The 63,937-nt window shown below is 40.2% G+C and overlaps 1 protein-coding gene across 4 annotated transcripts; it reads left to right on the forward strand.

Moving 5' to 3' along the window:
• The first annotated feature begins 13,657 nt into the window (after positions 1–13,657).
• On the forward strand, positions 13,658–58,360 carry Ero1b (endoplasmic reticulum oxidoreductase 1 beta). Of its 4 annotated transcripts, XM_027409439.2 has the most exons (16): positions 13,659–13,927; positions 22,917–23,036; positions 27,259–27,342; positions 29,763–29,804; positions 31,133–31,215; positions 31,776–31,849; positions 40,576–40,696; positions 40,799–40,845; positions 43,407–43,418; positions 45,498–45,524; positions 49,759–49,851; positions 50,178–50,424; positions 51,117–51,186; positions 51,956–52,042; positions 53,486–53,619; positions 55,582–58,360. In XM_027409439.2, the coding sequence occupies exons 1-16, from the start codon at positions 13,826–13,828 to the stop codon at positions 55,640–55,642; spliced, it is 1,404 nt and encodes a 467-aa protein (XP_027265240.1). In that variant the 5' UTR covers positions 13,659–13,825; the 3' UTR covers positions 55,643–58,360. The 4 variants fall into 4 exon arrangements, with proteins under 4 accessions (XP_027265241.1, XP_035298744.1, XP_027265240.1 ...); XM_027409440.2 differs by lacking the exon at positions 45,498–45,524 and having other exon boundaries at positions 13,658–13,927; XM_027409441.2 differs by lacking the exon at positions 13,659–13,927 and having other exon boundaries at positions 22,915–23,036; positions 27,259–27,347.
• The last annotated feature ends 5,577 nt before the right edge of the window (positions 58,361–63,937 follow it).

The raw sequence follows: 63,937 nt of genomic DNA on the forward strand, positions 1-63,937 counted from the left end.
GACTAATGGAGTGGACAGCCATCACCCAGAAATCTGACAGGCATTTAAGGGAAAGAGCCAATGTCAGCAGAAGGACCTGGGAGCCTGCAATAAGGGCAGCTGCTTCAACTTCTATTAGGAGCTGGGAAGTAAGGCTATTGGCTGCATGGGTTGCTGGGGTCAGAGGTGGGTATGGGGAAGTGGAGTGTATCCCCATGCTAATGGCACAGTGACTGTGGCTTGGCAGCTTGGATATTAATGTAAATTGCCCTGACTGCTGAATGGTGGTAACTAATTCAATGCTTTTTAACAATCTGGGGGCCCTACTTTGTAAGCTAAACAGGATAGTTCCATGAGTCACATGAGGCCATGGGTCACCAGTCTGAGGCCCAGTGGTTAGAACATTTTGTAAGGTGAGGAATCTTGAAAACAGAGGTTGCTTTCTTCTCAGGTAAACCCATTGCTGGAGGTGCAGGAGTTCTCCCCTTTGTTTTCTGTGGATCATCTGGAGCTAAGGTTTATTTGAGACATGTTTCTCTGAGCTAGACCAACTCCCTCCTTGCAGATGGAGTTCAAAGCTAATTCAGCCCCTCAACACATTTGTGTGTATGTGAGTGTGTGTGTACGTGTGTGCTATTGAGTGTGCATATGTGTGCACCTGTGTGTGGAAGTCAGACTATAGCCACAGATGTCTTGCTCAATCCCTCTCTACCTTACTTTTGAGACAGGTCTCTCACAGAAGCTGAAGCTCACAGATTGGGCTAGACTGACTGGCAAGTGGACCCCAGGGATCTGCCTGTCTGCCTGCTTGGTGGCTGGGTTATAGGTGTGCGACACTAGCCCTACCTTTTTACAGGTGCTGAGGAGCAAACTAGGTAGTTATGCTTTTAAGGCAAGCACTTTACAAACCAAGCAATCTCCAAGCCCCTTTCTCTCTTTCTCAACATTTTTTTTTTTGCAAGCAGTCTTTCTCCAGCATTCACAAGCCAATCTTCTGAGTTGAATTTGATTACAGGGGATGTGGGTGCTATTTCTTCAATGGCCTCTAAGCCTGGAATGTTCTCAGTTTCCTTCTCATATACTGATTCAAATATGGCTTCTCAGTTGCAAAGGTTGGGAGTGTGGAATATGACAGCCAAGGCAGGGTGGGTGTCAGGAGCAAGTGTCAACTCTACTAAGATTCTACAGTGGTTCAGAGCAAGAGCTCTGGTGGAAATGCTTCTCTCAAATTCTGATTCCTCCATTTACTTTGAAGCTGCCTGAATTTAGACAAGTTGCACAAGCCATCTATGATGACAGCAAAATGCCTAGCAACTATTTTTGTGAGATTTAATAAGTTAATAATCATAACAAAAACCATATGTTAACTATTATGATAAAAATATTATTTTTAAGGGCTATAGAAGTCACTCAGTGGTTAAAGGCAGTGCTCTTCAATAGGATCTGGGTTCAATTCCCAGCACCCACATGGTGGCTCACAGCTGTCTGTCACTGCAGTTCAAGGGGATCTGGCACCCACTTCTGACCTCTACAGGCACCAAGCATGCATGTGGTTCATAGACAAGCATGCAGGCAAAACATAAGATTAAATTTTCAAGCTGGACTTATCTCTAAGAAAGACATGTTTCTGTTTAGCCAACAGAACAACATTCCTTCCAGGCCATTCACCTATTCTAACTTTATGTCTTAGTGGAAAGTAAATACAGAATTAGCTTACCCTGTTGAAGAAGAAAGGAGGAACATACTAAGAGATGCAGGGTAACTCCTAGTCCACAAGAGTAAGGAAGCAGTTGCAGTATGGGAATAAGTTTGTAGAAATATATTAGAATTGGAGACTAAGATCCTTGGGAATCAGTATGTCCATTTCTGCTCTCTCTAATGCCCAGGTAGATCAAGTAATAACCAGCATATTGATCCTTGAAACTGAAGATGGTTGTTAGCTGCCATGCAGGTGTGGAGCATTGAATTTCTGCTCTTTGGAAGAGCAGCCAGTATTCTCTCCAGCTGAGGCTGAATATAATTGAAAGAACATATGAGTATGTATAAAAATCATCATAAAGAAAATCCTTGCTCTGGGCAATCAATATATGATCACAAGAATTATAACAAACAGCAGGTTTGGTGGCGCACGCCTTTGATCCCAACACTCAGGAGGCAGAGGCAGGTTGATCTCTGCGACAGCCTCCAAAGCCACAGAGAAACCCTGTTTCAAAAAACAAAACAGCAAACAACAACAGCAAAAAAGAATAACAAACATGATTATAATAACTCCAAAATTTCTTTTTAAAGATGTATTTTATTTTTGATTATGCATGTGTGTGGTACACTACATGCTATGTTTACACAGTACCAGGAATTGAACCTAGGGTTTTATACATTCTAGGCAAGCTCTCTACCAACTGAACCACAACCTTAGTGCTCAGTTTTTGTTTCTGTTTTCAAATAACATATTTCTAATTGTGTGTGTGTGTGTGGTATGTGTGTGTAAGTGCAGGTGCCCACAGAGGCAGAAGGCAATTTCCAATACTCTGGAGCTGGGAACTGAACTTGGATCCTCTGCAAGAGCATCAAGCACTTCCAACTGCTGAGCCATCTTTTCAGCTCCTAACTTTGGGACATCTGGGGGTCGTTATCAAGTTTGGGGTATCAGCAAGAGGCAACTATGCTTTTCCCATTGCTAGGGTATTTATCAGGGTTTGTTTCTTCCTTGCTTCACTCTGTGTTGACTAGATCAGTCCCTGTTCTCAGAGAGCCTGGGGAACCGAGCACATGGAGTAGGGAGGATTAATCATGGACTGGATAACAAGATGCATGACTTTGAGTGAATTACGCTTCGGTTTTGTATCTCACTTTAATCTTTGAGTGCGGTTCAGCAGAGATACAGCTGTCACCAACTTCAGCACCCTTGCTGCCTGGGGCACTAGGAAACTCCTTCATGGTTGCTACACTCCTTGCCTTCTGTGTATTATTTCAGCTGTTTTAACTAGAAACCCTGTCCTCCGAAGCCAGACGGGTTCTGTTATCCTCATTGTACTCGAGGTTATTTTTGCAGCACTGGGCTGCAGGATGCTTATGAACCTTGGATTGGAAAGTCCTTGGCAAGATGTCTATGCTGTCACTCACTAGATCAACAAATAGTTACTGAGTTACTTTCTTTTGCCCAGTGCTCTGCTGTGTGCTGAGGAGACAGCAGAGGACAAATCAGGCAGGTCCCATGGAATTAAGTTCTAGTTGCAAAGAAGGCCATAAGTAACTCTAAAGTCAGAGGACTGGCAGGTTTGTTTCATAGACTGTTGTCTACTTGTTGTGTCCTTACATAAGAGAAAGAATGAAGATGCTTTCTGAAGTCCCCTTTTTGGGGAGGGGGAGAGAGGGAAGAAGGGAGAGAGGGAGGAAGGGAGAGAGAGGGAGGAAGGGAGAGAGATTTAATTGCTTTTATTTCATATGTATGGATACTTTGACTATATGTATATTTGTGCATCACATACATGTCTGGTGCCCACAGAGGCCAGAAGAGGGAATCAGATCCCCTGCAACTGGAGTTACGGATGGTTTCAAGCTACTATGTGGAGCTGAGATCTGAACCTGGGTCCTCCGGCAGAGCAGCCAGTGCTCTTAACCACTGAGCAATCTCGGCAGTCCTCTAGAGCCATTTTTTTTAAGATCACTAATCCCATTCACCAGGCTTCCTTCAAAGGCATGACATGCAAATCCCATTCTATCAGGGGACACACAGCATTAGATCTATAGTAGACACTCAGTAGGTGCTTGCCATGCAAGGATGACAACCTGAGTTCAGATCCCCAACACCCATGTAAGAGACAGGTGTAGTGCTGTCTCCTGAATCCCCAGTGTTGGAGAAGTGGACACAGGAGGATCTCTGGAGCTGACTGACAAGCGTGGGTAGGCAAACTGGTAAAGCAAGGGACCTTGTCTCAAAAAATAAGGAAAGTGATTGAGGAATGACACCCAAATGCTAATTGTGAACCTCTTGGTCTCCAGCTCTTTCCTGGCTAGTTCTGTTAAATTAACCTGCTTCTCTTTATCTACCTCGTTCCTCAGGGTTTATTTTACTTTCTTTCGTGGATCTTACTTCCACTGCTTCTTGTGTCTGCTAGCTGGTGGCGGCCTAGCTGGCGCTGGGTGACTCCCTCTTTCTGTCCTCTCTTCTCTCATTCTTCCTCTCATTCTTCTCTCCTATTTATTCTTTCTGCCTGGCAGCCCCACCTATCCCTCTCTTGCCTGCCTATTGGCCATTCAGTTTTTTATTAGACCAATCAGGTGCCTTAGGCAGGCAAGGTGAAACAGATGCAACACATCTTTACATAGTTAAGCACACATCCTTACGTTGTTAAACAGATGCAGCATAAACAAAAGTAACACACCTTCATACAGTTGAAGTAATATTCCACAGCATAAACAAAGGTAGCATATCTTTGCCTAGTTAAAATAATATTCTACAACATGGTGGGGAGCATGGTGGCATGCAAGAAGATATGGTGCTGGAGGGGTAACTGAGAGTTCTACATCCTGGTCTTCAAGCAGCAGGCAGAGAGAGACTGGGCGTGGCATGGACTTTTGAAACCTCAAAGCCCACCCCAGTGATATACATTCTCCATCAAGGCCACACCTACTCCAACAAGACCACACCTCCTAATCCTTCTAATCCCTTTAAACAGCTCCACTCCCTGGTGACTAAACATGCAAAATACATGAGCCTTTGGGGGCATTCTTATTCAAATCCCACAATGACCTTGTCCCCCTATTTCTATTTCCTCTGATGCTCATTTTTATGTGAAAGAAATATTTCCTGCCATTCACCTTCACAGAGATTAGCCCTGGCTGGTGTATAGCTCTATCCTTCCCTTTAAGTGTTGCTTGTGTATTGGGGTAGAAGGAAGTGGGTGGAGGTCAGGTAAGCCCAATGTCCAGGAGTCATGCAATTTTGTGACAGTGTAGGGGCTCTTGTCTTATAGGGATGAGGTGTATTTACTATTTTTCTTGTTGCTTTTGGCAAAATACCTGACAAAATCTACCTAAGGAAGGAAGGCAGGGTTTATTTTGGCTTGTGGTTTGTGAGCACATTTCATCATTGTAGGAAAAGTGTGGCAGGAGTGTAATGCAACTGGTCATATTGTAACTGCAAGCAGAAAACACAAAGCGATGATAGTATTCATCTTGCATTCTCCTTTTATTCAGTACAGGACCCCAGCACATGGACGAATGCTGTCCATACATGGCTTTCCTACCTCAGTTAACCCAATCCAGAACCTCCCTTATCCACAGAGACTTCTCTCCCAGGTGGTTCTAGAGCTGCCACTTGACGACATTAACTATCACAGGGGTGAAAGGTAGAAACTGGCATAAGAGGTTTTTCATTTATCAAATCATAGATTACTGGCAAGCCTGGTAGTGTAGGCCTGAAATTCTAGCTACTTGAAAGCCTGAGGCAGGAAGATCACAAGTTTAAGCCTAGCTTGGGCTATAGCGTGGGTTCAAGGCCAGCTTGAGCAACTCAATAAAACCATGTCAGATTACTTGCCTGCCATGGGTGAAATCCCAGCTTCAGCCCCCAGTATCACAAAGAAAATAAAAGACTATATATTCCCTTTTAGCATAGTAACATACTGAATCTGTTCTACAAAAGAAGGTTTCATCCAAATTGTATAAAACCTTTAAAAGCCGCTGGGAATAGCAATGCTTCTTCACAGATTCAAGTCTACCAGCTTTAATGCTACTTAGTAAACACTTGAACGTTGCAGCTGGGTAAATACTAAGAAGCCAAAGGAACACTTCAAAAGGAAGAATAGCTAATACAGAGCCATTCGCCAGCCAAGCTCTTTGGTTTTCATTACTTTTAATTCTAATTCATTGCAAAAGAAAAGGAGAAGAAATCCCCTCAGTTACAATTCAGAGATGTGATCACCAAGCAAAAAGTCCCTTGTAAGTCACAGATGGAGATCACATTAAAAAAGAAAAGAAAAAAAAATCTGTCCCCATGGTCATTTGTTGACACACCAGGACTATCAACACAGTTGTTTAAACATATCAGATTACCACCTTATAGGCTCATTAATCACAATTCAGCTTGCTATCGAGAAAAAAAAATGACTGGTGTTACTAAATTTCCACTCTATTGCCTTGGCTTTTATTTAGAGCCATTGGTCAGATTTTCCTCATTGGAAATCAGGAGTTATCAATGCCATCAAAGAAACACAATACCTTTAAAGACACCTTGGAAATGTACATACTTAGTGCCACTTTGTAAAACCCAAGTCTCTTTGGCATCATGGTCATCCACCCAAGGTAACATTGAAGGCTTTGCTTAAAAACAAACAAACAAACAAAACACCCAGTAGTAACAGACATTTTAAGTATTGCTTGAGGTTACAACAACAACAGTTAATTTTATAAAGGGCTTAGTTGCATAGGTGAACCTAAAACATTTTGATAAGACTCATCCTCCTTTATTGTCTCTTGTCCTCCATCACCCACTGGTCACTCTAGTCTCCTTAGGGAAATTGTTAAAACTTAGCTGTTGCAAGTAATGGCAGCTCTTCCAGAGGACCTGGGTCCAATTACTGGTACTCACATGGTAGCTCATGATTGTCTGTAATATGAGTTCCAGGGGATCTGATGCCCTCTCTCTTCTGGTTTCCTTGGGCACTGCACACCCATATGGTATACAGATATACATACATACAAAACACCCATACACATACCTTAAAAAGTTTCTTTAAAAAGTAATAGTTTCTGGTAATGAGATTCCAGCAGTATGGCAGTTTGTTAATCCCAGTCTTTTTTTTTTTGGGGGGGGGGTCTCCAAATATAGCTCTGCCCATGTCTTAATGGAAAAATGTCAATTTCATTTTACTCCATTTCTTTTCCAAAATACAGCCACTACCCAGCTTTCCACAGGAGTCCTAAATCCTGGTAAGTTCTAAAATAAAACAATGCAGTGAATAATACTAACTAATCAATAAATATATACATCAATTATTGTTCATAGGGATTGAGATAGAGATTCACAAAAGAATATAGTTCAAGATAGGTTTCCCTAAAATTTTATACTCTAGGTGGACATGCAGACGCAAGAAAAGTGAACTCCAACACAGACCAGAAGACTAGCAGATTTGGATGGAGATTGAAGGTAGGACCACCTAGCATTTGGGTAAGTATCGGAATGAGGTGGTCGGCTCTCAGAGAAGATGGGGATGTGGAATGGGAAAAAGACATCCATGAGAGGAATGGAGAGAACTATTCAGATCTGAAAGCAAAGCAGTGAACCTGGAGAAATGATCCTCTGTTGTGCATGCATTTGTGACTATAGTCTCATTGTAAATCGTGTGTGTGTGTGTTAACACGATTAACACAATTAATGTTAATGTGAGGTTAACAAAATTAACCTCAGAAATCTATGGGACCTTCTGTAGAAGTTCAGTACTTATCCCTAGCATAGGTATGGACTTTGGGAGCCCATTCCATATAGAGGAATACTCCCTGAGCTAAGACACCCAGGGGTGGGCCTAGGCCCTATCCCAAAGGATACAATAGACTCTGATGACACCCTAAGGAAGGCCTCACCATCCATGGGGAGCAGAAAGGATATGTGATAGATAGGGTTTTAGTTGGGGGGGGTGGTAGGGGAGGATGGGTGGGAGAAAGGAACTGGGATTGTCATGTAAAACATTCCTGTTTCTAATTCAAATTTAAAAAAAATCCTCATGCTTACTTTGAATCCTCATTACACTTTGCCTACTGAACCATCTCCCAGCACTCCTCCCCTCCAATCAAAGTGACTCTGAAAACCACTGTGGCAGAGGCCTGTGACCTCAGCTACTCAGAAGGCTGAGGAAGGAGGATCAAAATGGCAAATCAGCAAGATAAAACAAACAAACAAAGGGCTGGAAATGGCTCAGTGGTTAAGTGCCATTCACTCCATCCATTCTAAAAGGTGAAACATACTCAGGTCACTCCTGCTCAGGTAGGTTAGGCTCCTTTAAGAGTTACAGGAAACAAAATCATGGCTTATCATCTGTCATGATTTGGATATTAAATGTCCCCAGAGGCTTCTGTATTTGAATCCTTGGTCAGCTTGTAGCACTGTTTTGGGAGGTTGTGAGCTCTTTAGAATGGGGACCTTGCTTGAGGAAAGCAGTTTCTGGTGTGTGTGTGTGTGGTGTGTGTGTGTGTGTGGTGTGTGTGTGGTGTGTGTGTGTGTGTGTGTGTGTGTGTGTGTGTGTGTGTGTGTGTGTGTGTGTGGTATTGGGGGGCAGGTAAGCATGGGTAGGTACGAGGTTTATAGCCTGATTTGTTTCCTTTGTTTCCTAGTCCACTGAGATATGAGCAGGCAGGCTCATGCTCCCACTGCTACACATTAGTCTCTTCCCCTGGTTCTCTGGATCTTCCTATCCCCATGATCGACTCACCTGCTTCCCATTGTTGCTTCTTGTTGGGTATTTGGTCATAGCAATGAGAAAAGTAATACATTGCCTGCTCTAAGATTGATTATCCCACAGAGTTAACCATAATCTATCCCAACTACATCAATGAGAAATCATCACTGTTTGCCCCGAAGGAGTTATACTAATTGACAAAACTGGTCCTCATTTTTTCCCAGAATTGATCTGGGAGGCTCATATATTTTTCCCACTTAAAAGGATAATTTTCCTGTACCTTAGTTCCAGATAATTAGGCTTATCTAAGCCAGGTGGCTTGTAAATAATAAATTACATTATCTGTAAAAACATATTACTGTTGTTTGGCTAGCCAGTGGCCTGGTGTATACTTTTCATGTACCCACAGACCAGGACATCTGGAATAATTTAATGAATGCATGAATGCAAGCCAAGGTAAAGAAAAGTGAACTTGAAAGCCAGGCTTGGTACCATAGGCTGTGATTCTAGCTACTCAGGAGACTTGAGGCAGGAGAATAGAAACTCCATGGTCTCTCTAGACAACTTAGAAAGATTTAAAAAAAAAGTAATAAGGGAGTTGGAGAGATGGCTCCGTGGTTAAGAGTACTTGCTGCTCTTGCAGAAGACCACAGTTCTCTTCCAAGCATCCATATCAGGCAGTTCCCAACCTCCTGTGACTCCAGTTCTGATACCTTGTTCTGTCCTCTGCAGGCATTGCATGCACAATGAGCACAAAAGCAGACACATGCATGCACATTCAAATACAAATACATTTTTAAATTAAAATATAAAGAGGCCTGGGGTATGGCTCAGCAGCAGAGGACTTGACTAGCATGTGTGAGGCCCTAGGTTCAATCTCTACCACCACGGGGGAAAGACTAATTTGTATGCCACACAGTAATAGTACAGCTTTCTGAAGGAAGCCGCTACTGCTCCTGTGTGTCTAGTCTTTCCCTCTATTAATGATGGAAGGGAGTGTGTCTTGCCATGCACCTGTGTACCTAGCCTCTCCCCATTCTCTGTAGTCCTGTGAGGTTGTCAATAGTTTTTTGTTTGTTTGTTTTTCGAGACAGGGTTTCTCTGTGTAGCTTTGGAGCCTATCCTGACACTCGCTCTGGAGACCAGGCTGGCCTCGAACTTTTTTTTTGACAATAGTTTTGTGCTCTCTATTTCTCTCTCTTCTAATCTTCTTTCCCCCTACCCCTCTGTTAGGGTTTCTATTGTTGAAATGAACACCATGACCAAAGAGCAAGTTGGGGAGGAAAGGGCTTGTTTGACTTACACTTTCAGATTGGGGGAAGTCAGGACAGGAACTCAAAACAGGACAGGATCCTGGAGGCAGGAACTGATGCAGAGGTCATGGAGGAGAGCTGCCTCCTGGCTTGGTTCCCCTGGCTTGCTCAACCTCTTTCCTAAAGAAGAACCCAGGACCACAAGCACCACCTACAATGGGCTGGGTCTTCCCCCACTGATCACTAATTGAGAAAATGTCTTAGCTGGATTCATGGAGGCATTTCCTCAACTGAGGCTCCTTCCTATCTGATGACTCTAGCTTGTGTCAAGTTGACACAAAACCAACCAGTACACCCTTTCTCAGCTAAACTCAAGGGTTTTTGATGAGAGGATAAATGATGAAAAATAACTGGAAACAGTGAGTCAGTATGAAAGACCCCCGAAGAGGTACTTTCGTAGAAGGAGACCCGCACCCAGGAATCAGCGAGACCACAGACTTGGATGCAAAACCGCAAGAGGTTTTATTAGAGACGCGGGTACCCGGGGCGACTTAGCTTCTGTGTGGCTAAGCGCCCCGAGCCAAGGGAAAGGGGTCCTTATATAGGGAAAAAGGCGCAAGCTAGGTGCAGGGATTCTATTGGATAATTCTAATGAGACATTGTACAGAGCTATTCTCATTGGTCAATGTAAATGAGGCGCTATACAGGGTTATTCAAATGAGGCGCAGTACAGAGTTATTCAAATGAGGTGAAACACAGAGTCTTTCAAATGAGGCGAAATACAGAATCATTTCTATTGGATGGTTCAAATGAGACACAGAGCCATTCCAGATCAGCATATTCTCAAGGTCTGGTGTCTGGTACAACAGACTCAATTCCCCCCCCCCTCCGCGTCCAGATGGCTGACCTTGGGGGCGGAGACCTTGGGACGGAGTGTTTCTCATCGGGCGGGGCTCAGGGGCAGGGCTCCAGGCCGGCTCACTTGGTGTTCGTTCTCGTGCCGGCCCACCTGGTGCTTGCCCTCGTGCCGGTCCACCTGGTGCTCGTTCTCGGGCCGGGCGTGCGGCGGGTGGCAGGGGGAAGGCCGCCGGGGGTGGGGATCAGGGAAGCCGCCGACAGGAGGAAGAGGAGACAAACTTGAGAAAGAAAGGGCTAAGGGGCAGGGGTCTTTCAAGTACAATGGCAAAGTTGTGGAATAAGGTAACCAATAGTACTGCTCCCATTGGTCCCTGAATTACACCCTGATGGACTCAACTTTCCAGAGTTGTAAGTGCTGAAGCCTTGTTCAGTTCCACAAGTTGTCATTTTTCCTAATTACTATTATTTTGTTGTTGTGAAATTTAGATAGATCTAACTTTTTCCCTATAGTTTGCCATTAAAGTGATGTTTCAACTTCCAACTCCATCATTAGGATGGGAAGTTTGAAACTGAGGATCATAGGTAAGAAGCATGGTTGGCATCACAGAGGCAATGCACACCCTAATGCTAGTTTCGATGTAGTTGATTTTAAGGAAAGCTAAACTGTGGAAGGCAGTTTGTCCATCAATTCACAATCCCCTCACACTGCTCATTACAATAAACACTAAAACAGATCACAGCACAGGTCAGTGTGACCCTCCATACCCTTCTTTCTCATGAAAAACACCTATTTCAGATTTTACTCACCAAGAAGGGAAAATTGTTCCCAAACACTGTGAGTCAAGTTTCTAAGCTGAAAAACAAAAAAGTGTGCCATATGACTCCATTATTTTTTTTCCAAGACAGGGTTTCTTTGTGGCTTTGGAAGTTGTCCTGGAACTAGCTCTTGTAGACCAGGCTGGTCTCGAACTCACAGAGATCCGCCTGTCTCTGCCTTCTGAGTGCTGGGATTAAAGGTGTGCGCCATCACAACCCAGTGACTGCATTATAACTTTTTCAAACTTTTTCCCTTATATCAATTGATCAATCCAGTTTTCCTTCATTGACAGACCCTGAAGTGCTCTGAATGACAGGCATAGGTTCTGCCCTTGATATCAAATATTAAAAACTTGAAATTTTAAAACCGGACAGTTTATCCTGGGTGGTGGTGGCACACACCTTTAATCCCAGCACTTGGGAGGAAGAGGCAGGAGGATCTCTGAGTTTGAGGCCAACCTGATCTACAGAGTGAGTTTCAGGACAGTCGGGGCTACACAGAGAAACTATTTCTCAAAAAATAAAAAACCAACCCCAAAATAAATATAAAGAAATAAAATAGTATAGTTGATAACTAAAAAAAAAAAAAGCTTATGGCCATGTTCCATGGTGTATGTGTTATCAGGAACAAATGAAGCCAAAGGGACTCCAGGAAAGTCTCTGCATATCCAAAGCACAAAGAAATGAGAAGAGTGGAAAGGCAGCTTTGAGAAGCAAGTTGATTATGTAGGTAAAGAAGTCCTGGTCCAGAGGAAGCAAAAGAAGTGTGGGGAAAAGGGCCAAGGGAGCTGGCTTCAGGAGAACACAAGTGGAGTTCCAGGGCCTTGTACTTGGGTTTATTGCTATGCTGTCACTGTCTTGAAGTTCCTCGCATTTTTTTAAAAGAGGCCTTGAACTTTCATTTCCAGCTGACCCTACAGATTATGCAATAGGTCCGGAGGAATCATGTATGCGAATGTTCTCTGATATACAGCACTGCTGGGTTGATTAATGGGAGGCCTGGATGTCCCTGCCCTAATCTCTGGAGCCTGTAGATATGTGAAGGCAAAAGAGTCTTTGAAGATGGGATTAAGGATTTTGAGATAAAGGGATTGCCTGGATTATCTGGGTGAGCCCCATGCAGATGAACAAGAGAGATAGGGTCAGAAAGCACATGGCAACAAAAGCAGGTTATGCCACGGTGTCATGTGAGGTCCTGAGTCTAGGAATGCTAGTGGTTCCAGATCTGGAAAGAGCAAGGAAACCTTGTTGTCTAAAATACTCCAAATGGATGCAGTACTGTGGATTCATTTTGGGTTTCTGGCTTCCAAAATGTAAGATAATACATTGAATTTGTTTTCAACCACTAAATTTGTGGTCATTTGTTACACCAACAATGGCAAATATACACTACCTAACTTGTTCCTTATAACTCAGGGATATTGATAAAGATAGTGATTACCATTTATTGAACACTTCCTATTTGCTAGGCACTACAGGAAACCTATGTACATAATCTTACACAGTCCTAGTACAATATTTGAGGTGTAATTAAGACCACGAAACTGACTTTGTGGTATTCCTTGGCTCCCGACTGCCAGAACACCTTTCCATCTGAGCAGTAATGTTTATAAGTAAAATGTGTTAAATTTAGGATAGCCCATGTCACTTCACGTTTTTCTGTGCCTTCATTACGTTTCTTCTTTTTCCCTTTGTAGGTTTGGGATTATCTTCATGCTTTAAAGCGCATTATAGATTTTTGTGGTGTTGGTAGAGGAGTAGAGGAGACACCAAGCAATAGCATTCACTTCTGGGCCGTGTGACATGAAGGAGGTGCTGAAGACACCTGGATAAGATGCCAGGTGGAGGTACCTCTACAGAGGTGAGAAAAGAAGCAAGACACCTGGATAAGATGCCAGGTGGAGGTACCTCTACAGAGGTGAGAAAAGAAGCAAAGGAAACTCTTGGGACAGCAGGTTAAATATCTCGCCTGTTGAAGATGTCTCGGCTCCAAAGGACAAGCGGTGACAAGGAGCAACCGGCACAATGCCGGAAGCCCCGCGGGGGGGGGGGGGCAGCCTGGTTTCCCAGAGCGACGAAATAGAGGCTTCGCTGCCACCGCCAACCCCTAAAACAGTACCCGCTCTCCCGCCCGCTCTAGGGTGTTTTGGAGTCCTCGTGGTCCCGCCTCATTGGCCGCCGCGGAGCCCCGCCTCAGGGAGGCAGAGCGACCTCCGAGTCTGTAGTTCTCCATTTTCAAGGCCTTCCCGTTGTGGGGGGGCCTCAAGGGGATATCGGGACTACAACTCCCAGAAGGCATTGCACAGAGGGCGTGATCACAACTGAGGACGCCGGGGGCGGGGCCTCCTGGGATGAAGCGGGGGCGCGCAGCGCTGGTACATTAGTCGCTGCTGCTGGGAACCGTAGAGTGTTTCCATCCTGAGGCCGGCTCGCAGAGCTCGGGTCCTGGAGGCTCCCGGCTCCCGGCTCCGGGACACTGACTCCGGCCGTCGTCGTCGCGGGCTCCGAGCGGCTGAGGTCACCATGAGTCTGGGGTTCCGCCGGGCCGTCTCCGGGCAGGGGGCGGCGGTCGCCGTGCAATTGCTGGTCACCCTGAGCTTCCTCCCAAGTCTTGTCAAGACCCAGGTAAGCCCGAGAGGCGGGAGGCAGGGGACGGGCCGCACCGGCGTCGCCGAGAGGCCGAGGTGCAGGTGCGAGTGGCTGGCGAGGGACTGAGAGAACCGCACCGGCTAGTGCGGGAAACGTCTGCGAAGCACGGCTGGCGCGAGGACGCGACACGCGTGGCGGAGGCAGACGGAAGAGGAAGATGGTGAGGGCCAGTAAGCGCTAGCGGCTTTATCATTGTGATGGTGACAGGGAGAAAAACCTCAGTGTCGTGAGCCAGAGTGGGATCGAAACCTCTGACACCTTTCCCTCTGGAGATGACAGGGAGGCTCTCCTCCCTCTTCCTGAGAGGACTTGAAGGGACACAGGACTTCACTTCCTTAAACTTGTGTACTAGTAATTGACCGCTTTATTATTACCCACCTGTCCTACGTATGCAAAGTGGCATCGCTAGGTGAGCCCACTTACGGCCCTGGAAGGTCTGGGCCCTGACTGTGGGCCTCTAAGTCTATAATGAGGCTTGCTTGGAGTGCCCGTTGGACTTTGGGGGCTGCTTCCTTGAGCCGTTCTCTATATGCTAGAAAGCCAAGGGTTAGCTGATCACAGCCTTTTGCCTTGAAGAGAGGTAGGTTTGTTGGTTTTTTTGTTTAGTGAGTAAGATTTGAATAGGTTGCCAGATGCTGCTGCATCTTGTCTGCACCTGCTGCAAAGTGTTAGCTCAAAGAGCCAAAACTGAAGCAAAACAAAAGTGTCTCAGATGGCCTGATAATGAGGGGCATGCAGTTTGAAGCAATTAACGCTCATCGCTAAGAAAAAATTGATGGTAACTGAGGGTAACCGTGTAAACATGTTTTTCTGACTTTGTTGTTGGTGCTATAATGCCCAGCACTAATTCCTAAAATGCTTGGATATTCTGTTCGTGTCCACGAGAATGTTCTTTAAATGAATCATTTGATAAAAAATAAAAATAGCAGCTAGAAATAGTGGTATACACCTGTAGCCCCAGCACCCAGGAGGCAAAATGCTGGAGGATTGCCACAGGTTGAACACTAGCCTGGTTTACATTTCAAGTTACAAGCTAGCCAGGACTGCATAGAAAGACCCTCCCTCAAAAGAAAAAAAAAAAAAACCCACAAAAACAAAAAACTAAACAGTGAGCCAACCAGAGAAAGAGAAGGAAAAAAGGGAAAGGAAAAGAAACTCTTTGTTGAACTTGGAGATTCTCTGACCCCTTTCAATATATTCTGAGTCCATCTGGAACTGAACAAGGAATCAGCATTTTAAACAAGCCTTGCAAATATCTGTAATTCAGTTGTTTTTTTCCACTACATCTTAGCCTGGCTTGGAAAACACTATGATAGAATTCTGGATGTATTTACTACACTTAGCAAAAATAAACTTCCCAGGCTGTCAATAGCAAAATTATTTTCTAAGTACTAGTTTGTTTGGTCTGAGTGGAACTTTCATTTAGATGTTTTTATGAAGTCTAGTTTCTCATTTTCTTGTAAATTAATTGAATATTTTATTGCCAGTCTAGAAGCTTCACTTAAGGTTTCTCCAGCTACCAATAATCATACTTATTAGTGGTTTATAATGCACCTGTAATTCTATTTCCTTATATCCAAATGAATATATATAGTCAACAATTAAATATTTATGCATTTCAAAGTATCACTGTTCTAAACAGTCTACAAAAGTGTCTATTTTGTTTCCAGTGGTACTTTCTAATATAGTTTTTGATAACATTTTTAAATAGCACCTTAAACTATAAAATGCTTAATTATGTATTACATTTTATTTGGTATATATCTCACATATAAGGCTGTGGTGGTAAGTGAAGTTCAGAGAACTTAGTTGACTTGTTAAGTGACATAAACTGGGGCCCTGGTGTAAGCCCTTCTGCTCTACACAGTATTAACAAATTGGCATACTTGCTTCAGAGTATAGAGAAGCAAAGACCAGAAAATCAGAAAGTGAGACAAAAACAGTTTTTTTTCTTTTTCTCATGCATCTTAAACTTGGTAGCAAAAATATAGTAAAGCTAAATGAAGAAATTAGAATTTTTGAAAAACACTTCTTTTCATAAGAAATCACTCATTTAAGGAAATGGGTACTTTGCCTTCTATATTGAAAGCAGGAAAGTATTTTTGACCATGTGAAAGGATGTTCATTTGTATATCTCCTGCCCCATTTTCTTATAAATGAAATGCAAATATGGTTCATGGCATGTAACATACAATTTTCCTGTAAAAGGATGTCTCAGTCAGATATATTTGAAATCCTTTAAAGTGCCCACCTGCGGTAGCATGAAATCAAGAAACACATAGCTCCCCACCAAATGGAAGTCAGAAATGTGGGACTCAGTGTCTAACTATTCCTTTACCCTGAGGGCAAATGAATTTTAAGCACCAAAGATCAAGCTTCTAGCCTCACAGCTTCATGGGGGTGGAATTGGCAAGAAATAACACCAGTGCCTTCCCTAACCTGGAAGAATGATGAGACACTACCACAAAGGCTGGACCCCAAAGAGCTACATCCTTAGTATAAATGTGAATGAGAAATGAGTCCCATTTTGAGTAAGGGGAAAGTAAAAGAACTTGCTAGAAGAATGGGATGAAAACTCAGTTGAGAATCTGTGACTGTGAGCTGCCGTCACCTGCCTGTTCAGGCCACGTTTGTACCACTGGTGTTACACTTCACTTAGAAGTTGAATTCACAGCCAGCCCAGGTTCATGTCCCCCAGGTTACCAGAGAGATCAAGTATCTATTCCTCTGAGGGAAATGTATTTTCAACTCAAGGACTTAAGATTTTTTTTCTGAGGTAGTGTTCAGTGGAATAAACAGCTATCGGTGTGCCCCCCAAAAAGTTATCACAAAACTACAAGGTGAGAGGGCACCGTGTATCAGATACAGATAGCCCATGCTTCATGATTCTTGGCTTTACAGTATGTTTTTTTTAAACTTTACAGATGTTAGAAAGCTATATCTTCTTGGCAGAAACTACTTCATATTTTGATTTTTTTGCTGTCTCTGACTAGCTATGTACTTTCAATGTTAGGCAGGGACAGTAAGCCACAGTTCTCCATCAGCTAAGCCAACATAAGGGTAAATAACTTGTACTCCCCAAGTTGTGTACTGTGTTTCTGAGCTGTGATAATATGGTAAGTTGTGTGACTTGACTGAATTTCCATTTGAATTGTTTTATTGGGCTTATGGGGGGAGATTTCTCATAGGCAGTTGAGGAACATCTATAGTAGAAACACTAGAGACAGTAAATTACTTTAGGTTCTGAAATTTTTAGGCAAGTAATTTAATATCATTTTAATGTATTTAAATAAACACATAGAAGTATGAAAAAACAGGTCTAAAAGAATGACCGAAAGATTAAAAATAATGAAATTGAAGTTCAAGATTAGTCTTAGTTAAGTAGCTGGTTCCTTCTTAGCATGAGCTACTTGAGACTCTGTCTCAAAAGAAAAGAAGTAAAATTTGAAACTCAGAGGATGAATTAAATAGCTCATTACACCCAGCTGAAGAAATTTAAATTACAGATTTTTCAACTTAATCCTTCATCATCTGCTCTTCTGCCCTGTCAGCGCCATGCCTAACAAAAGAGAACTGCCACAAAGTAATCCACTTACTGGTCTCTGCCAGCTGTTGGGACTGTGTTGGTTACAACCACAGATGAGTCATTTGTACTCTTATAGTGTGTGTTAGGGGGCATTTCTTCTTTCCCAATCAAGGGTATGGTTCCCTTCATGTCTTCTTTTTCCCAGGGTCTTTAAATTTTTTCTTCCTCCGATGGGTTGTGAATGTCATTCTATGATCTTGGTTCCTGGAATTGAACTCTGGTCCTCATCAAGCACATTACTGATTGAGTTACCCCTTCCTCCTCTTTAAGTTCTATATCTAGAAAAATTCCTGGGTTTTTATTTCTCCTGTTCTGTGTCACCTATTTTATTCTACCTGTTCTATTTAGCCTATTCATTACAGTCAGACTACTACTACTACCACTACCCTGAAACTGCTCTCTTGTCAAGGTTACCAATGTCTTTGTTTCGAAGAATGTAGTAGTTCTTAAACCTCAGATTTTACCTGTCAGTAGAATTTTTCCCCAACTCCACCCTTTCTCTTTTAAGTACTTCTTTTGTTATCCAGGATGCTAACTTTCCAGGTTGACTTCCTCTGTAATGGGCCAGTTCATCTTAGAACACTTTGCTTGTTTCTCCTCTGCTTTTGATCACTAGGGTTTGAGAACCAGGGTTTATGTCTTATTCAACCTATCTGGATGCTTGCTTTTAAAAATCATCTATATACTGACTCTCAGGTTTATGTTTGAAGACAAGAAATCTCAGTTCCAGATCACCATATCTAATTTTTTATTTTCCAGCATTTACATTTGGATGACAAGCATCTCAAACTTCAGAATCAGGAAGAAATTAATGTAGTACTTCATTAGGACAAGAATCCACTACTCCCTCATACCTCTTTGTGCTTTTTTGGTTGGTAATAATTAAACCATAGATTAATATTAAATATTCAGGAGAGCGTGTCTCAACATTAACTCTCGTTGGTGGTGAGATACTGACTTGATAAAAAATTTTGCTGTTCACCTATAAAGCTGAATGTGTACTTAGAGCAATTTTACACCCAAAGTTTTGCACATGTATCCCAAGATATATGTACAAAGATGTTTGTGTACCTTTGTTCTTTAGCCAAATTCATAATCAACATGGAATACATTTGTTTTCTATTATAACAAATCTCCAGAATTTAGTTACCAAAAAACTATAATTTTATAATCTTATAATTTTGGAGGCCAAAAATCTGAAAATGAATTTTACAGTGATAAAATTATGACATCAGCAAGATGGGAGTTCTGGAGGGTGTAGGTCAGAACTGTTTGTGCTTCTGTCAAGCTTCTAAAGGCATCTTTTTTCTTTGGCTTGTGACTTCTTTATCTTCAATGTCAGTACTGTATCCTCTTCTAATTTCTCCTGCCTCCTCCTGATAAGGAATTCTTTCAACTCTATTGCTCTCTTGAGTAATCCAGTATAGTCTTCATGTCTTAAGATCCTTAATCACATCTTTACATTTTTCTTCTTTAAACTTTTAGTGTGTGTGTGTGTGTGTGTGTGTGTGTGTGTGTGTGTGTGTGTGTGTGTGTGTGTGTGTGAGAGAGAGAGAGAGAGAGAGAGAGAGAGAGAGAGAGAGAGAGAACACGCATGTGCACTTGCTTGCTTGCCACTGAATGCATGTAGAGATCAGAGAACAGAGTTGGTTCTTTGTTTCCAACTTTACATAGATTCCAGGGATCAAACTCAAGTTACCAGGCTTGCCCGGCAAGCCTCCTTAACCCAATGACCCATCTTACCTGTTCCTGGTCACATCTTTAAAGACTCTTGTTTTGTAAAATAGTATCCTCTTGAGTTTGTGAGCTGGGCAGTGGTGGCACATGCCTTTAATCCCAGCACTTGGAAGGCAGAGGCAGGTGAATTTCTAAGTTTGAGGCCAGCCTGGTCTACAGAGCAAGTTCCAAGACAGCAAGGGCTACACAAACCTTGTCTCAAGAAACAAAACAAAAAAAGAGAAACAAAATAAAATGAAACAATAAAAACAGCAAAAAGGTTAGATTTGTGAAGGTTAGCATCTTAGGAATCAGGACTTTGCACACTGTGGACTTTCTTCTTTCTTCATGGAGCAAAATAGAATGGATAAGCTGTGCTTTTTCTTATTATGCAGCATTTACAACAGGGAAAGTGAATGAGCTAGCTGCAGGCAAAACTCACCATCATAGATAATGCCAATGTAAAATGTTAGCAAAAGCATTGAAGAATTGAAAGGAAATTATACTGATACTATGAAAACGGGAATTGTATGTTGTTAGGGATGCATTACAAAGAAAATCGATCACAGCAGTAAGCTTTATTTTTTACCTCTGGGTAGATGAAATTGAGAAGAAACTTCAAAGATTCGGGCAATATTTACATGTACATTTCAAATTTTGGTGGCACACAGGTTTTATCTGAGTGGTCTTTAAAAGTTACAGATATTAGCAGCACTTATCTTTCTCACAATGAAAATGGCTTGTGGAGGCTAGAAGTTGACATCGGGTGCCATCAATCTCTCTGTACCTTGTTTTTTGAGGCAGAGTCTTAATGAAGTTGGAGCCCATCAATTTAATTAGACTGGCTGACCAGAAAGCCCCAGAGAGCCTCAGTCTCCACTTCCCTAGTGCTATTTCCCCAGCTTTTTATGTGAATGCTGAATCTGAATTTAGGCCTTTATAGTTGTATGGCAGGCATTTTGCTGACTGAGCCATCTTGACAGCCCCTTCAAATTATTTAAAGAAGAAACTATGATGGTTTACAAACCAAAAGTTTTTAGTTTAAAAAACATTACTAAGAAAGAACAATTACTAGATAGAGTTGTTTGTTGTTTTCTTTTGGTGGGGGCAGTGCTTCTTTGCATTACCCTGGTTGTCCTGGAACTATCTCTGTAGACCAGGCTGGCCTCAAACACAGAGATCTGCCTGCCTCTGCCTCCCAAGTGCTAGGGTTAGAGGCATGTGCCACTGTGGTAGTTTGGATAGATATGGCCCCCATAGACTCATCTGAATACTTGGCCCATAGGGAATGGCACTATTAGTAGGTGTAGCCTTCTTGGAGGAAGTGTGTCATTATGGAGGCAAGCTTTGAGGTCTCAAACCACACCCAGTGTGACAGTTTCTCCTTCTGCTGCTGTGGATGAAGATGTAGAAATCTCAGCTCCTTCTTCAGTACTATGTCTGCCTGTCATAATGATAATGGACTAAACCTCTGAAATTGTAAGCCTACCCCAATTAAACTAATTAAATGTTTTCCTTTATAAGAGTTGCCATGTTCATGGTATCTCTTCACAGCAATAAAACCCTAAGACAGCCACCATACCTGGCTTAGAAAAAGTATTTTAAAAACAGATATGTATGTATATTCACATATTTGTATATGTACATATGCACATATATATATGTAGCTATCTGTCTCAATGAAATTAGGGAGTTAGAGGATTCTAGGAAGTAGGGTGGTGAGTGCAGGATTCCAGAGCAGAAATGCTGGACAACCAGCCCTTGTGCTTTATGTAAAGGCAACATTGCTGCTTCAACATTGCTGTGGGAGGGAGTTGAAAGAGACATTTCCACTCTGGGAAAGAAAAATAATTGGATAGGACTTCTACTTCCTTTCACTGCTTTTGTGTCTTTTTACATCCAAGGACTTCATGAACAGAACCTTTAGTAGGCAGAATCCATTCTTGTTTTTAGTTAAAAAACTTGAATTGAAATAGTTTTAAGTTCATGTGCAATTGTAGGAAATAATATAGAGCAGTGTTATGTTCCCTTTACCAAGTTTATCACAATGGTACCTCTTGTAAAGGTAGAGTACAGAGTTATAAACAGGATGCTGCCATTGATAGAATGATTTAGTATTTTCCCAACTCTACATTATTTATGTGTATGTATGCACATTTATTACATTGCAGCTTCATGCATTCACCACAGTGAGAATGTGGATCAGGTTAATCACTCCAGTCATCTATCCTGTTCCTATCCTTCTCCCTTCACCATTATCATTTCATGTGTGCTTGACCGTGTGCATGTGTGTGTGAGCATATGAAATGTGTGGGTGTAGATGCCCACTTAAGCATCTATCCTGTCATTGTCATCATCATCACTGTGCATGTGTGCATGTATGCCTGCACAATGTGCGCACAATCCTCATGTACTTACAGACACATGTGGATGTCAGATGACAACTTTTGGGAATTGTTTTTTTTTTTCCTGCCACCATGCGATCCAGGGATTGAACTCGGGTCATCAAGCTTGGGGAATAAGTGTTGTTACCTGCTGGGCCTTCTCACTGTCTGTATTGCCTTTATATTACCACACTATCTTGTTCCCACTCCAGCTCTTATCCCCTACCCAGTCTCTAAGCCCTGGAGCCTAGTACACTTTCCATTATTTCTAAAGCTTTTCAGGATATTCTGTACATGAAAGCATAGCATGCAACTTTGGGGGAATGCTATGTTTTACTTAGGAGACTTCTCTAGGGATTAATTCAAGTTGTGCATATATATTGAGAGTCATTTTTTATAAATGACTTTATAACTGAAGAATATTTTATGGATTTTTTTGGACTCGAAATTTACCTTTTATATACCTATTTCTCTTCTTGGATTCATGGATACTTTGAGTAGTGAAGGAGAACAGACTTTAAGCCTGGTAGATTTGGGAGTTAAATTCCATGGGAATGTAAAACAGTCATTGTAAGCTTGTTAAACCATAATTTCCTTACAATGAGGGCCGTAATACTGTATTTGCAGGATAGTTTTAAAGAGTAAATGCGGTGACATACTAAAGCTTTTCACACCATGCCTGGCACATAAATGGCGGCCTAAAATAAAGATGTAGGTGGGTCTTTGCAGTGGCTTTACAGACTGTGGCTTCTAGGCTAGTCTGGAATCCAATGGCTACTTGCATTTTTATTGGTGTTTAGGCCGAGGAAAGGCATAAATATTGCTGATTTTGAGTTCTAAAAGGAGGTTTAGTATTTAAAAGTAGATATATGTAACTTTCTTGGTTTTGGTTATTTTGTTTTTTATATTGAACTGCCATAGTTGAAAAGTGACTGCTGTAATGTTACGAATTTTAAAAGTACTTTTTACAGTTAGAATTTGTGTGTGTTTTAGGGCATGAGTACACATGTGTCGTGACATGCATACAAAAGTCAGAGGACAAGTTTCAAGAGTCAGCTCCCGTCTTCCACCATATGGAGGGAGAGTGAATTCAGGTCGTCAGACTTGGCAGCAAACACTTTTACTCACTAGGCCATTTCATTGGCCCTAATGTTATGAATCTTAATCAGTAAAACTCACCTACTTGAATGAATAAATTGTATTTTAAAATAATGGATTTATTAAGGTGTAAACATTAGTGATTTGGATATCTTATATCTTATATATATGTATGTTCTAGGTGACTGGAGTTCTGGATGATTGCTTGTGTGACATTGACAGCATTGATAACTTCAACAACTACAAAATCTTCCCCAAATTAAAAAAGTTACAAGAAAGAGACTATTTTCGTTATTACAAGGTAAGGTGGATATTTTTAATTCTGTTAATCCAAAGATTTCTATATAGTTGTCTGCAAATGTGACTTGTTTTTATTATGTTTTCAAAATAAATCTTTTATAAATGAAACTAATAGCTGGGCATTGGTGGTGCACGCCTTTAATCCCAGCACTTGGGAGGCAGAGGCAGGCCTGGTCTCCAGAGTGAGTGCCAGGATAGGCTCCAAAGCTACACAGAGAAGCCCTGTCTGGAAAAACAAAAAAATAAAACAAAACAAAACAAAACGAAACAAAACGAAACTAAGAAAAGTATCATAGTGGAAAAGTTGTTCTATTACATACCAAAAAATCTGCATCCCCTTTCTGTTTGGGGAATCACTCTTTTGTTTGTTTTTGTTTTTCAAGATAGGGTTTCTTTTTGTTTGTTTTTTGGGTTTTTTGTTGTTGTTGTTTGTGTTTTGTTTTCGAGGCAGGTTTTCTCTGTGTAGCTTTGGAGCCTGTCCTGGAACTCTCTCTCTCTATAGGTCAGGTTGGCCTCGAATTCACAGAGATCCACCTGCCTCTGCCTCCCGAGTGCTGGGATTAAAGGTGTGTACACCACTACCCTGCTGGTAATCACTCTTCTTTCTGTTTTGGTTTTGAGATGAAGATTCCTCCTTTACATGAGCTTCAAATGCCCACATAGACTTGGTCAGCTTCTGTGCTCCTTCGTAGGTTCTGTGACTTGGACAGAGCTGGCCAGGCTTTAGTTGAGCATCATGTTTGTATAATGGATATATTGTAAGCAGTGCAGAGTAACAGACTGTCACTGACATGCTTTGTGGGGTCTGCAAACCCAGTGATGCTACAAATAGAACATGCCCTCGTAGTAATTCTGTAGAATCTGTTTTTAACCTACCATGAGTCTCTGGGCCTTCTGAAAATAACAGAAAAAGCAGTAGTAGTCCTTTGAGTATGTCAGCAATCAGAACTCAAATAAACAATTGTAATTTTACATTTTTAAGGAGGAAATACCAAGGGTGTAGTCTAGTGAATTAAAAAAAATTATTAGTGTGTTTTCATTGTCCAAAACAATGGGGTTCATGATAGCCTTTTGGTTTAAGTACATCATGTACTTTGACCATATTCACTCCCTGTTCTTTGGTCCCTCTCCTCTGTGTGTGTGCACAGAATCTATTTTACAGCTATATTTTAAAGCTATGTTTGACATGACTTTGGTCTTGTTGGTTGATATATAATTTGATTTTCATTTTAGTTTGTTCTAAAATTTAAACATGGTTTCCTTTTTAATCTTGATTCTGAATAAATTATCTTTACTCTTTAAATATTTTTGAGGGTGAAATTTTTAGTCTTTTGGCAATTGTCGCTTGTTCAAGAAGATAAATTAGAAAATTACAGATTTGGGAAACCATTCCTTTGCCCTCAAATACCAAGTATATCCAGAAAGGGGTGAATGTTTTCCTTTGTACAGAATCTGTTTGGAGTGCAGTTGGTGGATGTATTTCAAAGACAAATTTGTACCGAAACTGACTGATCTTTAGGTATTTTTCATTCAAATAAGATAGGTGCTTCTGACTCCCAGCTGACTGTATATGTAGTTGTTTCCTTCATAATATTAGAAAAATGATATGAAATTGTTACTTTTATATTTCAAAAATGGTTGAACATGCCAATTTCATGTGGTTCAGTTTAATATAGTAGAAACTGTGTGTGCTGTCAGAGACTGCCTTCATTTGGGTGCCCACAAAATCCATCCCAACCCTCATTCATGCACACCTCCTTTTAGGGATTGCATTTCTATTTTTGTATCCATACAAGGCCTGGCCCATTGAAGAGTTGACTGTTGGGATGAATTGATATCTCATTTACTCTTCATATGAAAATTTTGTTATTAGCCACATTTTTAAATTGAGGAAATAATAGGCCTGAGTTTCCTAAGTAGGGTACTTTGTTGACTAAAACAGAAGTTTGAGAAAGAGAAAATTTTGAATAGTTTGCAAAACTGAAGTAGTATACTTTAGAAAAGATTAAAGCAGAGCTGGCACCTGTGATCATTGTCTCTAGGTAATCACCAAAACTTTGTGGTGGTTAAATTAAACCTAGGGTATCTGGCATGTTAGGCACCTAGGCAAGCACTGTTCCACTGAGCTGTATCATCAGCCCCTCACCAAACTTCCAGACCGAATTAGCTATTTTCTCATATTTTTTTGCTATTTATGCAACAGTCAGATTTCTGGAGGAGAGAATCATGATTGGTTCAGGTAGTCATGTGATACCTTCTCCGAAAGAAGGAAGTATACCTTGGGTGACCATGCCATTCAAAGGAACACGAGGAATCATTGTTTATCAATACAAAATTAGAAGACGTTACAGAAGAAGGGAAAATGTAAGTTAAGTAGGCAAAAATAACAAAATGATTTCAAACACACACATACATACTTGGGATTCATTGAACAAGGAGTGAACTATCTACCTTTGCAGCTAGGCCATTGGACACATTGATGACATTGTGATAGCCTCTAGTCTTAGTACTGTGGATACAGACAAAGATTTTGTTCTGCTTTAGAGAGACAAATAATAAGTAAATAGTGAACTGTAATGTCAGATGTAAGGTGACTGCTGTAAAGAAAAAGCAGGAGACGGTATAAATGGGGTGGGGACAAGGGATATAGAGATAAGTAGGCTTGCTTGGATGAAATGACCAGGAAAGGATGGTATTTATTGTAATGTGATATTTAGCAGAGACCTTCCTAATGTGAAAGTGCAAGTGGTGGTGAGATCTGTGGAAAATCTTCCAGGGAAATTGAGTGAAAAGATGAGAGAGTTTTGACATAGAAGTGGGCTTATTATATTTGAAGAATTAGAAGAAGGCTTAGGCCACAGAAGCAGGTGAATGAGGAGGAGAATTGGAGAGGTAGATAGGAGCCAGTTTTAAAACATGAGCATTACACATGGCACATATACAAACATACACAGAAACCATACAGCAATATATTGGGGTGGTTACATTCAAGTACTACTTTAGAGGGTCTAGTCAAGTCCTGCTGCTGTTGAAAGACCTGACTAAGGTCGAAGAACAAGCCCTCTGTAAGAGCAATAGCAGATAAAGAGGATGGGCAGTATAGAGGCTTTGGGACTTAAGAACCAGGTGTGTCAAGTAGAAATGTCATATAATAGATGAGGTAGGTGGCAGATGACAGTGGTTACAAGATAGTGCCTGTAGAGCTGCTGTAGGGTTGGATGTGCTCCAGGGGAGGTGAAAATGCACAGGAAAAGTTCTGAGCAGACACTGGGAGGGTCTACCTTGGTTTTGTAATAACTGTTGCTGTGTGTAATAGGTAGTGGCAGAAGATTGGAAGCTATTGCAGTAGCTTAGGCAAGAGACAAATGGTGGTGGTGGGAGATGGGAAAAAGTAACAAGTAAGAGAGAAAGCAGAAAACGTTGATTTTTTTTTTTAAGCTTGGGAAATACAGTCCTGTGGATTATCAGCTTCCTGTTGTATAAAGAATTTGGAAATAAGTGTTTACCATGTGACCTCTGCCCTTTTTGTCCATACTTTCCCCACTACAAATGGTGGAACTGGTGGTTCTTCATTCTTAGCACCACAAAGCTCTCCAATGCTGTAGCCAAATACACATGCCCCCCCCCACCCCATCCTTTCATTGTCTTAAAGCATGACCTCCTCAGAGGCTCCATCCATCAGCATCACTAATTACAAAACTCTGGGTTCTGCTTTGGAGCATGTGCTATAATTTGCAATGAAATAAATGTTCGAGTATTTGATTTTTCTTTTCTTCGGGATATTATAAGTCCTAGGGAGAAACAGTTCTCTTTTGCCTTGAGCCTAACCTGGTGTCTGATAAATAGCCAGTGCTCAGTACATACTGACTAAAGCAGTGTGGGAACTCTGATGCTAAGGTGGTGGTAGGTGTTTGGGGAATGTTAAAGTCATTCTGAAATGCTGCCCAGTGACAGATTTTCTTCAGATGAGCAGTGAACTTGAATGATGTCTCTCTTTTCCAGTCTCAGAGAACCCATAGCCATTTGTTTTAGAAGTTAACATGCCACCCAGGTGCCTGCAAAGCTGCAGTCATTTAGTATCTGAACTGTATACACACCACAGGGTCGAGAAGCTTCTCCCTCCTCATCACCACTGTGTCACCATGTCCAACATAGTGACATTTGGCAAACATTCTGTAATTATCATACCCAATTGCTAATGTTGATTTGTTCTTCCTTGAAAGGTTAATCTGAAGCGACCATGTCCTTTTTGGGCAGAAGATGGCCACTGCTCAATAAAAGACTGCCATGTGGAGCCCTGTCCAGAGGTACAGTAAGTAAGAGTATAATAATCAGGGGTGGGGTTAGGGAGGGCTTCTTCTTGGGCTTTTAAAAAAATCACAACCCCTGTAGCCTTGTATTTGGACTATCCTCAGATTTCATAGGCTTTCAGCTCTATTGACTAGACTCCTTCAAAGATGAATTGAGGAATTCTTGTGTTCACTGGTGTTAGTGAGTGGGTGTGGACATAAGTTTTGATTCTTAAATGGGAGGAAGACCACAGGCTTATTCTAAGATTAGACCTGCAGTGGGTTTCATTGATCTTGTTTCATAGGCAAAAAGTTCAGGATCTTAAACTTCACATTTAAAATGGGGATTTCAGTGCATGAAGTGATAAAATCCAACTTAGAGTAGCATTTCATGGCTTTTTTTCTTTAAAAGTATGTTTACCTCCATATAAACAAAACATAAAAATATTTCTTACCAAGGAAATGTTACATTTTAGGGTGTGAGGGTTGTGAGGGGTATGTCTTGAGAGAGCACAGAAAGACACACACAGGGAGAAATCTACACTCTCACACACACTAGGCAGGTACCACTGAGATATAGCCCAAGTTCTGATACTTCAGTTTTCACATATATTATAATTGATTTAAAACTATTCTCCCTCAATAACAGTTAGTTTTAAGCTATATTTTAAATTTTCAATTCTTTTCTTACCAAATCAGATCAGTTTGTGGGACTTAAAAATAGTTTTAAAAAAGAACATCTGGGTCAGTGTCATATAAATGGAAGATTCTTTAAAAATGATCTTGCTTCTCCAACAAGGATAAGATATTCATGGGAACTGGTTGTAGTTTTAAATGATCTCAGTTCTAAGGAATGTTCTAAGAATGGTCCAAGGACACCATGGACCTGTTCACTCAGATCCCCTAGGTGCACATGCTCACCTGGTTTGCTTTACCCTCAGAACCGTTTCAGCATGCTGTAGACAGGTCCTTTATGTCGGAATACTGCTATATAGACTTTTTTGTATATAACTATAGAAAAATTAACAAAATCAGGATATTAATCTTAATACCATCCAGAGGTCTCATTCTGATAGACAGTAATCAATATCATCAACTGACTATGTGCGTCCTTTGTAGCTTTTCAATCCAGTCATATTTAAATATGCATTTTGTTGTACCATCTCTTCAGTTTCTTTTCCTCTGGAATAGGATCCAGTATGCATTTTTTCTTGTGGTGTTAGTGCTGAGATCAGAACCCAGGACCTGTACGTGCCAAACAAGCACCTTATCACAGAGCTACATACCTAGGCTTGCCCATTATTAAATAGCAAATTTTCTTGCTGTTGACTATTAGGATTTCACTATTTGGCTTTGTTTTTGTTTGAGATAGGGTATCATTATGTAGCCTGGGTTGGCCTGGAAGTTGATAATGTTCCTGCCTCAGCCTGTGCCGTGTAGCTAGACCTGACCAATTTGACTTTAATACGTGTGTGTGTGTGTGTGTGTGTGTGTGTGTGTAGGGGACAAGGTAAGCCACACCTGCTAGAAGCTTGCTACAGGTGTGTCTGTCAGGGCATGGTCAAGGTGATGTCAGAGTGACGCTGGATAGGGTTTAAAGGGACAGACAAGGCACATGGGGGCCCCTTCTCTGGCCTCCCTGCCTTGCTGCCCCTGGCATGCTCTGGCTTGCGTTTGGCTGGCGTTTATCTAATAAAAGATATATTGACCTCACAGATTATGAATCTCCCTCTGTGTGTGTGTGTGTGTGTGTGTGTGTGTGTGTGTGTGTGTGTGTGTGTGTGTGTGTGTATTTTTTGGAGATAGGTTCTTGACCTATAGCCTAGGCTAGCCTTGAATATGGCAGTTTTCCTTCCTCAGTTTCCCGAGTTCTGGGATCACAAGTATGAACCACAATGCTGGCTGGGTCATAATAGGTTTCTTTTCTTTTCTTTTTTCTTTTTTTCATAGTAGGTTTCTAAGCTGAGAGTTTAATTCATAAATTCAAATGATCCATTAATTTCCATCTGTAGTGCATTATAGCCTCTTCTGTGTTACATTTCTAATAAGAAATAAGCACATTGTTTATTGAAAAACTCACAACAGGGGCTGGAGAGTTGGCTCAGGGGTTAAGAGCATTTGCTACACTTATACAGGGACCTGGCTTACAGAGGACCAGCACTCACATGGTAGCTCAGAGCCATCCATAACCACAGTTCCAGGGGATCCAATGCCTGCTCTCTATGCTGGCACAGACAGTAGGCATACACATGGTGCTTGTGCATATATATTGGCAAAACACTCATAAAGTATAATTTTTTTAAGAGAGAGAAGTCATAACATAGGAAGCAAAGTAATATGCATTTTGAGATCAGTTTCCTTTTATTCCCCTCTTTTTCCCTGATAGCAGCCATCCCTTCTTCTTTTCTTCTAAGTAATGTTGCTCTTTTTCTTTTAAGAGTAAAATTCCAGTTGGAATTAAAGCTGGGCATTCAAATAAGGTAAGTTACTTTTCTTCCTTGAATACTTCTGCATACTGGGGGCAGTAGAGAGCCATGAGTTTAGTTGAGAATGGAGGCATTGACCTCAGAATTCAAATTGTTAACTCTTGAATCAAGCAGTAAGGCCATGCATGCCTAGCTTCTTTTGAAATTACATCCATTTGCAGAATCTCTAGATAGAAAAACTCTATAAACTGTAACTACAGCAAAAATGTTAGTAGCTATTTCCAGTCTTCTGTTTCAGTTAGTGTCTCTGTTAGATTCAGGTTACACTGTGTAAAGAAAATTATCACCAAGAGATTTTGAGCCAAGTACTTGGAAATGGTGTTAAGGTATTCTTTGTGCTCCCCCCTTTTTTTAAATGAGTAAGCTGTGTTCCTAGCTGGCAGTTAACTCATTTTCCACTTCTGAATATACACAATGAAGATCTTTCACTTTCTCTCTGCCTTCTTGTGTACTGTTTCCTTGTTTATCCATCTCTTCCATGAATTGTTGATGTTCACTTGTTCATATTTACTTTGATTTCAAAGCTGTAATAAAGCAATATCGAGATAGTCCAACCCCAGTGAGCACCATTCTAATCCCATTTTACTTGCTCCTCTCCAGAGCCATTCATTTCCTGAAGTGACTTACGTGGGTCTACTCTTACTATATATGTATCTGTCTATAAATAATGCACTTTCAGAGCATGTATCTGAAATACAATATATAATTTATGGAAAGTTAAAAATTTTAGCAATATGAATTTCTTCAAGTTGGAAATACTTTTCATTTTACATTTTGACTCATTGTTTTTCCTTCTACGCCTCTTTCTCTGTTGACACGTTGGATCTTGTACATTCATCCTCACAGTGATATGTGACTAACAGTAGCCACCCTACATGTGAGCATTTCAATCTTCTGGTTCTTTGCTCGTGCAGTGAAGCACAGGCATTTTTGCCTCTGGCTTCATTGTGTGCACATGGAAGTTCCCTAGTACTGTGTAAAGAAGTGAGATGCTAGACAATAGGGTGCAGAACAGTTGGATGGTGGTAGTAACAAATGTTTCTTTGGGATATGGTCTAAGTTGAAGACTCCATTCTAAGGACTTAGTGTCTGTAAAATTCTAGATATATATTTATCCAATTTCTTTCCCAGGTGACATCATCACCAGCACACACATGCTAACTGTTGCATTTTGAAAGCCTTTGCTCACTTAATGGGTAGAGATTCATGCCTTGTTTTTAAGTCTTTTCTTACAGTAAGGATTTTGATGACAGAACATGTCATCATTGATTGTCTGCTAAAGAAGAGTTAATCACTATCACTTTGTATGAATTTTCTTGTAGTACTTGCAAGCAGCAAACAATACCAAAGAATTGGAAGACTGTGAGCAGGCTAACAAGCTGGGCGCCATCAATAGTACATTAAGGCAAGTTTAGTTGTACTTAGTTTATTATTAGTGACTTTCCCCCCAAGGTATGTTTTCTCTGTGTAACTCTAGCTGTCTTGGAACTCACTCTGTGGATCAGGCTGGCCTTGAACTCAGAGATCTGCCTGCCTCTGCCTCCCACAGCCGGGGTTATGATTTTAATATTTGAGGGTTCTATAAATATAGATGCAACTTAAATTTAAAGAATTCAGAAAACAAGCTGAACTTCTGTTTTAGGAAAAAAATAACATTACTACAATTTGTATGTCAGATGAAATGGTGACCTTGAGTTTGTATGTAAAGCGCTTGTATATTTTGTAAATAAATTCAAAATAATTACTTAACCAGGGCTAAGAATCATTTTAAAGTAGTTAGGAAATATAAGCAATGCATCAAATTGGTAGCTGTTTCTCATATGACTTTTTATCATTCCTTCATTTAACTACTGCTAGAGTTTGTGGCGTCACCTTCTGAAGAAACGATCTCTATTTTTGTTCATTAAATACAACTTTAAAATTTCAGCTCCAAATATAATTGTTTTTTATTCTTCCTTCCCATAGTAATGAAAGCAAAGAAGCATTCATTGACTGGGCAAGATATGATGACTCACAGGATCACTTTTGTGAACTTGATGGTAATAAAATAAGTTGTCATCATCACTTTAACCTGAAGCCTTTTATAAGACATCTAAATTGTTGAAAATATGACCTAAATTAGTGTTTAACTCGGGATTTCTCTGTGGAGAGCTTACTATTGATAATGGCATTAATTGGGAGAGTTAACGTTTGAGACCCTGTGCTAAGTGCTATAGATGTTATTTCTTTCTGATTTTTACAGCTTCCTTAGTAGATGTGTACTGTTCTAAGGCTGAGAAACTTTAGCCTCAAAATCAAATTGCCCAAGATTCCATAATAGCAAGAGGCCGAGACATGATTCAGCCCTAGATCTGAGTACCAAGCCTGTATTAACATTCCAGCATGCCATCTCCTTGTGCTTTCACTTCAGATCACTTGGTTCTGTGAACAGGCTATAAAAATTTGGTTGAGGTCTCAATAAACCATAGTGATTCCTGCAGTACTAGGGAGAACTGACTTGACTTCTAGCCCTCTTTCCAAGCATCCCTTGGAAGGATACATAGGCAAGACAGGGGTCAGACACATAAACTACCACTTCTCTTAGCAGAAGAAAATTACAGTAACTCAAAATTGCCTGAGACTGTTTCAACTGTGCTGTGTGTTCAGATCATTCATTTGGCCTCTCTTCAGTTTCTACTGCAGTGTTAACTTGTGGGAAGTAGGGAAGAACATGAGACTCAACCTACAAAGATGGAAATGGACAGCAGAAGCTTCCCCAGTCCTTTAGGGGGGATCTAAGGTGTTCCTACTGCTTTGTAATGATTTGAAGAGGATTCTTAAGAGTGTCTAAGTTTTCTATTGCTATGATAAAAACACCTCTACAAGGACAGCTTATACAAGAAAACATTAAGAAAAAAAGCATTTCATTGGACTTAACTGTTTCAGAGGGCTAGAGTCCATGGTGGTGGAGTGAAGGCATGATGGCAGGAATAGCTGAGAATTACATCTCAGTCCTCAGTCACAAGGCAGAGAGAGGGAACACCAGGAATGGTTGGAGTCTCTTGAAACATCAGAACCCACCCCTAGCAACACAGTTCCTATGACAAGGTGTCTTCTGATCCTTCTCAAAGCGTTCCACTAATCAGCAACCAAGTATTCAAGCATATGAGTCTATGGGGGCCATTTTTATCCAGACCACACAGAACTGTGGTGCACATTAAGATGGAGTAAGTTACAGAGGGCTCATGCTGTAGCAGAATTAAGGTGAGCACTAAGAGCTAAAGTGTTACCATAATTTTCTGGATGTGCAATGTACAAGCAGTGCAATGAGAAATGTCCCCATTGTGATGGTTAGAATTGATGGCTTGTCAGAAACACCTTCTGTGGCTGCTGTCCTCTCTTCTCGAGTAGAAGTACTTCAAGTAGTTGTCACTTTATTTTACATCATTGTTCTTTCATTTGCTGTGGTTGACACTCAAGGATGCTGAGTGCTTAACACCAGAGGCAATTCTTAGTGCCACGACACATGCCTGTGATCCCTGTACTTGGGATATGGAGGAAGGAGGATCAGAAATTTAAAGTCATCCTTGGCTACATAAAAGCCAAATCTAGTCTGGCAACATGAGACCCTCATCTTAAAAAGATGAACCAACCAAACAAAACCCACTATAATGATTTTTACATTAAAAAATTAAGCATGGTTATTTTGGAGACTTTCATATTAATGTATTCTGTGAATATATATTATACTCAAAAGAGGCATTTCATAAAATTCTTCTCGGGGTTGGAGAGATGACTCAGTGGGTAAGCACTTGCCTTGCAAGCCCTAGGATCTGGGTTTAAATCTCTAGCACTCACATAAAGCTGGACATGGTGAACAGTAGGAGACCTTATCTCAAGGTAGAGGCAAGGACAGACAAATGAGCTTACCCTCTGATCTCTGTGCTTAGCATGGTCAAATAGAAATGATAGCTTTGTAGAGGGAAGAAAACATTCAGGGAGAGGGTCATTGGGGGGTTATAAGCCACACCAATGTAAAGAATACAATTTCTGTTTGAATTAGTCAGAATCAATGTCATATCTGACCTGAGGGGAGGATGGCCATGGCACCACTATGGAAACTAGCTGCATCACTCTTGACAGAAGGAATTCTTTATCAGTGTGGGTCAGGGTTGGCAAGGTTCAGAAACTATCAGGTAGAAAACTTGAGGGATATGGGACACTATGAAAGCAGTGCTAAGAGGAAAGTTCATAGCATTAAGTGCCCACATGAAGAAAGAGGAGAAAATCACACTACAGAATTAACAGCACAACTGAAAGCTCTAGAACACAAGGAAGCCAATACCCGCCCCCTCCGCCGGAGAAGCAGACACCAGGAAATAATCAAATTGAGGGCTGAAATCGATAAAATGGAAACTAGGAGAACAATACAAAGAATCAATATAACAAAGAGTTGGTTCTTCGAGAAAACCAACAAGGTAGATAAACCTTTATCCAAACTTACCAGAGAGTGAATATGCAAATCAATAAAATCAGGAATGAAAAGGGGGACATAACAACAGACACAGAGGAAATCCAGAGAATCATCAGGTTAAACTTCAAAAACCTATATTCCTCATAATTCAAAAATCTAAAGGAAATGGACAATTATCTGGACAGATTTCACTTACCAAAATTAAATCAAGAACAAATAAGCAACTTAAATAGACCTATAACCCCTAATGAAATAGAAGCAGTCACCAGAAGTCTCCCAACCAAAAAAAGCCCAGGGCCAGATGACTTCAGTGCAGAATTCTACCAGAAATTCAAGGAACAGCTAATACTAATTCTCCTCAAAGTATTCCACACAATAGTAGCAGAAGGGTCATTGCCAAACTCTTTATGAGGCTTCAATAACTTTGGTACCCAAGTCACACAAAGACACAACTAAGAAAGAGAACTACAAATCAATATCCCTCATGAGCATTGATGCAAAAATACTCAATAAAATACTGGCAAATCAAATCCAAGAATACATCAGAGAAATCATCCACCATGATCAAGTAGGCTTCATCCCAGGGATGCAAGGATGGTTCAACATACGAAAATCCATCAATGTAATCCACCATATAAACAGACTGAGGAAAAAAATCACATGATCATCTCACTAGATGCCGAAAAAGCCTTTGACAAAATCCAACACCCCTTCATGATAAAGGTCCTGGATAAATCAGGGATAACAGGAACATACCTCAACGTAATAAAAGCAATATACAGCAAGCCAACATCAAATTAAATGGTGAGAAACTCAATGCGATTCCTCTAAAATCAGAAACAAGACAAGGCTGTCCACTCTCTCCAAACCTCTTCAATATTGTCTTTGAAGTTCTAGCTAGAGCAATAAGACAACAAAAAGAGATCAAGGGAATACAAATTGGAAAGGAAGAAGTCAAATAGTCACTATTTGCAGATGATATGATAGTCTACATAAGTGACCTGAAAAACTCAATCAGGGAACTCCTACAGCTATAAACACCTTCAGCAAAGTGGCAGGATACAAGATTATCTCAGAAAAAAATCTGTAGCCCTACTATATACGGATGACACATTGGTGGAGAAAGAAATCAGAGAAGCATCACCCTTTACAATTGCCACAAATAACATAAAATACCTTGGAGTAACACTAACCAAAAATGAAAGACCTGTACCGTAAGAATTTTGAGTCTCTAAAGAAAGAAATTAAAGAAGATACCCCAAAATGGAAAGATCTCCCATGCTCTTGGATAAGCAGGATCAACATAGTAAAAATGGCAATCTTGCCAAAAAGCAATCTACAGATTCAATGCAATCCCCTCAAAATCCCAACACAATTCTTCACAGACCTTGAAAGAACAATTCTCAACTTTATATGGAGAAACAAAAGACCCAGGATAGCCAAAACAACCCTGAACAATAACGGAACTTCTGGAGGCATCACCATCCCTGACTTCAACCTCTATTACAGAGCTATAGTCCTGAAAACAGCTTGGTATTGGCACAAAAATAGATAGACCAATGGAATAGAGTGGAAACCCCTGATATTAATCCACACACCTACGAACACCTGATTTTTGATGAACAATCTAAATTTATATGATGGAATAAAGAGAGCATCTTCAACAAATGGGGCTGGCATAACTGGATGCTGGCATGTAGAAGATTGCAGATAGATCCAAGTCTATCACCATGCACAAAACTTAAGTCAAAATGGATCAAAGACCTCAACATAAATCCAGCCACACTATTAGACCTATTAGAAGACAAAGTGGGAAATACCCTTGAATTAATTGGTGTAGGAGACTGCTTCCTGAACATTACACCAGTAGCATAGACACTGAGATCAACAATTGATAAGTGGGACCTCCTGAAACTGAGAAGCTTCTGGAAGGCAAAGGAGACAGCAAGACAAAACGACAGCCCACAGACTGGGAAAAGATATTCACCAACCCCACATCTGACAGAGGGATGATCTCCAAAATATACAAAGAACTCAAGAAGCTAGTCTCCAAAACACCAAACAATCCAATTAAAAATGGGGTACAGAACTAAATAGACAATTCTCAATAGAGGAATCTAAAATGGCTGAAAGACACATAAGAAAGTGTTCAACATCCTTAGCCATCAGGGAAATGCAAATCAAAACAACTCTGAGATACCATCTTAATCCTGTCAGAATAGCCAAAATCAAAAACACCAATGACAGTTTATGCTAGAGAGGATGTGGAGAAAGGGGAACACTCCTCCACTGCTGGTTGGAGTGCCAACTTGTACAGCCACTTTGGAAATCAGTATGGCGACTCCTAAAGAAAATGGCAATCAGTCTACCACAAGATCCAGCAATTCCACTCTTAGGCATATACCCAAAAGAAGCACATTCATACAACAAGGACATCTGTTTAACTATGTTCATAGTAGCACTATTTGTAATAGCCAGAAACTGGAAGCAGCCTAGATGCCCCTCAACTGAAGAATGGATAGAGAAAATGTGGTACATTTACACAATGGACTACTGCTCAGAGGCAGAAAAAACAATGGAATCTTGAAATTTGCAGGAAAACAGATGGAACTAGAAGAAACCATTCTGAGTGAGGTAACCCAATCACAAAAAAGACAAATATGTTATGTACTCATATGTGGATTTTAGACATAAAGGATTACCAGCCTACAATCCAGACTGCCAGAGAAGCTAGTAAACAAGGAGAACCCTTAAGAGAAACATACATGGTCCCCTGGAGAAAGGGAAAGGGTCAAGATCCCCTGTGAAAATTGGGAGCACGGGAAGAGGGGGAGGGAGCCAGGAGAATGAGAAGGGGAGAAGAGGACATGAGGGTCGAGTCAGGGGAAAAATAGATAACAAATGGAGGTACCATAATAGAAGGAGACATTTTAGATTTACAGAGAAATCAGGCACTAGGGAAATGTCTGGAGACCTGCAAAGATGGCACCAGCTAACAATCTAAGCAACAGAGAGGAGGCTACCTTAAATGCCCTCCCCTGATTATGAGATTGATGACTGACTTATATGCCACCTGATAGCCCTCATCCAGCAGCTGGTAGGAGTAGAAGCAGACACCCACAACTAATCACTGACCTGAACTAGAATCCAGTTGTATTGAAGGATGAGTGATGAGCAAAGGGGTCCAGACCAGGCTGGTGAAACCCACAGAAAACAGCTGACCTGAACATTGGGGACCTCTTGCTCCCCAGACTGATAGCTGGGATCCCAGCATGGGACTGATCCAGACCCCAGGAACATGGGTTTCACTCAGGAAACCTCAGAAATCTACAGGACCTCCTGTAGTTCAGTACTTATCCCTAGCATAGGTGTGGACTTTGGGAGCCCATTCCACATAGAGGAATACTCCCTGAGCCAAGACACATGGGGTTAGGCCTAGGCCCTATCCCAAAGGATATGATAGACTCTGATGACCCCCTATGGAAGGCCTCACCCTTCAGGGGGAGCAGAAGGGATATGTGATAGGTAGGGTTTTAGTTGAGGGGGGAGGGAGAGGGACCTGGGATTGTCATGTAAAACAATCTTGTTTCTAATTCAAATAAAAAAAAGAAAAGAAAAATTGAGAGATTGTAGACTCTGTATCTGTGGCACACTCTCAGTTCATCAGCATTGAACACAGGCTCTGTGGTTCTCAAGGACACTGTCCTTCCCAGCAGCAAGCCACATTCAGCCATTAGGTAGCCTGCCAACCCCCTTGCATAAGTTAACAAATCCTACCATTTTCATGATTTGAAAAAGTATTAACAGATTTTTAAAATGAAGAAAAACCAAGAACAAAAGTTTTATTAACTAATGTAAGTTGGTTAAACACTTAAATTATTTTCTTAAAATACTTTATTAGATGATTTGTGTGTGTGAGAGAGAGAGATGGGGGGAGAGGGAGAGAGAGAGAAAGTAAGAGCGCATGTACTTAGCTGTGGTGCTTATTATCAAACCCAGGGCCACATGCATGCCAGGCAAGTGTGCTTTCAATGAACTACATTGCTGACCCACTAAAATGCATTGTAAATCATCATGGCAGATGATTTACAATGCAGAATCTTTTTCCTTTATAGTTGTTGAGTGGGTTTTCCATGGTGAGGAGATAGGTGCTATTCCCACCCACACATTCATAGCAGACCCTTCACATGTTTAGTTTCACATGTACATACTTAAGGAGTGTGGAGATGTGTGTGTATGTATTAAGTATGCACAAATGTTTATATCAGAGGATACACGAATGACATTCAGTGGTATTTGAGAAGCTTTATATATAACTGAATCTGCTTTGAAGATGAGTTGAAAAGCAACAAAAAACAATTGACAATATTTAACTGGGGCTGGAGACATGGCTCAGCAGTTATGAGCACTGGCTGTTCTTCTTGAGTACCTGGATTCCAATTCCCAGCACCCATGTGGCAGCTCACAACTCTCTGTACCTTTTGCTGCAGGGGATCTGATACCCTCTTTAACTTTTGGGGGAACTGTACAACATATGGTACACAAACATACATGCAGGCAAAATACCCATACATAAAATTTTAAAAAGGAAAGATACAGGAATTAGAAGTAAATGAGGCAGGCCATTCTGCTCCTGCCCTGGCCACTACTCCCTTGAAAGTGTACTCAGTAAATTTGTCTGTCTCTGTTTCTACTCTAGAAAACATAGAAATTAAATAATTAAATAAATAAATTTAACCATTCTTATTATTTAATTGCAAAAAAGAAAAAACGAACTTTTTTCCCCTCTGAAGGTTTGTGTTTGTATTGTAGGTATTAAAAACCACAGCTTCTGTTCTTTATTGAAAAGCTAGCTCCAGAGTTGGATTATGGCTCTTACTTCACTAGATCCAGGCATGCTTATTTAAAAGGTTCCTCTATGTCACTCTGTCAGTCTGAGCCCCTGACACAGTGACAAAAAGAAGAAAAAGCAGAACAATCAAGAAATTTGGACTTGGTTTATATGAACATTCTGTATCTTGAGTGTTATAAATTTATTTTGTTAGATATGGTTAAAAACTTTTAAATTAAAACTTGTAACCTGGCGGGGGGTGGGGGGGTACAGCTTCACAAGTCCCTCTACCACTTAGCTATATCCTGTATTCTTAGCCTTAAAAGAAACTATTTTGAAATCCTCATGACTTGAACTTTTATTTTTATTAGGATTTTTCAAATTAATGATTTCAATTCAAATTAAATCATTTGCAAGTTTTTGTATATTCAATTGTAATTTGTTTCCTGTGCATAAATTTGTGTAGTGCAGTATCTTTGTGATTAGGATTAAGATAAGATCTTGCATTCTGTAAAATCATGTTTCCATTATTTATGTTATATTCAGTCCATTTAATAATGACAATTTGGAGCTGGGTGATGGTGGTGTACACCTTTAATCCCAGCACTTGGGAGGCAGAGGCAGGTAGATCTCTATGAGTTTGAGGCCAGCCTGGTCAACAAAGTACAGGATGACTAGGGCTGATGCACAGAGAAACCCTGTCTTGAAAAAAACCAAAACCCAAAACAAAACAATGACAATTTGTTGTTACCTTTATATTCTTCCTACATCATCATAGCAGCAGGTAGGCCTCAAAGGGTGTGGGTCAGAGGAAACATAATCATAGTTTCCTCTATGATTATGGGGCTAGTAGTTATTGAATATCTCAGTTTTGTTCAGTGACAGAAAAATACACTATCAGGTAGGAAAAGAAGTTTGCTGGGTGGTGGTGGTGCACACCTTTAATCCCTCAGGAGGCAGAGGCAGGTGAATCTCTGAAAGTTTGAGGCCATCTAGGTCTACAGAGTGAGTTCCATGACAGCCAGGACTGTTACACAGAGAAATCCTATCTCGAAAAACAAAAAACAAGAAAACAAAAAAAGGAGGGAGTTTAATGACCTAATTATTCTGTAGAGAATAATAGAAAAATATTTGTAATATAAGATGTAACAAAATAGTGTTTCCTAGTCTGTGTTGAGATAGTTAATTATAGAAATAAACTTTTATTCCTGGGTGGTTATAACTAAAGTAGGGAATGTTACATTACTTGAGTGAACTTTGAGAAGCCAAAGAAAGGAAGAAGTTGTTCTTTCATCTCTTGAGTAGTTTGCCCAAGTTCTACATATTTAGGGTCATGTGCGGTCACAGGGGTTAACCCCCGACAGTGTACGCTGGAGGTGACTTGAACCAACCACTTCTCTGGTTGGGGAGTTGCTGCTTTGTGATGCCAAGCTGTTGGTGAGTGGTGATGTTGAGTGGCCTTCCCGGTTTGTTCCTGGCAGATGAACGCTCTCCTGCTGCGCAGTATGTGGACCTGTTGCTGAACCCAGAGCGGTACACTGGCTACAAGGGCTCCTCGGCATGGAGGGTGTGGAACAGCATCTATGAAGAAAACTGCTTCAAGTAATGAAGGGTCAGAGGGAAGGGCAAATGTCTGTTTCTGTTGGGGGAAGGTGATATATAACAAGCCAAACCGTTTCACATGAGCTTTGTGCTCTTTTCCAGGCCACGATCTGTGTATCGTCCTTTAAATCCTCTGGCACCCAGCCGAGGTAGGTTTTCTATACATTTCATGCATTTTCAAATTGTAGAAAAGTAAATCAGCAATTTTATATTTTGCTTAATTTTAGTGATTAACACAAGCATGAGTTGACAGGCTAGATGTCTTCTGGAGCCCTATGCTAGGTCCTAAACTAGGAACCTGGTGAAGGGTGAATTAGAAGATGTGAGGGATCAGTACATACCTCAGATTTCTTGAGAAATTTGAACTCTGGAGGGCCAGGTCCTGCTCCATAACAGTAAATTCAGAAACCAGAGAATAAGGACCCAGGCTCCATGTTTTTATACACTCCAGTTCAGAGGTTCTTAACCTTCCTAATGCTGCAACCCTTTAATATAGTTCCTCATGTTGTACTGACCCCCCAACCATAAAATTATTTTCATTGCTACTTCATAACTGTAATTTTGCTACTGATAAGAATTGTAATATAAATATATGATATATAGGCTATCAGATATGTGACCCCTGACCCACAGGTTGAGAACCACTGTTCTAGTTGGTGATATGCAGCCAAAGTGGAGAGTTGGGGGTGGGGGAGTTCATCACAGCTTCTCCACAGTGCACACATTACCTGGGAGCCAGGTAAGCACACAGCACAAGAGGCTGGGCCCCACCAGAGACCTATCTAATGGGTTCTCTGGGGTGCCAACCCATGCACCATGGTGTCTCTGCACATGAAGGATGACGAGAGTACAGACACTCAGGCTGCCATCCCTCAACACTGCTCCAGTCCCTGCACTGTTCCACAAAGTGGCCAATTACTAGCTGGCCATTATGTGTTTGTATGATAAGTATGAACCTGAATTTTACGTTTTAAGTTTAATTTACTTGATTGTAAAGATGGTGGCAGTATTATCTGTCTTTGTCATCATATATTTGGGCACAGCACATGATACTGGGGTTGTAGTGTCAGACACACCTCCTACTGTAAAAACACAGGTACATGTAAGCTAGTGTGCTGTTCAGTTGGTGTAGCATGCTGTGGTTAGTTGGGGCATCTTCATCCTCTTATCTAGGAGCAACTAATCCCTGGGATTGACCCTGTAGCTCTGACCTACCATTCTAAAGTTTCGGTCAGGACTGAGTTAGAAAGTTGAAATTCCTAAGTAGATTTGTTCCTTCTGGCCTGAGGCCCAAATAGATATGGAGTGGTTGAATATAAGCAATGCTTTTAGATGCTAGCTGTGTCAAGGCAAAATGCTATTCCCCAAGCTCATTCTGAAACTGCCTGGTAAAAAAATTGGGACTGTGAGCTGAGTGGTCATGACTTATTTTTTTCTCTTTTTACATTATAACCTTTATGTTTTCAACTTCAATGTCTTAATTACACAAAATGTTGTAAAAATTGACACTGTGGAAGCTGTATAAACGAAAATAGGACATCCCTCCTTCTGTTTCCTGTTATAATTAAGGAAGGCATTTCTTCAGACCTTTTCTGTGGTTACTTTGTTCCAAAGTAAAAAATGCAGCTGTTTGTTTAACAAAAGATGTCAAATCCAAAGAAACACCTTGTTTCCATTTCCCATAAATTAAACCAGAAACTGCTGCAAAGATGGCGGGTGGGGGTGTCAACAATGAGACTAGGGAGGGAGGAGAAGAAAAGATAGGAAAGACTGTTAAAGACAAGCCAAGGCAGTGAGAGTGGGAGCAGTTCTTCTGGGCTGCTAACGAAAGCCTACAACTCTGGCTGCCAGGTGGGCTTGAAGGGCTCTCTACTGCCTGCTCATCTGTTTCTTCCACTGTATTCCTGAAGCAGTGTCAGTTCTAGGCTTCTATAGCTATTATTCAAAAAGTCTTTGAGCAACAGAACCTTTTTTCTGAAAAATAAACTTTCTCATCAGAATCTGCCAGGCAGAGGCAACAAAGGTGAGGAACAATGGAGCCAGCTCAGCCTTTGGGCCTCTCCATCCCAGGAGGGTGTCCTTGAACCCCCTCTTTCAGCTGCCTGAGCAAAAGAGTAATCATCTGGAGAAGTACCCAGCATGGAAACTGTCCTGTCCACAGAGGTGGGGTAGAGGGAGTGAGGAGGGCAGGGGGTCTGAAAGATATTTGTATATTTGATAAGCACTGAGCCTAGCTACCTCTGGCTGCTTCGGTTGCTTCCAGGTCTTTCAATGTGCTGGAGATGGAACCCAGGGCTTTGTGCACACTTAACATTATATCACAGTTACATCCGCAGCTCCCCAGAGTCTCACTGAGCAGCCATCCCAGCCTAGAACTCACCTTATAGCTCAGGCCTTGAGCACAGTGAGTGGTCCTGCTTCAGCCTCCCGAGTGTCTAGGATCATGCACCTGTGTCACCAGGCCTAGTTCCTTCTCCCTTCTCAGTCTCTTCATGTTTTCTCACTTCCCCTGTTTGTTTCGTAGAATGTGGGAATCTTGTACTCTGGTTTGCAGGCAAGGCTCTTAATTGCAGGATGCCTGCAGTAGTGATCGGAGTTCATGGTACAGTGAACAGTTTAACAGTGAGGATAAATTGTGCGTTGACATTAGCAGGGGTGGAATCTGAGCAGGGTAAGGCATTTTGTAATTTTTTTCTCTTTTCTCCTTTAGGGGAAGATGATGGTGAGTTGAAACTCATGTTTACTTCAACCATGGAAGAAACCTTTTTACTATTAAGTTTTAGAGTTTTTCTTCTTTTCACCAAAAGCAGGTGGCTTGGCCTATTTTTTCAGAAATGAATGGTGATCAAAAATGAGATTTTAAAAAATAACATAAAGTTGTCTTAAAGTTAAAAAAAAAGCATAGAGGCCATTTTACCAAATGTTTAGTATAGAAAGTAGGTCTACTTTCCACATTTTCTTTTAACAAAATCTTGAAGGTTGGTGGTAAAGACACTTGCCGCCAAGTTTGATGACCCAAGTTCAATACCCAGGACCCACACGATGGAAAAAGAGAGCAGATTCTTTTTAGGTGTCCTGTGACTTCTACATAAATGCTATGCACTCATGAACCCCACCTCCCACCCACATACACAATTAAAAATATTTTTTAATCTATATGAAGATTTTGAGGAAATGTAGCAAAGTTATTTTTTCAGATAGTTTGTGACTTCTGTATTTACTTACTGCCTTTGAAAGTTACATTCTCATTTTTTAATATAGTGCTTAATCTCATGAAGACTATTTACTAGCATCTGGCCATGAAACAGCCAGAAAATGATTTCAGTTGCTGTCTCCTTACCTGTGTTCAGTGGCATTATGCAGACTGGGAGAATGTATAAAATGCACAGCGTCCCTCTGTGAGCCAAGGATGCCCAGAGGAAAGCAAATGCAATGCACAGCCGACGCAACAACATACAGAAACTCAGACACAGTGCCCCCAGCAGGTGTAACTCAGTAAAGGGTGAAACAAAGCACCTCATACATGATGAGAAAAGCTGCCTGGAAGAAGTGGCCTTTAAGATGAATTCTGAACTAAAGGAGTGGTTGTGGATCAGTAGAATTAGCTAGTATATATAGGCTTGTTGGGGGAGATAGCATGAACCTGAGAGCTGAGCAGTAAGTAAGTCAGTGTGTCCCGTGTGACTTGTTTGCAGTGGGGAAGACTGAAGTCGTCTGAAGGGATGGGTTAAGAGGCCATTTGTGGCCTCAGTTTCCCAGCCAAATGGGAGCTGGCAGTTGAGGTTATTTGAGGAAGTGAGATAGTAACAATCCTTAGCCAGGGTGGATGGAGTGGATGATGGCAGAAAGCTGTCTGTGCTGTTTTGTGGTGGAGTGGGGTGGCACTCAGGGGGCAGAGGAGCTCCCAAGGTTTATCCCTGAGACTGGGCAGCACCTCTGTGGACTGGGTTTTCTGTCATTCTCTCAGGAAGTACAACCACACTCCCATTTCTTTCCCTCCCTAACTCAGAAGAGCATTATTGAGCCAGAAAGGGCTCTTCTTTCTTTTGGTGACAAAATTGTATACATTTATAAGCAGTATTTTGAAGCATATGTCCTGGAGAATGGCTAAACAAGATTGGTGCTATATGTATTTATTTACATACTTAGCTTTTTGTGGCAAAAACACTTAAAATCTCTCAACAGTTTATAAGAACACAACAGTTTGTTGCTAACACTAGTCAGCATGCTATATAGTAGACCTCTGGAACTAGCTGCTGCTCTGGAACTCAGCTTCTGTGTTTCTTACCACTTTCTCCTCCGTTCCAAGGAGATGTTTTAGGTCCTATGCAGATGAGTTACAGTCACTCTAAGCAAGAATTACATTGAAAATTATCTTTTGAAATTTATTCTTAGATAATTGAGGAAACATACCTAGCTTTATTGGGTTAGGAAAAATTGAGTAATTATAATTTAATTTCTGTATTTGTAGTTTGCTGATATAATACTATGCTTGTTAGTTATCTCAGACAGATTTATTAAGTGTTTGTTTCCTTGCTTTTGGATTTAAACCTTCAGGGAATAAGATATATTTTAGTATTTACACTGAAATGTTTTATCATATATTTTAATAATTAAAATATCTGTAAGAACACTCTCCAGTGTTATTTAAATTATATATGGGTTTTTCTAGAAACATATGCTCATTTTACTGTTTAGTCTAAAGGAGTAGACATTCCTAGAGGTAGTCCTCAAGTGACCTGAGTTGTTGTTTATATACAAATATTTAAAATATTTTAACCAAATTCTTTTTTTTTTTAAGGAGAATCATTCTATACATGGCTAGAAGGTAAACTTTATTCATCTGTGGTTGTTTACACAACTGATACTTAACAATATTTGAAAGAAAATAACATGGTTTAGTTATATTTTGTGGTAAAATTATGTGAAAATCTTAAGGATATTGGGTAGCCAAAAAAATCAGTACCAAATGAATACATAAGCTACATAGGTTATTAGGTTTTCCTAACTGGCTCCCGCAGTGTTAACCTATGTTATTCACATTTTACTAGCTAGTAGCAAACAAGTGTGCTTGTAAAGCAAAGGTGTTTCCCTTAGTAAGGAAGCTCTTGTGATGTGTAAAACAAGGCAAGGTGAATTAAATGCAGAAGACTGTACATATATATCCAAGTTCATATAGCCCATATTCATCTAATTAAAATTTAAAGCAATGGAGTTTACATTGTATTTTTCATTCATATTTTCCATATTAGAAACATACAATTTTATGAATTAAAAGTACAATGCTCTAAGAGTTTAACAGCTTTGGATAATAACTGGGAGTATGATGCTTTTGAATTTATGCTGTACTGTTTTATAGTAGTGAAAGATTAGCAAGTTGAGTGAGGGAAGGAAATCATTGTTTCATGGCCATAAGCTTCCAGCAAAGTGTTAAATTCTCAGTAGTTGATTCTGTTAGTTGTTAATTGGCTGTGTTTCTTATGAACATAATTTCTGCTTGTTGTTAGTGACTTTTATGTATAAATTGGTCATTTTAAAGTGAACATGTGTGAATACTGTTAGGAGTTGTGTTGGCAAATGACCTTTAGTAGAAGATGCATAACTTAATAAGTCTACTCTAAAGATTGAGCATTGTGTAAAGTAATTAAGATCAGGGGTGGCCAACATTTTAACACTGTGGCATGATATCGGGTTCTGCATAAGTATCGGGCTGCATTTATAGATAACCCTAGATGTGTGCTACACATGAGCCACAAGTTGGATACTCTTGATTGAGACTCAGAGAGATAAGACACTTGAATGTTGATAATGGAGGAGGAGAATGGAGTCTCTGTCAGTGTTTGACCTTAGGCACTGTGTATCAACTAGTAGCATCCTGCTGCTTGGAGTCCCTGAATGTGAGTATGTAGTTCCAGAGAGCACTTCTAGTTTTTTCCTCACCTGGAGCTAAAGAGTGGCAATACTAGTGCTGCCACCTACACTGTTGGTGGAATTGAAAACAACCAAGAGATATTCAAATGCACAACAGTTGTCCATGACAGTAGAAAATCTAGCACTATTGTGAGAAACATGTTTACATACATTCAGTGTCCCCTAAACCAATAGTTGAAAATTAATTTGAATACCATTAAATCTAGAAGAGATCTCCCTAAATTGGATGATCTAACTTGCTATGTGTTGTTAGAACCAGGAGTTGATGAAATTGCTTTTGTAGGATGGCTTTTTTGTGTTATTTCAGAGCAAGAGATAGAAGCTTTGACCTGCTCTCCACAGCCACAGACCCACCCACCCTTTTGACACCAGGCTGGGATAAAAGGTCTCCTGCAGCTCCACCCAGTGTTGTCTTATTGGTGCAGTCAATTGGTACATCTTTGATACCAGCATTTTGCTTGAGGTCACCCAGTTCACTGAAGCAAGTTTCCCCTCCACCTTCCTAACTGTACCTGGCCTGTTCCAGCTTACAGGCTCTGTGAACTTTGCAAATAGAAATTCCTCTTCGTTTTCCAGGCCCTGTTTTTTAAGCTTGTGAATTTTCATGACCTTTGCTTTACTTACACTTCCTTCTCTAGACATTGGCTATTTTGTAAGACAGAAACATTGCTTATATAGGTAGGTTGGAAGGAATAGAAATTGAACATCAAATTTCACCATTTTTCTTCTTGATTATATATTTGATGAAAATTTTTCTTGAAGTTAGTACACAATATTTTAAGTAAATTTTCTTTTAAGTTCATTTTCTTCATTTTATTTGTAGTCCTTGTTACAAACATTTAAAGTTGTCCATATGCTTTTTGGAGAAAGCTACAAAATAAAATTTAATCTCTATGTTTTGGTCTTTACAACATTTTGAGTTAGAGAATGATATCTCAATAGTTTTTTTTTTTTTTTTTTTTTTTTTTTTTTTTTTTTGAGACAGGATTTCTCTGTGGCTTTGGAGGCTGTCCTGGAACTAGCTCTTGTAGATCAGGCTGGTCTCGAACTCACAGAGATCCACCTGCCTCTGCCTCCCGAGTGCTGAGATTAAAGGCATGTGCCACCAACGCCCAGCCTCAATAGTTTTTCTTATTGAGGATGTTTGCTTCAGAGCCATCTGTGGTAAGACCTAGAGTAAATAATGATCTGAGAGTCCTGGATAAGATGTAGCAGCAAGCCACATAGACACTCTTTTATTAAAATTCTCCCAGCACATAAATGAGATTGTACCCTAAATTCCACATTTTCCCCAGTAGAAAGTGTGTTAAAAAAGAAAACAAAACCTGTTGGGTGGTAAAGAAAATGCACCTAACAGATTCTAAAATTATCTGTTTAGAGGACCTAAGAGATGATGGTTCTATGGTTAAGAGTACTTGTAGTTTTTGTTGTTGTTGTTGTTGTTTAGTTGTAGTTTTTACTTTTTGTTTTTGCAGAGGACATGAGTTTGGTTTCTAGCACCCACATGACAGCTCACAACCATCTGTAACTCCAGTTCCTTGGGATCCAATGCCCTCTTCTGCCTTCCGAAGGCACCATACATATACACAGTACATATGCATACATGCAAACAAACATTCATGCATATAAAGTAAATCATAATTTATATTTCCTATTGTATATTTACATGCTTAAAATTTTTATAAAGAATAGTAATCAAAATTTTTCTTTTTATTGTGGCATAATAAATACAGTGTAAAACCATGTTAGTGTTGAGCTCAGGGTCATGTACATGCTAAGCATGTTCTCGGCTACTGAGCCTCACTCCAGTCCCCTTGTAGCCATTCTTAAGATTACTGTTTGGTGGTACTAAGTGCACTTACAATGTATGTTACTATAAAAGAAAATCTTACAGGGTAGCAGGAGGAGGGTAGGATTATGGGATTATTTGGTATTTGCCATAAATTTTGAGCAGAAACTTGTGTGGGTTAAGGAAGCTATATGAAGTGACTGTGTATCATGTCCTTGAATTCCATATGGTGGGACTTGTAAATACTCAACAGATCTGTCTCCTGCCTGTAAAATTCCTGGGAGTCTTTTTCTAGGTTTTATCTCCTTATTAGTAGAGTGATGCATCATTAGAATAAGAACATCACAGGGAAAAAGACCCTTCTTTCTCCACCACAGAGTAGATCCAAAGAAAGAACAGAGGGAAGGTATTATTGGAAGACACAGCTATTGCTAAGGCAAAGCAATGACTTCATTGTTGTTGTGTTTAGTACAGTTTTAGTCTAAACTACAACCTGTGCAACTGCTTTCTGGGTAGCCTAGGAACTTGGCAGTTGCATCCAGTAGTGTCTGGGCCACCCTCCTGGGGCAGGTCTTTCTGGATAACATAAGAACTTCCCGGCTGCATCCACCATGTTTGTGTGTTAAGTTTTAGTTATTCTCAATAGTTAAGTCCATTCTGAAACAAGTATCTTACTGTTTTCTAGTGAAAAACTCCATCTGATTGTTTGCATATTATCTCTTGATTTGTTTTTAATGTCTGTTACTTTTAGCTGACAGAAACTTTATACACACAAAAAAGATTTATGTTGCTCAGTGTTTCAGAGGGTTCATTCCATGGCTGTTTGGCCCTGAGCTTGTGAAAAGATCTTCATGACAGGGAATGTGTGTCAGAGGACAGCTATGAAGACCAGAAGCAGAGAGTGACGGAAGCAGACATGAATAATATCACCTCTTAGGCCCTGCCCCCACCGCTGTATTTCCTCTAGGCAGGCCCCACCAGAGCAACAGGCATCCCAAGCCTAAGCTTGCAGGGACACTGCATATTCTAGCCATAACAGTGTTCTTTTTTTTTTTTAAAGATTTTATTTATTATGTATACAACATTCTGCTTCTGTGACTATCTGCACACCAGAAGAGGGCACCAGATCTCATAATGGATGGTTGTGAGCCACCATGTGGTTGCTGGGAATTGAACTCAGGACCTCTAGAAGAACAGTCGGTGCTCTTAACCTCTGAGCCATCTCTCCAGCCCCCATAACAGTGTTCTTGAACATTAACCTGAAACCCATGTAATTACTTTTTTGGTTAAATATTCTATATCTGATGGGTGTGGGTTTCTTTTTCCATGTTTTTCTGATTAGGTTTGTGTCTTGAGAAAAGAGTCTTCTATAAGCTTATATCAGGACTTCATGCCAGCATCAATTTACATCTGTGTGCAAATTATCTTCTGGAAGGTAATCAGATTTCTTTTCTTTTTTTTGTTTTGTTTTGTTTTGTTTTGAGACAGGGTTTCTCTGTGGCTTTGGAGGCTGTCCTGGAACTAGCTCTTGTAGACCAGACTGGTCTCGAACTCAGAGATCGGCCTGCCTCTGCCTCCATAGTGCTGGGATTAAAGTCATCCACCACCACCACCTGGCCAGTAATCAGATTTCTTAAATGGAGACTGTTTTACTTCTAAGATATGCTAAAATGTGTTGGAAAGTAAAATACATATTCTGTAGAGCAAAACAAAACAAAAAACTTTTATACTAAAAGACAATATATTTCTCTTTCTCTTCAGAAACCTGGGGTAAACCTAGTTGGGGACCTAACATCAAAGAATTTAAACGCCGTTTTGACCCTGTGGAAACAAAGGGGGAGGGTCCAAGAAGACTGAAGAATCTATACTTTTTATACTTGATTGAGCTTCGTGCTTTGTCAAAGGTGGCCCCTTATTTTGAGCGCTCAATTGTTGATCTTTACACTGGCAACTTGGAAGAAGATGCCGATACCAAGACCCTGCTGCTCAGCATCTTCCAGGACACAAAGTAAGACTTGTAGACAAGGCTCTGGTCTGGTCAGTGTTCTGGAATCCTCCAGACATTAGAAAAGAGAGATGCAGAGCTGAGGAACATGGGAGCAAAATTACTGCGGTAGTTCTATAGATGCTGAGTAAGAAGCCTCCCTGAAGCTTGGCTGCAGAAGTGTTTGCACTTGAAACTAGGCCATATATATTTTAATAAAGAACTGAAGACTTTATGTAGTATCAAAATGCTCTACCAATTTGGTATTATTTCAGTTACTGCTTAAACTTGCATAGAGTCATAGTAAGTATATAGTGAACATACACGGTGCTACCTTCCAGAACATAACCTTTTAAATCATCCTTAATCTGTAAAACATGTCCACTAGGTTCTAAGACAAACCTGAAAGAAAAGGTATATGCAGAAGAACCTAAAGTAAACTACATATTAAATTATACAAAAATATTGAGTGTTGTCATACTTGGAGATTGTTTTTACTTTTAAATAATTTTACTAATCTCCTTAAGATATCGCAGTGTTATAAATTACAAAGTCATATGTAGTTTGCTATAGTCTTATTAGTATATATGTGAACTGTCACCCTCCTACATTATAAATAGCAGACTTTAAATATTTGTAGGGCTACAAAATTCTAGCAGAGCTCTAAGACAGGTTCTTGGACTTTTCATTGTTAACTTACTTGTTCCTTTCATCAGGTCCTTTCCCATGCACTTTGATGAGAAATCCATGTTTGCAGGTGACAAAAAGGGGGCCAAGTCATTAAAGGTAATTGGGGGCATTGTGGAAGCCATTTGTTGTGTTTTCTCTTCCTTCCTTCCTTCCTTCCTTCCTTCCTTCCTTCCTTCCTTCCTTCCTTTCTTTTTTTCTTTCTTTCTTTCTTTCTTTCTTTCTCAGGGTTTCTCTGTGTAGCTTTGACTGTCCTGGAACTGGCCTTGTAGACCAGGCTGGCCTCCAACTCACAGAAATCCTTCCAAGTGCTGGGATTAAAGGTGTGCACCACCACACTCTGGCTTTTTTTTTTCCATCTAATTCATCCAAATTTTTCCAGTTATCCAATGTTGATGTTAGTGTGATAAGATTTTGCTATAAATTGAGATCATTGCTTGTTAATTACCTGTGTCACAGCATGGTATTAAGGAGTGATTTACAACTAGATCTATTCTAGGGCCAACATTCTGAGTTACATTTTACATTAGTTCCTTTTTCTGTTGCTATGAGAAAATACCCTACCTAGATTTAAGAAGCTATTCAATGTAAGCAACAGCTCAGTTCTTACAAGTAAAGGCCTCACACTGTTAACTTTCCAGCCCTTTTGTTAAGTGCCTTGTCAGTAAAATGGGTTGAATATGCACTGTGCATATTAGCTTCTATTAATGTCTGTTGTTTTAACATAATATGTTGTGTACAAAGTCAGATCTTTTAGTGCTTAAAAACAATTTAATCACTTGTAAACTCCAAAACTTTATTTTATATATGTAATTCAACCAAGTGTAGCTTAATTTCAAGTCTAATTCCAATATTTTCTGCATACCAGGAGGAATTCCGGTTACATTTCAAGAACATCTCCCGAATCATGGACTGTGTTGGATGTGATAAATGCAGATTGTGGGGAAAATTGCAGGTGTGTGTATTGTCTTTCCTTTTCAGACTGTTCATAGCTTTACATTTTTCTGCTTGCTTTAGTTTTACTAAGACTTATTTGTTGTTCAATGAATTCATGTTTGGAAACAAGCAGATCCAAGTGTGGCTTTTCTGTATTGTTAATGAAAGATAAATGATACTAAATTGTGCTGGAGGTCCATGAGCAAGGACATTTTTGTATACCGTATCTCAGTACCATCTTAGGTTCACTTTTAAAGTTGGTTATGGATAGAAAAAGTATATATATTATATATATATATATATATATATATATATATGTATATATATTAAAATACATAAGTCCTAAACATCAAATTTTGGACATGGTTTGTTTCAGTGGTGAAAGGCTGTCTAGCACAAAATGCAAAAGTACTATAGGGCAGACCTTAATCTTCAGTGTACAGAGGAGTATTTGATTTTTGTATCTTATTTTCTTTCAAAGATGATAAGTACAGAAAGTCAAAAGGCAAAATTAATTTTTGTTTATGTGGGTGTTTTCCTTTTTTTTCTAAGACAGGGTCTTGCTTTATACTCAAGGCATCATCAAATTTGTGATTTCTGCATCAGCTGGGATTATACAGTGCTGGTGAGATAAGATTATTTTAAAGGCAGCTGTACTGAAATCAAAATTTTCTTTTTCTCTAGTGCTGAGAAATAACTTAATGTAGGGTCACCTTGAATACTCTTGGAACTTTAGTTGCTAAGGGTTGTAAATGGAACAACTGTGTTTAATGGTTCTGGGGTATAGAGCTGAGGTACAGCAGGGTTTGATCCTCTAACACTGCAAAAAAGTAGTGCTTTCAAGATTACAAGTCATACTGTGGTTCTGATGATGAAAACAGGCATGTTAGTAATCTGGAACAGAAACACATTCAGCAAGCATCAGATTGCTCAAGTTTTCCTGAGCAGTGTTTTGTGCATGTAACTTGTGAGGGAATAGACACTGATTTATGCATAGTTCAGCAATGTGTTGTAAAACTCAAATCATAGGTCTTTTTTTTTTTTCCAGACAGGGTTTCTCTTTGGCTTTGGAGGCTGTCCTGGAACTAGCTTTTGTAGACCAGGCTGGTCTCGAACTCACAGAAATCTACCTGCCTCTGCCTCCCTAGTGCTGGGATTAAAGGCATGCACCACCAACACCAGGCTCAGTTCATACTTTTTTTTAAAAAAAAGAGATTGTCTTGTTTTTTATTTAGGTGTGTGTGCCTCTTTTATTACCCACAGAGACCAGTTAGAGGGTGTTGGGTTCTCTGGAGCTAGAATTACAAGTGATAATGAGCCATTGGATGAAGAGCATCAAGCACTCCTAGCTGCTGAGCCATCTCTCCAGCTCCCTCTTATGGTTTTCAGTGTCCTTACTGAGTAGTTCTTCATAGTAGCTATTGTGTAAAGTTAATTGTAAGTTTATGAATATTTTCTTTAGACTCAGGGTTTAGGAACTGCCTTGAAGATACTATTCTCTGAAAAAGAAATCCAGAAGCTTCCAGAGAACAGTCCATCTAAAGGCTTCCAGCTTACTCGGCAGGAAATAGTTGCTCTTTTAAATGCTTTTGGAAGGTAAGAATTGCACCTATAGCTGAGACCCGACTCCCCCACAGGTTTCAGTATACTGCAAAGATTGTCTCCCCCTGCCCCAAGGTATGCTGGGTGTGATGGCAGACACTCATAACCCTAGCCTGAGAAGTCGAGGAAGGCACCTCATGAGTTCAACGCCAACCTGGCCTATGTAGTAAAGAGCCTATCTCAAAACCAAAACCAAAAATACCCAACTTCATTGCTCAGTGTGGCCTCCAGGCTGACAGCCAGTTTCTGTCAGTCCCAGGAAGAACTGATAATTTCCAGTACCAGTTTGATTTCTCAATTTCATGAGGGAAATAGTCTCCTAATATTCTCTTTAGCTGGCTACTGCCTGCTGTATACTGTAGTAGACAGAAGGAAAATGTGATGGGGAAGGTAAAGACATGACACCCTTTCTCTGCTCTGTATTGCCTAAGCTCAGGAGTCCTCTCCCATCCATTCCTACCCCATTTTTCTGATATACATATATATTTATGAGATACATACGTATGAGATATATATGCACATATATATCAGAAAAGTAGACACACACACACTTTGTTTCTTATATCAGAAATGGTTTTAAAAATAATTTGAATTTGCCTACAGAGAAATTTATGTAGTGTTGAGGATTAAAGAGTAGAAGGAAAAGAATCATAGAAAATAATATGCTGTGTTGTAACAGTAGGGCAAAGTAAGTCAAATCATGGGAGAAAGTTTATTTTTAAACTGGAACCAAGTGACAGATTAATGTGTATGTTTTATGAGTATGATTTTAAGTTCAAAGGAGACTGATCTCTTAAAGATAATTTAGATATGTCCCGTCTTAATGCCAAGCCTTCACCTATTTCCTCCACATACTTATTTTTATCTAGGCAGGGTTTTGCTCTCATGAAAGCCGACCTGGAATTGAGTGATGCTAGGGTGTGAGCTGCTGTGCCCAACTCTTTTCTGTAGATAAAGATGTTTGTGCTAATTGAGATACAACCCCCAAGTTAGCAGCTGATGGTATTTTACATCTCAGGAAACATTCAGCCTACACATTTTTGACATCTAAAGAAAAATAACAGAAGAAACTAAGTGAAATATAAATATAATTTAAATATAAATTATTTGAAATAAAAAGATCTTAAATAACTTACACATTTTAAGCTCAAACAAAATTAAATTAAGAAAGAAAAATTAAACTGAACATTTCATCAAAATTTCACTGGCTCTCAGAAATGCCAACTTTATCTAGAGCCTGTTCTCCCTCTAGGGGGAGCTGGCCAGTTGACAGGGTTTGGAGTCCTGGGATCGTGGCCTGCTATTTGCTGGCAGTACAGCTCAGCAAACCTTGGCTCCCTGTTCAGAACCCACCTGCTAGCTGTGTGTCTTAGAGTTTTATTGTTGTGAAGAGACACCATGACTATGGCAACTCTTATAAAGAGTTTTATTTCTGGTTTAGGTTTTTATTTATTCATTGAGCTAGTAATCATTTACACGATGCCATAAATGTGAGTTGGGAGGGACTGTGTAGGAGACAACATATATTTGTGAGCCATTGATGGCACTGTTTATATCACTCATTTACAGTCTTTGTTATTGTCTTGTTTTCAAGACAGGGTTTCTCTCTGTAGCCCTGGCAGTCCTGTAATTTACTTTGTAGACCTCCAAACTGCCTCCAAATTCAGTGATCTAGGTGCTTCAGCCTCCTGAGTGCCAACCACTCCTGACTCTCACCAGTGGTCTTAATGTGAAGATGAATTGGCTTCTTTTGCCCTTCTAAGCAAGTCCAAAGAACCAAAGCCCTATGATTTATCACTTTTAATAGGAGTTATTTAAAATGGAATTTTAATGTTCAATGTTTGGTTCTTTTAGATTTTTGTTTCCAGGTTATATAGCTTAAGGGTCCAGTATCAGCTATTTGGAAATGTCTGCACATTATGTCGGCACTAATATGTACTTGTTTTCCCCCTGTAGACTTTCTACAAGCATAAAAGAATTACAGAACTTTAAAGCGTTATTGCAGCACAAGAGGTAATGAAGACTTTTCTATGTCTCCATAGACATAATGGACTGTGTGAAGCCTTTTAGCCTTGGACATTGAGCAGAGAGACAAAGTGTCTAAGACTTCAAGAATTTTGAACTCTTAAAGAGAAAATTCAAATGTTCACTTGAATATTTATGATCCTTAATAGAATGTCAATTAGAGATATTTATAAATGAAGTATATACTTTAAAATTGTAAATTATACTAATCCCATGTTTGTTTCACATTGGTTTTGTTTGTATTGTATTACCCTTCATTCCTAGTTTGTCAAACTTTAAATGACTGTGTCTATCCTGAGAAGACTATTCATTCTGTTATAGAAAAAGAACTAGGGAACCAGTGCTACCTAGGGCTGGTCTCGGTGACAGAAATTTGTCAATGCTGTAGTTAGTGTTTCAGCCTTGCCTAACACTGTGTGTCATCTTCTGTAAGGCAGGGCTGTCACTATAATGAATAGGCCTTTCAGTGACTAGTGAGAGAGGTTCTGGATGACTTCCCAGGACTTCAAACATTTTAAGATGTTTAGTTGCCGTTGCTGCTTTGGTTTTGGCCTAAAAGGACCTGCCTTGGTGAAGGTGGGTAAGTGTCCACCCATGCTCACTTGGCCAGATGTCCTGTGTACACCAGGCTGGCTCAAGAGTGGAGTGTCCTTTACCTAAAGCCTACAACTCCTTCTTCTGACTTCTCTCTTTGTTCCTCTCCTAGTTATAAATATTTTCAGTTATTTTGTGAAAAGCCCTATTTATTTAATGGATTGTTTATTCAAAAATTTGAATGGGATTCTATGGGTTTATAATGCTAATTGCATTATACACAAATTTTGCTGTTTTAAAGTAAGCATTTTCAATATTTGATTTTGAACACAATCTATGCAATCCTCTACCTCTTTGTGTGATTCTATCTGGTGAGATGCTTCGGCAGGAGTGTCACCACCCCCACTCCATTTTCAATTCATCCCAGATCAGCTGTCCTTGGTGTGACTTGAGACAGTGGAGGACTTGAAGGCCCTGACTGTCATTTTCTAAACCTGGGATTTAAAGTCTTTAAATATTTTAAATCTTTTAAAGGTGGCAGTGGATAATGGGATTACTTGAAAGGTTTTTATCTGTGTGGAAGTAATGTGAGTCCAAAGTTTTGATTCTCCTTAGATTCCGTCTTTCTGAAGTAAACAGTAAGTGCTCTTAAACCCACATCTTATCTGCCAAAGTCTGAACTATGTTCCTTGTACTTCATGGTGTGTGCCAGATTACTGAGTTGGTTCATTGTGCTCTCTCAATACTTCGTCATCTACTGTGGAGGTGTGATGGGGGACTGAGGCCTCACTAGTTTGTTCCCCTCCTAATTTCTAACCTTTATAAACTTAATGTTTTGTTGCTAGGTGAATTTTATAGGTTGATTATTTTTTAGGCAGGGTTTCAGTTTTCCTTTTTCTTTGCTTTTTATTTTTAAAGAGTTGCAAGTGTTACCATGTGACAGGAGTGGACCACTGTAAGCAAAAAGTCTACAAAGTGAATGCAGTGACTTTGCTAGTACATCAGTAAGAAGTGTTCTGTAGTGTCCCTTTAGAATGTAAGGAAATGTGAAAATTTTGCACTTTGTCTATTTTTATTTTAAATGCAGAGGTCATTTTGGTAATGTCACTTACCATTACTACAGTTAAATGCTATTGTTTTAAACTACTTGCTTAAGGGAAAAAAAAATCTTCATTTCCACTTGCTGACTTTTTCTTAACTGTGATTTGTTTCAAGTTTAGGACACACAGTAGTATTAGAGTGTGTTCTAGGGAATTGAAAAGATATGGTTAAGTTAGAATGTATTCATGGTTTTACTGAATTTCCTCAGTAAAGGAAGTATTTGAAGTTGATATTCATGGGTAACTTTTACATACATTAGGATTGTGTGTATGATCTACATTTCCATGATATCTGAGGACTGTAGGACATTTGCTGACCCTGGTGATGAGTGGTCCTTAGGAGGCTGTCTGCCAGTTCTGTTAACAATGCTGGGGGAAAATGTGAGCACTGCTCACACAGTTCGAGTGCTTGACAACTGAGCAACAAGATGCTTGCTGTCCGTGTCTCATCACCTACTGTGCAAATCTAGCACCTGACAGCAAAACTGATGGAAATGATTATACCTGATGGCATAATCAACATAAAGGAGTGGAAGTAATTTTCTTTGGTGGCCTACATTTGTTTTCCTTTAATGGCATCTGTGTGAGACAGATTATACATACTAAAATGGTCAGTGTTCAGTATTCCTTCGGTTTGCTTATGTGGAGCCAAAACAACAAGACCTCAGTTTTGAAACTTGACAAGTCAAATGTTGGGCCCCTGAATTGTGTGTATGAAATGCTGTGCCGTATTTCTTGACTCTGCCTAGGTGCCACTATATATAAGGAAGGACAGCTGTGCTGTTCTTCTCAGCATTGCCTTCAGCTGGACATCTGGAAACAGTTCACAGTAGGCCTTTCAGCAGTTTGCAGACTGAAGTTCCTGCAGAAGCCATAGTTAGTCACCAAAAGGCTCAGACCCAGGTACACGGTGTCATGGAAATCCCTTAGTACAAGCCAAGCACAGAAATCCACATGTCCTTTATTTGAAATGACATTTACAGGTGCAGCTTTGAGTTTTCTGAGCAGAATTCCAAATAATTTACTGTTGTACCCACCAGAATCTAGACCATGAATTAAAATACATGTTTCTGCAATCATTTGTTGCTTTGTTTTTTTTTTTCCTTCTCCATTTCAAGGAAATGTGATTATAATGTATGAATCAGGGAGAAAACACGTGTCTGCATAGTCTGAGGGGACTCTTCTTGTAGTCACGATGGCAGTGTTGAGGGCTCCACATGCACCAGCTCCTCACTAGCACAGTTGTTTACTAAAGCATGAAAACAGATGGGTTCTGAGGCTCAGCCGTAGTCACAGCTCACAGTGGTGGAGCCTGAAAGTGCCCTCAGAACGCATGGCTCAAGAGCCTCTCCTGATAATGTGGGCCATCTGTGTCATTTTTTGTAATGGTCTGTTACCATTCTATCAAAATGTAAGAACTTTGGTATCCTTTGATTTGGATTGAGCCATAGGCTTTTTTTAAAAAGCTTGTTTTATTTAACTTTCTGAATAGGTGGTACATTCATATGGTTAAAAAACACATTTCATACCAAAAGTACAATGTTTTCCCAGCTTTCCACAGTGTGCACACACACCCTCTCCCCTTGGCTTTTTGTATTTCTAACCATACCTTTAAAAAAAATATGCCAACATAGACAAATATAAGGACTTATTTTCCTCTATCTTTACTTGGAGTGACATCACATACACACTATCTGTTTTTTATCACCTAATATTTCAATGGCCACATATTACCAGATAGCTTTTTTACTTTAGTGGTTACTTGGAGTCCTTACTATGGGCTGTGCCATTTAGTGAGCACTACCATTCTTGGGCATTTGGGTTGTTTCTGGACCTAGTCCATATCCCATGTCCTGTTTGTATATGTACATTTCTACAGTAAAGTGAAAGACTGCACACACTTCGAGTTTTAAAAGGCACTAGCTCAGATTCTGCCCTGCACAGAGGCTAGTTCAGGCCACACACCACCTACAGTTTGACTGTACTTGCTCACCAACATCATCATATATCAGAGATGGTATTTGAATGCTAGACTTAAACATTCTGATAGAATGTAAATTTAAAATATTCATTTTTTTGAAGCCGGGCATTGGTGGCGCACACCTTTAATCCCAGCACTCAGGAGGCAGAGGCAGGCAGATCTCTGTGAGTTCAAGGCCAGCCTGGTCTCCAGAATGAGTGCCAGGATAGGCTCCAAAGCTACACAGAGAAACACTGTCTCAAAAAACCAAACATAAAAAATAAAATAAAATATTCGTTTTTTCTCTATAAAATGAACAACTTTTAATATATGAAGGAGTATTTTGACTCTGCTTCGTGGTCTTTGTCCACTTTTACCACATGGTTATTAGAACCTCACCTGTTAGGAGTATTAATCCTTCAGGTGTGATGAGTAGCATATTCTTCCTATGTGTTATTTGGCTTTGCTATAATAGTTTTACCAGGCTGTTTTATGGTCTCAAGTACCAGTTCTTTGGCGATTTTTGTATCAGCTCATAGACTTGTCTTCCTTACTTCAGACCAAGGCAGTCATCCACTAGTATTTTTTTTTTCTGAAGTACTGATGGTTTTGCCTTTTCATTTTTAAATTCTGATTCTTTGGAATGGATCCTAGTACAAAATACATGTTAAGAAACCAACCTTATTTTCCCTAGAGGGTAACCTAGTTGTTCCTGAACGGCCCATCTTTTCTAAGACTAGTTGGAGGCTACATGTAGGTAAGACAGATCTCTTGATATTCTTATGGATTTAGCTCTTTACCTAGGTTCTGTTCCATTTCATCAGTCCATTTTCTATATGTACCAGTAGATATTGTTTTAATTAAATATTTAATATTAGTCCTCTGCCCTTTATTGTGGTGATGCAATATTATAAAAGTATACATTCTTAGAGACTGGACTAGAAGTTTTGATGGACCTCATGGCCAGAGTCAGTATACTGAGGTCATTTATGACTTAAGATTACTATCCCTACTGTGTACTTGGCTGTTTGTTTAACCAGCCTTTAAGAGAACATTGTTAACAGTTACTTGCCCTTGGAATTCCCAATGTATAACCATAATCTTAAGTTATATACTCTTCCATGTTCTTGACCCAGAGTAATGCATGTGTGTGTATCAGTTGCTGAAAACAGCAAATACAGAAGTTGAGAACAGTCTTCTAAAATGAATATCCACCATAAATGTTGAACACAACGTTTGAATATTGCTTGATAACAGTATTTCAAACATTATTGTTTATCTGGGTCAGTTGGGGTTAATTGGAGTCTGTGACTTGATCCCTTGTAGGACTCTGTTAAACATTTCTGTTAAGTATCTCTCATTCCTTCCCCATGTGATGCCTTCTGTGCTGCTCAATAAGAGCAGAGCCCTTTGTGAGAGATGAACACACAGGGATGGATTTACAAGACAGCCTTCAGGCAGGCACAGATTTAGACTGATATAACAGACACATAGGATGGATGAGGACAGAAGGCACAGGCAGCATGAAACAGAAAATTCAAACTGGGCTCACTCTTGGTTAAATGACACCAAGGAGAGAGTTTTGATCTTTCCTTAATGTGAAACCAACACATTATTGGTGATTTAGAGTTTACTACTAATGTGTCCAAATTGACCACACCCTCTCATTCCTTTCCTTGTATCCTTTTGATTTGTTTTTCCTAGAATCTGTTTGATTTCACACGAGCTTTGAAAAATCCTTATAGCATGACAGAATGTTGTTAGGCTGTTTTCTTGTGTATGGGGGGGTCTCTCTCCCTGTCATTACTTTCAGGGTCTCAGGCTGACCTCAAATCCCCACTTCTAATCTTTATCTCCAGCTTCTAAGTGCTGCAATCACAGGTATAAACCATCATGCCCATTTTACGCTGTGCTGGGGATTAGACCCAGGGCTTTCTACACATGGACAAGCATTCTGCCTACAGTAACTACATCCTTAGATGTGAAGGTACTTTCAACCTCTTGATGTCTTTATTCTTCTATCTCGGCCTGACACGGAAAAGAGCCTTTTAGACTTAACTACCTGTGGTAATTCTGTGAGTATTTTCACTAAATGGAGTAGTTTATAGAGTTATGACACAGCACCCATGAAGTCACAGTTCACCTTGTAAGACAAAGTCCCCAAGAATGATTTGGGGCTTACCTTCAAAAATTGGGTATCTGTTAAAGACTCATAAGTGGGGGAGCCCTTCAGCGAGTGCTAAACTTGGTAAAAAGTGCAAGTGCAAGTTACTTAAGGGCAGTTATGAAAAGAATGGGATTCGACTCTTCTGGGGTCTGGGAATATAGCAACGAGTGAACAAACACTCCTGCCACCACACAGCTCAGCCTTCCACAGCCCAATCAGATTCCATTTCATTTATAGTAAGACTGCACCTGAAGAAAATACCACTGAGGCCTTATGCCACCTAAAAATGTTTCCAGCAATACAGGTAGCCTCCTGATGCTGCCAGCATACTGACTCGGGGAAAGCCGTCTGACAGCTGCCAGTCAGGACCTTGCCAAGCCATTTTCTGGCCATCCTTCTCATATAAACTGAATAAAGTGGGTCTCTAAACTCCAGTTCTAACTTAGGCTAAAGAGTATAGAAGATCAGAATTTGAGGGTTACCAGATGAGGCTTAGGGAAAAAAGCCACCACTGGTAAGATGTCTACATCAAAAAACACAGCAGGGGCAGATCAAGGTTTGGAGAAGGCAGATGTGGATGCTTGTAGGAACTGCCAACACCCTTCATTTGGATCCAAGGATCAGAAGCCTAGATTGCATGAGTTCATACTGAACATAAAACCTACCCAGGGCAAGGAGGAGGCAAAGGTATGGGAGCCCAATAGTTTGGGGCATAGGAATGGCCACAGCAGGTACCAGGTATTTTGTTCTTTGGGAGAGGGTAAGAGGAAGTTAATGTGTGTGATCCTCTCTTTATGGTCTCAAATCCAAACTCATGACAACCCCCAGTCCGGCATAGTACAGCAGAGATACCCAGTAGACACTGAATTGCCTGGCCTGTCTTTACAGTCCCATTTAAGACATTTTCTCTCATTGTCTTACTAGTTTAGTCTTTGCTGAGAACTCTTGACTTGAGCCTATTCCTTTTGTAGCTCCCCATCTGGTCCCATCAGAAGTTGTGAATAGCTCATACATCCTGGATAAAGTGAAAGTAGGATTCTTTTTCTAAAATAGTTGGCTTGTAAATTTTGATAAATTATTTGTAACATTATAGTAGAACAAACGGGCTGGAATGTATGTAGCTCAGTGACAAAGCACTTATTTAGCAGCTGTAAGGCCTGAATTTGATCGCCACAGTGCAGGTACACATGCATACGGGTACACAATATTCTGCAATACACTCTGTAGATCCAAATGAGATTATGGTGCTTCTGAAGCACCTATAGTGACTAATGCTTCTTTTACTTCTCATAGGTATCCAGTGTTGGGTTCAACAATATTGTCCACAAAAAGCAGTTGAGTTTTAGTGAAGGAGGAATTTGGGAGCCATTAGGGTTTACCTGGTCTACACAGATAAACATGGGACCAGAACAGCTATTATGAGTATGTCTGACATAGTCATGACAGAGTTGCTAGAGCTGAGGATACAGTTCAGTGGTAGAGCACTTGCTATGTATGACTAAGACCCGGGATTCCATCCTTACTGCAGCCACAGAAAATTAAAAAAAAATAAATAACTAAATGTGACTGGGATGTACGCTGTAGTAACTTGTAGTTTACAATTCATAACACTCAGATGTCAACTGTCTAAAGGAATATGTGCCAGTCGATGATAGGTATGAGCATGGCTTGGCCAGAATTCTTAGCTGTGTGTGCAAATGACTCTTCCAGCGGTCAGAAATGTGTGTGTCCTGTCCTTGTTACAGCAGACATCAATTACAGCAGACCTCACTGCTGATACCACATTTACCACATTTTCAATGGTATTCCTCTGCCCCATGTACTTGTTCATCTCAGTATTGCTATAGCCCAGGCTGGCCTCCAACTTGACCTAGTGCAGGGATTAAAAGCATAATACCATGCTTGGCCCTGTGCACTTTAAGCTTTAATATTACCAGGGTTTTAATTTCATGATGTTGTAAATGTGAACTTTTCTTTCCCTGGGTTCAATCGAACACATTGGGAGCAGTTTTATTAGCAGAGGAAGTAAGGGAGAAGGCTCAATGGCAACTCAGACCTCCTTCCCTGCATGAGAACCACAGCCACCGTGTTTGTACTCCAGCCTGTGGTGACAGCATCTGAGAGTTAGAACCAGTGAAATTCAATAGACATATCATTTTGTCCTTTCCAATAAATAAATAGCTGACATGAACGCTGACAACTTTATCGTAAAAGTGTATCATATAGCTTGTCGGTTTATGCTGGGTGCCTGTTTTCTTATAGACAATAACAAACTGTAAAGTGTGCATGTGCTACAAAATGAGTGCATACAGAACTATCTTGATGATGCTGTGTTTTTCAGAAAGCCCTGCCCTTGGCTGCTGACAGATACAGACATGGGAGACAAGGACACAGGGGCTGTGGGCACTGGCTGCAACAGCCAAATTGTTGTAGGTATAGTCATAGGCTGTCTTATACACTTTGATAGTAAACTACTGATCTAGGCAACTTGTGTAGAATTTGCCTAACAATTTTTTTTAACAAATA

This window comes from Cricetulus griseus, chromosome 3 (genome assembly GCF_003668045.3).
Source record: "Cricetulus griseus strain 17A/GY chromosome 3, alternate assembly CriGri-PICRH-1.0, whole genome shotgun sequence".
NCBI lineage: Eukaryota > Metazoa > Chordata > Mammalia > Rodentia > Cricetidae > Cricetulus > Cricetulus griseus.

Bases quoted from the DNA above. Each gene is read 5' to 3' on its own strand.
- Ero1b (XM_027409439.2), top strand. From the start codon at position 13,826: ATGAGTCTGGGGTTCCGCCGGGCCGTCTCCGGGCAGGGGGCGGCGGTC. The intron at 13,928-22,916 runs GTAAGCCCGAGA...TGTATGTTCTAG, and splicing joins CAAGTCTTGTCAAGACCCAG to GTGACTGGAGTTCTGGATGA. The intron at 29,805-31,132 runs GTAAGTTACTTT...ATTTTCTTGTAG, and splicing joins AAGCTGGGCATTCAAATAAG to TACTTGCAAGCAGCAAACAA.